This window comes from Ostrinia nubilalis, chromosome W (assembly GCF_963855985.1).
Source record: "Ostrinia nubilalis chromosome W, ilOstNubi1.1, whole genome shotgun sequence".
NCBI lineage: Eukaryota > Metazoa > Arthropoda > Insecta > Lepidoptera > Crambidae > Ostrinia > Ostrinia nubilalis.
The window spans coordinates 4,303,103-4,375,191 of record NC_087118.1 but is presented as its reverse complement, the minus strand read 5'-3'; the positions used below and the strand labels follow the sequence as shown (position 1 = coordinate 4,375,191).

General features: G+C 37.6%; 2 protein-coding genes across 4 annotated transcripts; one reads left to right on the top strand and one right to left on the bottom strand.

Annotated features, from left to right (window-relative positions):
* Positions 1–22,414: 22,414 nt before the first annotated feature.
* On the bottom strand, positions 22,415–39,757 carry LOC135086265 (uncharacterized). Of its 3 annotated transcripts, XM_063981069.1 has the most exons (3): positions 39,461–39,757; positions 24,960–25,127; positions 22,415–23,233 (listed from the first exon to the last, which is right to left on the bottom strand). In XM_063981069.1, the coding sequence occupies exons 1-3, from the start codon at positions 39,678–39,680 to the stop codon at positions 22,446–22,448; spliced, it is 1,176 nt and encodes a 391-aa protein (XP_063837139.1). In that variant the 5' UTR covers positions 39,681–39,757; the 3' UTR covers positions 22,415–22,445. The 3 variants fall into 3 exon arrangements, 2 of the variants coding, with proteins under 2 accessions (XP_063837139.1, XP_063837140.1); XM_063981070.1 differs by lacking the exon at positions 24,960–25,127; XR_010260354.1 differs by lacking the exons at positions 22,415–23,233; positions 39,461–39,757 and adding an exon at positions 25,839–25,926 and having other exon boundaries at positions 24,268–25,127.
* Positions 39,758–40,324: 567 nt separating this feature from the next.
* On the top strand, positions 40,325–50,367 carry LOC135086411 (uncharacterized). The gene is made up of 6 exons (XM_063981141.1): positions 40,325–40,349; positions 40,875–40,977; positions 41,217–41,297; positions 41,672–42,031; positions 47,768–48,005; positions 49,312–50,367. The coding sequence occupies exons 1-6, from the start codon at positions 40,325–40,327 to the stop codon at positions 50,125–50,127; spliced, it is 1,623 nt and encodes a 540-aa protein (XP_063837211.1). The 3' UTR covers positions 50,128–50,367.
* Positions 50,368–72,089: the final 21,722 nt, after the last annotated feature.

The following is a 72,089-nucleotide window of genomic DNA, read 5'->3' as shown; positions in this document are numbered from 1 at the left end:
AGAAAGTCTTAGTGGGCGATAACTTATCGTCTCACTTGTCTACAGAATTGATTGACCTGTGCAAGAGTCAAGATATACACTTCGTATTTTTGCCGGCCAATTCCACTCATTTGACGCAGCCTTTAGATGTTGCTTTTTTCAGGCCGATGAAAATAGCGTGGCGTCAGATTCTTCAAAAATGGAAAAAAACTGACGGCCGAGCACTTTCGACTGTACCAAAAGGTTGCTTCCCAAGGCTATTAAAGCTACTTATGGATGAAATAAATTCAGAAAATAATCTTCGGGCAGGTTTTCGCAAGGCTGGAATCAGTCCATTTAATCCAAATGAAGTCCTAGCAAGATTACCGCAAGAGACTGTTAATGGTGAAGAGGTAAAAGATGCCATTGATAAATCCGTTTTGAATTTATTAAAAGAAATGCGCTACGGAAGCATGAATATTATGGAACCGAAAAATAAAAGAAAAATCAATGTTATTGCGGGTCGAAGCGTGTCAAACGAAGAAATGGAAAGGTATGCTGAAACTGACCCTGAATCCGAAATAAAAAAGAAACGGATGAATACCGAAAAATCTAAAAAAGGAAGTTTAAAAGGCAAAGGTGTAGGTAAAAGAACACAAAAGAAAAGTGAAGAAAAAGAAAATAAATTGCTATTGCCAGGACCTAGCTCAGGAACACAGAAGCCCATACAGGAAACTTCAGAAATAATGAATGCAGAAGAATTTCAATACCAAGAACAAAAAGATGATTGGCGTGATATGGATGTAGAAAACATGCCTGTGATATTATCTGAAAATGTAGAGTTGTATGAAGAAATAGTAGAATCATGTGAAACATTTTTTTCAAACCAAAGTGATGTCACTAAAGAAACGAGTACTATTTCAGTTGAAAATGATCAAGCTAGTACTAGTTCTACTACAGCTAATATATACGACAATGCAGCAGAAGAGTCAAAAAATAAAAAAGACTCTACAAATGAGAAAACAAATAGATCTTTTATTATTGACAATAAAATAATTACTCAAACAGAATTAAAAAAACTTCTACCGAAAAATCAACGGAAACCAAATCTGATACCACTTACTAAAATAAATAATGATTTTATAATTAAGAAGACAGCAGTACGTGGTCCTAGAAACAATAATTTGTATAATAACAGTGACGAGATTCTAAGGATTCTAGAGAGTGACTGACTTTTCAGTTTTTACCAAAGTTAAGCAATTTTAAGAAATAAGGAGATTATTTAATTTTTTTATGTTGATTAAGAAGTACCTCACTGTTATTGTTTTATTAGAGTGCATAAGTTTAAATTATACGTAGGTACATAACATACGTATGTGTAAGGTACATGATACCTTAAATTTAATTTTCAATTTTTACCAAAGTTAAGCAATTTTAAGAAATAAGGAGATTTTTTTTCTTTTATGTTGATTAAGAAGTACCTCACTGTTATTGTTTTATTAGAGTGCATAAGTTTAAATTATACGTAGGTACATAACATACGTATGTGTAAGGTACATGATACCTTAAATTTAAATTTCAAGAGATTGAAGACTTCTTTACAATTTTTTAGATGTTTAAACAACTAAGTATTACACAAACAGTTTTGTGTGTCTTTGTTATGTTTTTTTCTATTGTATTTGTTATTATAAAAAGGGTAATTTATTTTTACGTTTATTTGATACCACTATTTTTAAAAGATTTTAGAAATGTCGCATAAAATTTAATACATCAATGTTGATTTCATGAGTAATCGTAGTTTTATTTTATTCTTTAATTTTATTATATATGTAATAATATTTGAGTAAACGAAACTAAAACTGTTTTTAAAATATAAATAATATATACTAACAATAAAATTTATTGTTAGTATCACTACATAGTATAAGACAAAGTCGTTTTTTCTGTCCCTATATCCCTATGTATGCTTAAATCTTTAAAACTACGCAACGGATTTTGATAGAGTACCTAATTGAAGAGGAAGGTTTATATCTAGGTATAATTCATGCACATTGCACCCGTGCAAAGCCGGGGCAGGTCACTAGTATTGTGTATATTTTTAAAAAAAGTTTAAGAATCTAGTTTGTGAACAAAGAAATGATTCAGTAAATAAATAAATAAAGTAGTAATAAAAAAACCTAAGCAGCATCAACCCTAACGAAAAACTCTATTGTCCCCATAAGTGACCCGATTCACCCTAAAGCTGAGGTGAATAGGGACAAGCTAGTTTTTTTAACTTTTTGTGGATATCTAAATATATAAAAGGAGAAACTGACTGACTGACTGACAGATCAACGCACAGCCTAAACGGCTAAACGTAGGCACTTGAAATATGGAAGGGACGTAGTTTAGGTACCGTAGAGGTGCACTAAGAAAGGAATTCCCGAAATTCCCACGGGAACGGGAATTAGCGGAAAAATCCTTTTGTATGAACAATCTAAACCGCTTAAGTTAGATGTTTGAAATTTGGTGTGCAGGTACCTTAGTAAATTTAAAGCTTAGGTACAACAGGATATCGTAAAATTCCCACGGGAACGGGAGTTAGCGGGAAAAAACATATGTATGAAAAAATCTAAACTGCGTAAGATAGACGCTTGAAATTTGGCATGCAGGTACCTTAGTAAACTTAAAGCTTAGTTACAACAGGATATTGCAAAATTCCTACGGGAACGGGAGTTAACCGCTGAAGATAGATGAAGGGGGAAAAACGGGATCCACGCGTACGAAGTCGCGGGCGGCCGCTAGCTATCATCTATCTATCTATACAGGGTGGAAACGATAAGTGATCTCACTCGATTATTTCTAAACTATGCAAGATATCGAAAAACTGGTTACTGATCCTGAAAGTGCTTAACGAGCTCTATCCAACGGTACCAATAATAGGTTACAAAATAAACGGGATCTATCTGAAAATTCAATGTTTCTAGCTTCCATACATTTAATAAAACCACATAATATTAAAAACTATACAAACTATCCAAAAACTGGTTACTGATCCTAAAAGTGCTTCATGAGCTCTATTCAACGGTACCAATAATAAGTTACAAAATAAACTGCATCTATCTGAAAATTCAATGTTTCCGACTTCCATACATTTAGTACTGCCACAGTCATGGCACTCATGTCTTGATAATATTATAGCAAGTAAAGCTTAGAACCAATGTTTTCCATGAATAATTTTAAATAAGAATGCAATTTACGAGTTCATGTTAAGTGTTTATTATTTAATAAAAAAAATCAATACTTTTAATATTGTGTGACTGGCATACATTTAGTGTGGAGGCTGAAAACATCGAATTTTCGAATAGATCCAGTTAATTCTGTAACCTATCTAAATATATAAAAGGAGAAACTGACTGACTGACTGACAGATCAACGCACAGCCTAAACGGCTAAACGTAGGCACTTGAAATTTGGAAGGGACGTAGTTTAGGTACCGTAGAGGTGCACTAAGAAAGGAATTCCCGAAATTCCCACGGGAACGGGAATTAGCGGAAAAATCCTTTTGTATGAACAATCTAAACCGCTTAAGTTAGATGCTTGAAATTTGGTGTGCAGGTACCTTAGTAAACTTAAAGCTTAGGTACAACAGGATATCGTAAAATTCCCACGGGAACGGGAGTTACCGGGAAAAAACATATGTATGAAAAAATCTAAACTGCGTAAGATAGACGCTTGAAATTTGGCATGCAGGTACCTTAGTAAATTTAAAGCTTAGGTACAACAGGATATCGTAAAATTCCCACGGGAACGGGAGTTAGCGGGAAAAAACATATGTATGAAAAAATCTAAACTGCGTAAGATAGACGCTTGAAATTTGGCATGCAGGTACCTTAGTAAACTTAAAGCTTAGTTACAACAGGATATTGCAAAATTCCTACGGGAAGGGGAGTTAACCGCTGAAGATAGATGAAGGGGGTAAAACGGGATCCACGCGTACGAAGTCGCGGGCGGCCGCTAGCTATCATCTATCTATCTATTTAAATAAAAATGAATTGATGTTCGTTAGTCTGATTATAACTCGAGAACGACTGGGCCGATTGAGCTGATTTTGGTTTTAAAATGTTTGTCGTAGTCCAGGTCTAAACGATGAGTAAATACGCGCGCGATATTGTTTTTCTGAGACAGACAAAATTCCACGCGGGCGAAGCCGCGGGCGGAAAGCTAGTCTAATCTAAATATATAAAAGGAGAAACTGACTGACTGACTGACAGATCAACGCACAGCCTAAACGGCTAAACGTAGGCACTTGAAATTTGGAAGGGACGTAGTTTAGGTACCGTAGAGGTGCACTAAGAAAGGAATTCCCGAAATTCCCACGGGAACGGGAATTAGCGGAAAAATCCTTTTGTATGAACAATCTAAACCGCTTAAGTTAGATGCTTGAAATTTGGTGTGCAGGTACCTTAGTAAACTTAAAGCTTAGGTACAACAGGATATCGTAAAATTCCCACGGGAACGGGAGTTACCGGGAAAAAACATATGTATGAAAAAATCTAAACTGCGTAAGATAGACGCTTGAAATTTGGCATGCAGGTACCTTAGTAAATTTAAAGCTTAGGTACAACAGGATATCGTAAAATTCCCACGGGAACGGGAGTTAGCGGGAAAAAACATATGTATGAAAAAATCTAAACTGCGTAAGATAGACGCTTGAAATTTGGCATGCAGGACCTTAGTAAACTTAAAGCTTAGTTACAACAGGATATTGCAAAATTCCTACGGGAAGGGGAGTTAACCGCTGAAGATAGATGAAGGGGGTAAAACGGGATCCACGCGTACGAAGTCGCGGGCGGCCGCTAGCTATCATCTATCTATCTATTTAAATAAAAATGAATTGATGTTCGTTAGTCTGATTATAACTCGAGAACGACTGGGCCGATTGAGCTGATTTTGGTTTTAAAATGTTTGTCGTAGTCCAGGTCTAAACGATGAGTAAATACGCGCGCGATATTGTTTTTCTGAGACAGACAAAATTCCACGCGGGCGAAGCCGCGGGCGGAAAGCTAGTTCTAAATAAAATATAAGTAGAATGTACAGGATATAAATATACAAACCGCCGGAATCATCTAAATATATAAAAGGAGAAACTGACTGACTGACTGACAGATCAACGCACAGCCTAAACGGCTAAACGTAGGCACTTGAAATATGGAAGGGACGTAGTTTAGGTACCGTAGAGGTGCACTAAGAAAGGAATTCCCGAAATTCCCACGGGAACGGGAATTAGCGGAAAAATCCTTTTGTATGAACAATCTAAACCGCTTAAGTTAGATGCTTGAAATTTGGTGTGCAGGTACCTTAGTAAATTTAAAGCTTAGGTACAACAGGATATCGTAAAATTCCCACGGGAACGGGAGTTAGCGGGAAAAAACATATGTATGAAAAAATCTAAACTGCGTAAGATAGACGCTTGAAATTTGGCATGCAGGTACCTTAGTAAACTTAAAGCTTAGTTACAACAGGATATTGCAAAATTCCTACGGGAACGGGAGTTAACCGCTGAAGATAGATGAAGGGGGTAAAACGGGATCCACGCGTACGAAGTCGCGGGCGGCCGCTAGCTATCATCTATCTATCTATACAGGGTGGAAACGATAAGTGATCTCACTCGATTATTTCTAAACTATGCAAGATATCGAAAAACTGGTTACTGATCCTGAAAGTGCTTAACGAGCTCTATCCAACGGTACCAATAATAGGTTACAAAATAAACGGGATCTATCTGAAAATTCAATGTTTCTAGCTTCCATACATTTAATAAAACCACATAATATTAAAAACTATACAAACTATCCAAAAACTGGTTACTGATCCTAAAAGTGCTTCATGAGCTCTATTCAACGGTACCAATAATAAGTTACAAAATAAACTGCATCTATCTGAAAATTCAATGTTTCCGACTTCCATACATTTAGTACTGCCACAGTCATGGCACTCATGTCTTGATAATATTATAGCAAGTAAAGCTTAGAACCAATGTTTTCCATGAATAATTTTAAATAAGAATGCAATTTACGAGTTCATGTTAAGTGTTTATTATTTAATAAAAAAAATCAATACTTTTAATATTGTGTGACTGGCATACATTTAGTGTGGAGGCTGAAAACATCGAATTTTCGAATAGATCCAGTTAATTCTGTAACCTATCTAATCTAAATATATAAAAGGAGAAACTGACTGACTGACTGACAGATCAACGCACAGCCTAAACGGCTAAACGTAGGCACTTGAAATTTGGAAGGGACGTAGTTTAGGTACCGTAGAGGTGCACTAAGAAAGGAATTCCCGAAATTCCCACGGGAACGGGAATTAGCGGAAAAATCCTTTTGTATGAACAATCTAAACCGCTTAAGTTAGATGCTTGAAATTTGGTGTGCAGGTACCTTAGTAAACTTAAAGCTTAGGTACAACAGGATATCGTAAAATTCCCACGGGAACGGGAGTTACCGGGAAAAAACATATGTATGAAAAAATCTAAACTGCGTAAGATAGACGCTTGAAATTTGGCATGCAGGTACCTTAGTAAATTTAAAGCTTAGGTACAACAGGATATCGTAAAATTCCCACGGGAACGGGAGTTAGCGGGAAAAAACATATGTATGAAAAAATCTAAACTGCGTAAGATAGACGCTTGAAATTTGGCATGCAGGTACCTTAGTAAACTTAAAGCTTAGTTACAACAGGATATTGCAAAATTCCTACGGGAAGGGGAGTTAACCGCTGAAGATAGATGAAGGGGGTAAAACGGGATCCACGCGTACGAAGTCGCGGGCGGCCGCTAGCTATCATCTATCTATCTATTTAAATAAAAATGAATTGATGTTCGTTAGTCTGATTATAACTCGAGAACGACTGGGCCGATTGAGCTGATTTTGGTTTTAAAATGTTTGTCGTAGTCCAGGTCTAAACGATGAGTAAATACGCGCGCGATATTGTTTTTCTGAGACAGACAAAATTCCACGCGGGCGAAGCCGCGGGCGGAAAGCTAGTTATAATCTACATTTTGTTGGTTAGATCAATGAAAAAAGCGATGAAAATAAATGTTGAAGGCAGAAAGTGACCCGATTCCCCCCAATTTACGGTAGGTGGTGTAGATGAGGCCCAACCGGGTCAGAATATTGAAAGTAACAACTCACGACAAATATGGAGAAGGATGGAGAGGATACTTCCGCAACAGCGCAATGCGACGAAGAAAGGTTGGCAATACGTGGGACACTATTTAAGTTGTGAGCCTAACTATGAAAACAAAGTAGTTAATTATTAAAATGGTATTGATTGCGTTTATTGGTATTGTCTTTCATGATTTATGTACTTTTTAATGTGTCCGAAACACTTTTCATAGCATTTTTTCCACTCAGCTTGAGGCACCTCCAAAACATGGTTTTGGACCGCACCGACAGTTGCTTCTGGCTACATTAATCGCTGTTCATGCATTTAATTTTAATACATGGGTACCAAAAGAAGTGTTTAGATTCCAAGCAAGAATTTTGTAGCGTTGGACCTGTTTATTTCATATTTTGAGTGTTCAAATAGTCAGTTGTTTGACGAGACGTGTAAAAACTCACATTTTCGTTACGAATGGCGATTCGACTATGCTGGTCAGTTTCCCTTATTAAACTGAAGACTTTTGGAAAAAAAGTGGCTGTTTACTGTTACGAATTAACCATTCTAAATTTCTTTAGTGACGTTTCTGTCATATAATCGGTTATTTCGGAAAAATAGGCGACCGTAAGTTTCAAAGTGTTCCGAGCGCATGGGACTTTTGTTGGAATTGGTTCATCTTAAACCACCTCCATAGTCGATAGCTGTTTATTTTCAGGATCATTATGCATAGATCCTTAATTCGTCAACTGTCACAATTTTAGAAACGGCTTTTAAACCTTTTTAAACGTATTTATCAAAGATTTCCAAGGACTAAACGACACAAGCGTCCTATTGAGCGTTTGAAAAATTTTGTGACATCCAGCGAGAAAAAAACGTATTAACCATAATATGGTCATACAATATTTTATTACTGCTAGTGGAATTAATGCCTAGGATTATCTCAATCCTACGATATATCACATGACGAGGTTTCTCTTCCATTTTTCTGACAACATCAATGTTTTCCGCCACTATTAGTCATTTTGGACGACTTTCGCAAAGTTCACTGGTGAGCCAATGACATACAATATTATATTTGTTAAACTAGCGTTTTACAATGGTAAAGGACAGATCTTTATCATCAAAAGTGAAATTTAGCTGACCGCTTCACTTTTGTATTGATTAACCACGTCGAAAGTCATAATAAATCTTCGCGCGAAAATTTCCGCAAGTCAATTCCATGTTTTTGTAGTCAAGATAATTTTCAATTCAATGTTAATAATACAAAACGTGCTCAAATGATAAAAAGTTTTGAACAAGATTGTAGTTAAAAATGTCAAACTTTTCATTAAAAGTATCAGATGTCGTCTAACAACACGTTATGTTGTAGAGGCTCACAACTTAAATAGTGCCCTAGTAGACGTTATTGTGAGTGTAGACGCGCGTGGCACATAGATACCGGCGCGTGCACTGTTATTAATTTGAATAGTTTTGCAGCGCACGCCGACACGCTGATATTGTTCTTGTACTAACACGAGATCTAAGTTGTATTCTACAATAAGTCTGTCCAACTCCAACGTAGCAATTTTATCGTTATGGAGGTTTAATTGGCCTATGGAGACTTTAGCCATAAACAGTATTTAATATTAGTTGTTCTAATTTTGCCTTATAACTCGGACAGTCGGGCGAACCGTTTAAATAGTCGTTTGGTTTTTTAAAACGTTTACATGCCGCGCAAACTGGCTTAAAGTCTTTGGCGGTATTTTTAATACAATCTTTCGTATCGTGGGCCTCGGCGCAATACCCACAACAGCTAGATTTTTCCGTGCAAAATTTCGCAACATGACCATATTGCTGACATTTCATGCAACGAACTATTTCTACGTCATCGTTAAAGCGACAGGTAGCCCAATCAATAAAATTTTTTTTCCTTTGTATTTATCAAATGTTTACAGATCTCGGGCTCGAGCTCTAAACCGATCCATTTTCTACCGTTGTTTAAACCACGACGACGAACTATTTTTGTTGACTTAATAAAATTGTCTTCAGAAATAGACATTTCATCCTTAATATTTTGCCTATACAAAGCTCACATAAATGCGGCGTCTTCTAATGTTGCGGGTACGTCTTTAAGAATTCTAGGTCGACGTCCTTTCGGTTTTTCTAAACGTAAGCCCGCGGATTTAATACCGGCGATGGATTGTAACTTTTTAATTTGGTTTTCGTTTGTTACGCGATTGCCGTTTTCTTTAAACCTACAATTTGAAACCCGTCGTCCGTAGGATTGATCGCTTTCATCAACGCTTGTTTTGTCGCCGATGATGAGCCGAACTCGGCCGAGCGCTCACTAGTGGGATACGCAACGACACAGGGAAGGGGCGTGCGTGTTTCCATTGCCGCAGCGGCCGGAGCGACTTTAGGCATTTTTAGCTTAAGGCTTCCTGCGTAGGTGGGCTTTGAGACATTGCCAATAACATTATTTTGACTACAATTTTTATTGATTTTGGCCTCTAATAAGTCACGTTGCGCGATGGCCAATTTTGTCTCGGTTGATGATGATTTTAATGCCAGTAAAGATACGATTGCCGTGACTCGCTGTGTCATATCCATAACTGTCGACCGATTTTTAACGTCAATTCGCGAACCGAGTGAATTAATGACGACATTTATTTTTGTAAGATACGACGCGGCTTCATTTACTAAGTCGTACTGTGTTTGATCCGGTGCCGTCGAATTATCGTCTAGACCGGGCGAATCCGATAGTTGTACGCGTTTACAAGACGATGGCGACACATTTGTTGGAGATAATGCTTCGCTACGTGTCCTTTTTCCTACGCTAGGCGGAGAACGTTGCGTTAAATTGCTACGGAGAAACACTTCGTTAGCGACGTCGACGGGTTGATCGTTGAACAGAGGCATGACGGACGAGTTTATAGTCGGGCGCAATGGAAACGCGCACCGCTAACGCAGCGCGCTTACGGTCGACCCGCCACCTCGGTTGGCGCGGGCCGATTTTATCAAACACCCGCAACGAGAGAAAATAAAAAAGATGTTTACTCACCGAATAATTTAACCAGAAAACACAAACGAGGCGATAAATAGACAGAATAACTTACAGTTTCCGTAGTTCGTGTCACATACAAACCGATTATTACACTCACAAACACTTATAAGCGATTTATCTATTTTTATAAGCAAAAACTCCCGAGAGCTCCGTACGCTAGCACTACACCGTGCGGGACGGGGGGGGGAAGTCGACCCCGTTTGGTATAGGGTGCCCTCTCAGACGCATAACATTTTTCATCATAATTTAGTTTGGCATAACAGTATTTGCATAAAGTTTTTTCGCATAAACTTTGATATGCATAGTTTTCTAAATGCATAATTGTTTCTTAGGCATAATAATAACTTTCAATACCATAATTTAAATAATCATAAATGTAAAGAACATAATTTTGATATTCCTAAAGTTTGTTTTTAATAAAATACGATAAGCATAATGTAATTATTTATAACATTTAAAGTCATAAATATTGTCTATAAGAGCAACCAACATTGAAGAGTAAATAACTATGTATTTGTGATGTTGCGAACGATCCTCCTTCCACCTTTATACTCTTTCGACCTATATATTTGTAAAAACTAAATTTTCTGTGTCATTGTCATTTTTGTTCTTAATTTTTGACCTGTCTCTTAGAAAACTTAAGCTCGTGAAAATACATTCTGTTTGATCTCGAATCCCTCTTATCTATCTGGAATTATGTAGATCCCGACTGGCCGTGGTCTCTTCCACGTGGTACTAGTCTGCCCTATACTAGAGTGTAATTTAAAAGCCGGAGGCGCGGTCCTCGCTCGCTGTAACATAGCTCGCTTGCTGGTCGCCTTCGGCGACCAGCAAGCCTCAGCCGCTCCAGCTCGCATGGCATGCCGGGTATGTGTTACACCAGAGCGGAAGGACCGCACTTCCCGCAGCGCCGGAGATAAGGCAATCCTAATGCTTGCTTGCATGCTTGTTTGCTTGCATCCTTGCTTGCATGCATGCTTCCTTGCTGCTTGCTTGCTTGCTGCTTGCTTTCTGCTTGCTTGCATGCTTGCGTGCTTGCTGCTTGATTGCATGCTTGCTGTTTGCTTGCATGCTTGCTTGCTGCTTGCTTGCAGGCTTGCTTGTTTGCATCCTTGCTTGCATATATGCTTTGCTTCCTTGCAGCTTGCTTGTATGCTTGCGTGCTTGCTATTTGATTGCATGCTTGCTGTTTGCTTGCATGCTTGTTTGCATGCTTGCTAACTTTTATTTTATATGTATAACATTTTTATATTTCATATTTGTTAACATTATGGTATTTTGTATATTATGAATGGTAATATTTATGGCTTTTCCAAGAAATTAATAAAATACGGTTTTGTTAATTACAGAATTTAAATAATCCTTTGTAGGTATTTTTTGTTGTCTTGTGATTTCCTATACCTAAGTGCGTTGTTTTATTATTATTACCTACTAATACATAAAAGAAAAAAATACCTATGTATATCTCGAAGTATATAAATAAATCTAGAATAAATAGATAATCAGACAAATAAATCTAGAAAAAATAGATAATCAGCATCTTGTATACCTATGTATTTAAATTATCTTCAACATTTTATAATGCCTATACATATTTAAAATGACGTAGTAAGTACTCAAATCACTTTCATTCAGCCGCCGAACTACTATGAGTACCGAGTGTACCATCTGCGCTATAAATTCTTTATAGAAAAACAAAGAAGCGGAGCGGGCCGAAATGCGACACAGCCTCCCCGAACGCTAGTGAAAGACTGAGCTCCCGCATTCGCGCGGCCCGCGTGTGGAAATTACAGGGTATTTTGAATGTATGACACGTAATACATTATTTTTGAAAAAAAAATGAACAACAATTTTTTAGATAATTGAATTTTCTATCATTTGGTGAAAGAATCATTAAAATCGCTTTAGCCGTTTAGGAGTATTAGGAAATTTCTTTGGTGAAATTAGAAGAAAGTTAAGAATTTTTCTGTCAAAACTAATAGTTGTATTAAAAAAACGAACAACAATTTTTTAGTTTAAGATATTATACATCTCACACATTTTTTTTTCTTGTTTGGATCATCCATTTAGGAGGAGTAGGGATTCAAAGAGAGGTCTATATTGCAGTTTTGCCTCACCTATCGCCTTAATCGAATAATTTTTCGGGCCAATAAGATCGATTTTTTAAATCGATATGTAGCACTGGATCGATTCAGTGAATCGATATTTAACCCAGGAAAATCGAAATGCTATTTTATATAGATAAAGAATGGATTTGTTAGAAAAAAATGCAATATTATTAAATTCTCTGAACTAAAAGAACCCTGATTACACTAATTAGTGATAGTTTATTCCATAATAAGTATTTTTCATAAAATTCATTTATAAATTATTCATTGGAAACGCAAACTTGAAAAAAAGAAAAAAAAACGATATTTTAGGAATCGATCTTTTAGACCTCGATATTTTGTGAATCGATACATCGGTTTCGATTCCAAACGATTTAAAAATCGATCTTTTTCGGAAAGAATCGCCATCCCTACAATGGGATACATTTGGAAATATGACATCACTTTTATTATAATACACATTTTGATGGAACATCTTTACAGACAAATAATATGATCGATAAAATAATAATAAACCTATTATATCTGATTCAACCACATTTTAGTTACCTAAAAACTAAACACATATTCAAACATCGCATTTGTTACATGTAAACCCACCTTTATCTCTATCGCAAGAAATTAATTTGAATCGGTATCAAATGACATCCTGCACATAGGTATTGTAACTGCGCAGCTTTGCGCGCAAGCACATGACACGTTCTCACACTATTTTGCTATGTCGGCGTTTCGGCTACCTACAATGTTATGAGAATATCAAGACTTATGTGTCCATCATAAGATGAACTCTTATTATTTGAGCTGTTGGCTTTGTACGGGTCAGCTTACATTGGAAATGTTCTTAGAGCTTGAATCTATGTATCATTCTGTGCAATGAATATCTTATAGGGTTAGTGGTTTAAGGGTATAGCGGATTCCCAGTCGGTAAAACTGGGATACTTTATTTTAATAACTCTGATTATGATGATACAACTAAAGCAAATGATTTTTATGTAGATTTACCTATAATATATTTATTTACGTGATCTGAAGAAATATCAACCTACATTTTAATGGTGTAGATGATTATCCTCAAGAATTAATCTTGCACACTTACTTACTTATTTTTTATACATATAATGTTATGAAATATCATGGTTAGGTAATTAGTTTATCTCCAACATACAATACGTGTATTTTTTAAATAATGTTGAATAGTGAAGCTACTTTGATACTGAGTTTAACTACCACTCCTAATGCGCTACTAGTTCAGTAAATGTGTTAGGGTTGTTCCGCTGGTGAAAGTGAAAGTATCGATATTTACAGATGTATGTGATAGTAATATTTGTATTTTCATTGAGATTTCAAAGTTAGTTCTGATATTACACCCAGGCTTTATTCGTTTTTGTAATTGTATGATTAGACTTAATATTTAGATGTTTAATGTCAATAACTGCACCACTCCATCGTAAATTAATTTAAAATATACATAATACAGCACATGCCTCTTTGCTCGTAATGGAATCTAAATCTTCTAAATATATAAAAGGAGAAACTGACTGACTGACTGACAGATCAACGCACAGCCTAAACGGCTAAACGTAGGCACTTGAAATTTGGAAGGGACGTAGTTTAGGTACCGTAGAGGTGCACTAAGAAAGGAATTCCCGAAATTCCCACGGGAACGGGAATTAGCGGGAAAATACTTTTGTATGAAAAATCTAAACCGCTTAAGTTAGACGCTTGAAATTTGGTATGCAGGTACCTTAGTAAACTTAAAGCTTAGGTACAACAGGATACCGCAAAATTCCCACGGGAACGGGAGTTAGCGGGAAAAAACATATGTATGAAAAAATCTAAACTGCGTAAGATAGACGCTTGAAATTTGGCATGCAGGTACCTTAGTAAACTTAAAGCTTAGTTACAACAGGATATTGCAAAAATCTTACGGGAACGGGAGTTAGCGGGAAAAAACATTTGTATGAAAAAAATCTAAACCGCTTAAGATAGATGAAGGGGGTAAAACGGGATCCACGCGTACGAAGTCGCGGGCGGCCGCTAGCTATCATCTATCTTCTAAATATATCTAAATATATAAAAGGAGAAACTGACTGACTGACTGACAGATCAACGCACAGCCTAAACGGTTAAACGTAGGCACTTGAAATTTGGAAGGGACGTAGTTTAGGTACCGTAGAGGTGCACTAAGAAAGGAATTCCCGAAATTCCCACGGGAATGGGAATTAGCCGGAAAATACTTTTGTATGAAAAATCTAAACCGCTTAAGTTAGACGCTTGAAATTTGGTATGCAGGTACCTTAGTAAACTTAAAGCTTAGGTACAACAGGATACCGCAAAATTCCCACGGGAACGGGAGTTAGCGGGAAAAAACATATGTATGAAAAAATCTAAACTGCGTAAGATAGACGCTTGAAATTTGGCATGCAGGTACCTTAGTAAACTTAAAGCTTAGTTACAACAGGATATTGCAAAAATCTTACGGGAACGGGAGTTAGCGGGAAAAAACATTTGTATGAAAAAAATCTAAACCGCTTAAAATAGATGAAGGGGGTAAAACGGGGTCCACGCGTACGAAGTCGCGGGCGGCCGCTAGCTATCATCTATCTTCTATCTAAATATATAAAAGGAGAAACTGACTGACTGACTGACAGATCAACGCACAGCCTAAACGGTTAAACGTAGGCACTTGAAATTTGGAAGGGACGTAGTTTAGGTACCGTAGAGGTGCACTAAGAAAGGAATTCCCGAAATTCCCACGGGAACGGGAATTAGCGGGAAAATACTTTTGTATGAAAAATCTAAACCGCTTAAGTTAGACGCTTGAAATTTGGTATGCAGGTACCTTAGTAAACTTAAAGCTTAGGTACAACAGGATACCGCAAAATTCCCACGGGAACGGGAGTTAGCGGGAAAAAACATATGTATGAAAAATCTAAACTGCGTAAGATAGACGCTTGAAATTTGGCATGCAGGTGCCTTAGTAAATTTAAAGCTTAGGTACAACAGGATATCGTAAAATTCCCACGGGAACGGGAGTTAGCGGGAAAAAACATATGTATGAAAAAATCTAAACTGCGTAAGATAGACGCTTGAAATTTGGCATGCAGGTACCTTAGTAAACTTAAAGCTTAGTTACAACAGGATATTGCAAAATTCCTACGGGAACGGGAGTTAACCGCTGAAGATAGATGAAGGGGGTAAAACGGGATCCACGCGTATAAAGTCGCGGGCGGCCGCTAGCTATCATCTATCTATCTATACAGGGTGGAAACGATAAGTGATCTCACTCGATTATTTCTAAACTATGCAAGATATCGAAAAACTGGTTACTGATCCTGAAAGTGCTTAACGAGCTCTATCCAACGGTACCAATAATAGGTTACAAAATAAACGGGATCTATCTGAAAATTCAATGTTTCCAGCTTCCATACATTTAATAAAACCACTTAATATTAAAAACTATACAAACTATCCAAAAACTGGTTACTGATCCTAAAAGTGCTTCATGAGCTCTATTTAACGGTACCAATAATAAGTTACAAAATAAACTGCATCTATCTGAAAATTCAATGTTTCCGACTTCCATACATTTAGTACTGCCACAGTCATGGCACTCATCTATACTAATATTATAAAGCTGAAGAGTTTGTTTGTTTGTTTGTTTGTTTGTTTGTTTGTTTGGTTGAACGCGCTAATCTCAGGAACTACTAGACCGATTTGAAAAATTCTTTTTGTGTTGGATAGCCCGTTAGTTCCTGAAGGCTTTAGGCTATATATCATCACGCTAAGACCAATAGGAGCGGAGCACCAATGAAGAATGTTTCAAATCAGTGATTTTTTTCCTTTTGAGAGCTGACGCTGCGTAAACGGTTAAAGTTTCGCAAAAATCATGTATGACAGAATTGTTCCCCTTTAAAAGTTCTAAAAAAAAATCCGCGATAGCATATGTCTATCTTTTAAGGTTGGCTCATAGTAACCCTTTTTATCCAAAAATAAATCTGTTTTAAATTAATTCATTATTTGCGGAGGTTTTTTCATAAACATGATATTAATCCTTATCCAAATAAATAAGTTATTGATCACAAGTATTTAATTTTAAACATACTTGGCCTTTACACCATTCGATTTCAATAAATATCTTAGAAGATATCGCAGTTTTAAAATATCATCGCAGCAAAATAATGATCAAGTACTGCGCGCGCCACTGATGGATCAATGCACAGCCTAAACCGCTGATCGTAGAGACCTGAAACTTGGACGGTGTGTTATTTGTATGACGCAAGCATCTGATAAGAAAGAATTTTCCAAAATTCTACCCCTAAGGAGGTAAAAAGGGGGGGCAAAGTTTGTATGGGATAACGAGATTCCTTCGTTCAATCTACTTCAAATTTCGCATAAGCATTCTATAACAGAATTAATGGAAGATGTGTTTCGTATTTTAGTGAAATGCACCCCCTAACTATGTTAAAAAGGGGTAGAAAGTTATTTTAGTGGTGATTTGCTTCAAAATTGATATTAATTACTCATTAGTGCATTTTTTTTTTTCAAACATGTCATGTTAAAGACTATCATAATCTAGGTGCCCGCTGCGTGCGCTCGCCTAACAATGCATAGTAATGCATGACGGTCATGCCGCGGGCACCTGCTTGCGCTGTATACATAAACTTATTTTCGCGCGAGAGTTTTGGCGGAGGCCCTTGAGGTAGTGGGAGTAGTCTTGAGGAAAAGCTCATTCTCCCACGGCCAGTGGCATGCTAAAAGCTTGGTGATTCTAGCACCCGTAGAAAAATAAAAAAAAGGTTTACCAATAATACTGCGGTAGGTGTAGTTTTCGATTTCGTTGTAAAAAGATAATACCACCGATCAAAGGCCGAGCTGCATATTCATAAAATATAAGAAAAAAATATTTTTATGTTTATTTAACCTTTAAGATTTTTATATTTTATAAGTATGGAAATCCTTGGGGGAGGCCTTTGTCCAGCAGTGGACATCTTTCGACTGAAACGAACGAAGTATTCAAACATTTAGATAATAACGGTAAAACATTTAAAAATCGTATGAGAACGTTTTCGACTTCTCCGCGGACGAAGTCGCGGGCAAAAGCTATTTGTAAAATAATTAGACTAAATTATTAAAAGTGCCTACCCAAAGTCATTATTCCACGCGGACGAAGTCGCGGGCACAGCTAGTAAAAGGAGAAACTGACTGACTGACTGACAGATCAACGCACAGCCTAAACGGCTAAACGTAGGCACTTAAAATTTGGAAGGGACGTAGTTTAGGTACTGTAGAGGTGCACTAAGAAAGGAATTCCCGAAATTCCCACGGGAACGGGAATTAGCGGAAAAATCCTTTTGTATGAAAAATCTAAACCGCTTAAGTTAGATGCTTGAAATTTGGTGTGCAGGTACCTTAGTAAACTTAAAGCTTAGGTACAACAGGATATCGTAAAATTCCCACGGGAACGGGAGTTAGCGGGAAAAAACATATGTATGAAAAAATCTAAACTGCGTAAGATAGACGCTTGAAATGTGGCATGCAGGTACCTTAGTAAACTTAAAGCTTAGTTACAACAGGATATTGCAAAATTCCTACGGGAAGGGGAGTTAACCGCTGAAGATAGATGAAGGGGGTAAAACGGGATCCACGCGTACGAAGTCGCGGGCGGCTGCTAGTCAACATAATATAAACACAATCTTGCAAAACATTATGGGATTATGGGTGACAGCCCTTGTTGCGGAGAAAAACTCTGGAGCCGGTTTGGTAAAGTTGTATTTGTACTACACGCAGTAGATGTTGCTTTTACATTGGTTCGAGAGAGAATGTTACAATGGTCGCACTCGTGCACAGCACGGACGGACGCGCGTAGCGCCATCTATGATTCCTTGTTTAAATCATTTCGTAAACTGTTAATTGTACTGTTAGTTCTTATAAAGCAAGATGAATTATAGATGGCGCTTTACAAACATTTGTTTTATAATAATATAGGTAGATGGCGCTAACATGGGTTCGGAACATGCTCCCCCCTTGAAATAGTTAAATAATTTAGTTTTAAGTATTTAAATTGTTGTATTTAAAGTGTATTAATTGAGTGTACCTACTAAGTTAAGTGTTTACATTATTAGGTTTAATGGCTACAATAAATTGAAATCTAAATTACTTGTGTATTATTAATTTGTTTGAAATAGGTTACCTACCTATCTATGTACCTACTCTGGTATTTCAATGAAACCCACAAAACTTAAGTATTTATTGAAGTTTCACAAATAAATATTGGCATTAATGATAATGTACTAACTAATGCAATACAGTTGAGTACTATCTAATAATATGAAATTACTAGCTTTCCGCCCGCGGCTTCGCCCGCGTGGAATTTTGTCAGTCACAGAAAAACAATATCGCGCGCGTATTTGCTCACCGTTTAGACCTACCCTGGACTACGACAAACATTTTAAAACCAAAATCAGCACAATCGGCCCAGCCGTTCTCGAGTTTTAATCAGACTAACGAATAGCAATTCATTTTTATTTATATAGAATATATAGATAGATAGATGATAGCTAGCGGCCGCCCGCGACTTCGTATGCGTGGATCCCGTTTTACCCCCTTCATCTATCTTAAGCGGTTTAGATTTTTTTCATACAAATGTTTTTTCCCGCTAACTCCCGTTTCCGTAAGATTTTTGCAATATCCTGTTGTAACTAAGCTTTAAGTTTACTAAGGTACCTGCATGCCAAATTTCAAGCGTCTATCTTACGCAGTTTAGATTTTTTCATACATATGTTTTTTCCCGCTAACTCCCGTTCCCGTGGGAATTTTGCGGTATCCTGTTGTACCTAAGCTTTAAGTTTACTAAGGCACCTGCATACCAAATTTCAAGCGTCTAACTTAAGCGGTTTAGATTTTTCATACAAAGGTATTTTCCCGCTAATTCCCGTTCCCGTGGGAATTTCGGGAATTCCTTTCTTAGTGCACCTCTACGGTACCTAAACTACGTCCCTTCCAAATTTCAAGTGCCTACGTTTAACCGTTTAGGCTGTGCGTTGATTTGTCAGTCAGTCAGTCAGTTTCTCCTTTTATATATTTAGAAGATAGATGATAGCTAGCGGCCGCCCGCGACTTCGTACGCGTGGATCCCGTTTTACCCCCTTCATCTATCTTCAGCGGTTAACTCCCGTTCCCGTAGGAATTTTGCAATATCCTGTTGTAACTAAGCTTTAAGTTTACTAAGGTACCTGCATGCCAAATTTCAAGCGTCTATCTTACGCAGTTTAGATTTTTTCATACATATGTTTTTTCCCGCTAACTCCCGTTCCCGTGGGAATTTTACGATATCCTGTTGTACCTAAGCTTTAAATTTACTAAGGTACCTGCACACCAAATTTCAAGCATCTAACTTAAGCGGTTTAGATTTTTCATACAAAAGGATTTTTCCGCTAATTCCCGTTCCCGTGGTAATTTCGGGAATTCCTTTCTTAGTGCACCTCTACAGTACCTAAACTACGTCCCTTCCAAATTTCAAGTGCCTACGTTTAGCTGTTTAGGCTGTGCGTTGATCTGTCAGTCAGTCAGTCAGTTTCTCCTTTTATATATTTAGACTAGCTTTCCGCCCGCGGCTTCGCCCGCGTGGAATTTTGTCTGTCACAGAAAAACAATATCGCGCGCGTATTTACTCATCGTTTAGACCTGGACTACGACAAACATTTTAAAACCAAAATCAGCTCAATCGGCCCAGTCGTTCTCGAGTTATAATCAGACTAACGAACATCAATTCATTTTTATTTATACAGTGTGAGTCACGTTAAAGTGTACATATGAAAATAGATGAAACTAGACCTATTTTTATCGACAAAAAAGAGGTCAAAAAATTTTTGAGATTTTTTTTTTATTTTTCATAGAATTTTTTTTCTTCCAATTACTTATTGTAAAGAAAACGTAATAACTTTTAAACTAAGCAGTATATCTTGATAAAATAAAAACAGTAATAATGCTAAATAACAGGCGATACTAAAAAAATACATAAAATACACAAAAAAGGCCCACAAATAATAAAAAAATATACTTTTTGAAAAAAATCTGCTTTTAAATTCGTGTTTTTTTTGGTTATTTGATAAATTTCTCCAAAAAATGCCCCTATAACAGGTGGTTTTTATTACTTTGTATTATTCTCTATCGTATTATCTTTGTAAAACTAGAAATCGCTTGTTTCTATCCCTATCACAACATTTGCTATGATCGTTTGAACAAAGGCCTGCCACAACATTATTCTCCGCTACAGGTAGAGACAATTTTAATTTTAACTAAAATGCTTATTTTACTTCGAAATCTTTTGTTTTTATTTGAAATCTAACTTGTCTTTATCAAAATTACAAATCTAGAGCCATTTTCAGTTTCGTTGTTAACGAAGTGTTGAATGGCGCGCCCGGAGAGGCTTAGTTCAAACGATCATTGCAAACGTTGTGATAGGGATAGAGACATGCGATTTTTGGTTTTACGAAGGTAATACGATAGAGAATAATACAAAGTAATAAAAACCACCGGTTATAAGGGCATTTTTTGGAAAAATTTATCAAATAACCAAAAAAAACACGAATTTAAAAGCAGATTTTTTTCAAAAAGTATTTTTTTTTATTATTTGTTGGCCTTTTTTGTGTATTTTATGTATTTTTTTAGTATCGCCTGTTATTAAGCATTATTACTGTTTTTATTTTATCAGGATATACCGCTTAGTTTAAAAGTTATTCCTTTTTCTTTACAATAGGTAATAGGAAGAAAAAAAATTCTTTAAAAAATTTAAAAAAAATCGCAAAAAATTTTTGACCTCTTTTTTGTCGATAAAAATACGTCTAGTTTCACCTATTTTCATATGTACACTTTAACGTGACTCACACTGTATAGATAGATAGATGATAGCTAGCGGCCGCCCGCGACTTCGTACGCGTGGATCCCGTTTTACCCCCTTCATCTATCTTAAGCGGTTTAGATTTTTTTCATACAAATGTTTTTTCCCGCTAACTCCCGTTCCCGTAAGATTTTTGCAATATCCTGTTGTAACTAAGCTTTAAGTTTACTAAGGTACCTGCATGCCAAATTTCAAGCGTCTATCTTACGCAATTTAGATTTTTTCATACATATGTTTTTTCCCGCTAACTCCCGTTCCCGTGGGAATTTTGCGGTATCCTGTTGTACCTAAGCTTTTAGTTTACTAAGGTACCTGCATACCAAATTTCAAGCGTCTAACTTAAGCGGTTTAGATTTTTCATACAAAAGTATTTTCCCGCTAATTCCCGTTCCCGTGGGAATTTCGGGAATTCCTTTCTTAGTGCACCTCTACGATACCTAAACTACGTCCCTTCCAAATTTCAAGTGCCTACGTTTAACCGTTTAGGCTGTGCGTTGATCTGTCAGTCAGTCAGTCAGTTTCTCCTTTTATATATTTAGAAGATAGATGATAGCTAGCGGCCGCCCGCGACTTCGTGCGCGTGGATCCCGTTTTACCCCCTTCATCTATCTTAAGCGGTTTAGATTTTTTTCATACAAATGTTTTTTCCCGCTAACTCCCGTTCCCGTAAGATTTTTGCAATATCCTGTTGTAACTAAGCTTTTAGTTTACTAAGGTACCTGCATGCCAAATTTCAAGCGTCTATCTTACGCAGTTTAGATTTTTCATACATATGTTTTTTCCCGCTAACTCCCGTTCCCGTGGGAATTTTGCGGTATCCTGTTGTACCTAAGCTTTAAGTTTACTAAGGTACCTGCCTACCAAATTTCAAGCGTCTAACTTAAGCGGTTTAGATTTTTCATACAAAAGTATTTTCCCGCTAATTCCCGTTCCCGTGGGAATTTCGGGAATTCCTTTCTTAGTGCACCTCTACGGTACCTAAACTACGTCCCTTCCAAATTTCAAGTGCCTACGTTTAACCGTTTAGGCTGTGCGTTGATCTGTCAGTCAGTCAGTCAGTTTCTCCTTTTATATATTTAGATAGATACTGAGTTTAAGATACATTTGCTTGAAACAAGTATTACACAATATGAAATATGAGTCTAAGTTAGATTTGGTTACAGGCAAAATGGTTATAATATAATAGTATGATACTCTAGATATTTTAAGTTATTATCAATGATAAATAAGATACATTACTCGGTTACAAGAAAGGTTAATACATAATGTACTAAGTTATTTAAGTAAGTTAATTATTATCTAATATTGGTAGAGGACAAATCTTCGGGAAGGACAGCTTGATGGTGGAGCCCTGGGATGTCTTCAGTGTGGCAACGCGAGTCACGCCGTCGCCCCCGGGGTGTGTCTCGATGATCCTTGCCAGTCTCCACTGGCATGGTGGAGTGTGCTTGTCCTTGATGAGAACTACGGAGCCCGCTGCCAGCGTGGGTCCCTTGGAGCTCTGCCACTTGCCTCGTTGTTGGAGTAGCCCCACGTAGTCTCTTGAGAAGCCCTTCCAGAAAGATTGGTAGATCTGTTGGAGTTGTTGAAAGTATTTAAGTCGGTTGGTTGGGACTTCGTCGTATTGGTAATCCGGCAGTGCCACTGGAGTTCTTCCTATTAGGAAGTGAGCTGGTGTAAGGACTTGGAATGTTTCGGAATCGGAAAAAGGAATGGGACATAAAGGTCTGCTGTTAAGGATGCCCTCTATCTGAATTAAAATTGTTGAGAAACCTTCATAGGTAAGTAGACTTTGTTTTAGGACACGCTTAAGATGATATTTGCAACTTTTGACAGCGCCCTCTGCCAAACCATTCATGTGAGGTGAGTAACTAGGTACAAACTTCCATTCGATACCTCGCTCGGTGCACGAAGTTGTCAATTCGTTAGAATTCGTGTTAAGAAAATCGTATAGCTCCCTTAACTCCCTGTCAGCACCCCGAAAGGTGGTGCCGTTGTCGCTCACCACCACTCGTGGCTTCCCGCGTCTGGCTATGAACCTTCTGAACGCTGACAGGAAGCTGTGAGTTTCTAGACCTGTAACAAGTTCAATATGTACGGCCCTCGTTGAAGAACATATAAAAATGGCAATATAGGACTTGTAAGTTTTGCAACCACGCCCCTGCCTGTCTTTGAGTAGAAATGGACCCGCATAGTCTAGTGCCACAGTGTAAAATGGCGGCGCTGGTTGCACTCTGTGACCTGGTAGGTCGCCCATAATAGGCGTCGGTGTATGTGGCTTGGCTCTGAAGCAAGGTACGCATTCTCTAAAAATGTTGTTGGCTAAAAGCTTACCCTTGATAGGCCAGTACTGCTCCTTCATGCTAGACAGCAGCAGCTGGGGTCCTGCATGCATGAGGCGGACGTGCTCGTTCCTCATAATTAGTTTGGTTAATGTGTGATTGCTGTGTAGTATGATGGGGTGTTTTTTGTCAAATTCGTAGTGTGATTGACTGAGACGTCCTCCCACCCTTATAAGATCATTATCCATAAATGGTTTAAGACTCAAAAGTTTTGAGGTTTTAGGTAATTGTGAGTTATTTTTAAGAAGTTTGTATTCGTTAGTAAATGATTCTATTTGTGTAAATATTATTAGTTTATTGGCAGCTTGCCTTTGCTCTTGGCATGAAATTGGCCCTGTAATTTTGTGGGTTTTATTTTTGCAGTTGTGTAAAAACCTTAGTACGAGTGCAAATATACGAAATAGTTTCGTGTCACTGGACCACCTTGAAATTAAATTGTTTATGAATGTGTTGTCGTTAGCCCTATTTTGTGTTGTGTTGCATAATGTTTTGTATGGGGAATGTTTTGCCTTTAGCTCAATTAATTCTTGGGTTTGCTGTTTATTTTGAGGCCACTCACCTTGTGGTTTACTCAAAAATGTTGGACCTTCAAACCAAAACTTAGAGGTAGTTGTGCAGTTAACTAATTTGTCAGGTAAAACCCCCCTTGAAAGCAAATCTGCTGGGTTTTCATTACTAGGAACCCAGCGCCATTTGGACTTGTCTGTTAGAGCTTGAATCTTGGTAACTCTGTTGGCTACAAATGTATTTAGCTTGTGAGGTTGTCTTTATCCACGCTAACGTGATAGTCGAGTCGGACCAGTATTGAATGTCGTTTATAGGGACTTTGAGTGATGACTGCAAATCCTTCATATTGACTGCCAACAATAACGCCGCACTTAATTCGAGGCGGGGTATAGTTTGAGTCTTTAGTGGTGCTACTCGTGTTTTTGAAAATAATAATCGAACTAGAGTTTGGCCTTGTGCATTGGTTGTAAGCACATAAATGGCCGCCCCGTAAGCTTGTGTGGAGCTGTCTGCAAACCCATGTAATTGGAAAGTTGTATAATTGCTTATTGTAACTACTCTGGGAATCTGTAATAATCTTAGGTATTGAAGTCCATTGTAAAATGTTAACCAATCTTTTAAAAGAGTTTGTGAAATAGGTTGGTCCCAATCCAACCCGTCCACCCATAGTCGTTGAATGAAGCATTTGGCAAGAATTAGGCATGGGCCTAATAGACCCAAAGGGTCGAAGATACTTGAAACTCGAGATAAAATAACTCGTTTTGTTACATTATTTGGTATAGGTTGCAAATTAATTGAATAATTCAAATTGTCGTTTTGGTTTGACCATTGAAGTCCTAATATTTTGTGCAAGCTATCCCCTGGTTGTCCGAGTTGGACGCTTTGTGATGTTGTACTTTCTGTTTGTGTAGGTAGTGCTTGTTGAATTTGTGATGAATTAGTTTTCCACTTACGTAGATGAAAGTTGGCTGTGCGCAGGACTCTGTCTACCTCCAGGGCGACCTGCGTGATTCTGTGCTCATCGTCACCTGAGAGAAGTAGGTCATCAGCGTAGAACTGCTCCTCGATCGCTGCGGCCGCTGCGGCTGCCACCGACAACTCGGCTGAAGACCGTGCTGCATCTGGAAGTTGTTGCAAAGCAGTGCGAGTTTCTTGTGCCAAATGCAGTAAGCAGCGTGTTGCAATGTGCGGCGCAGGTTTCAGCCCAAAGCTGAGTGTTGTTAATTTGAAAGTTTGAAGCTCATGGTGAGGCTCCTCCCTCCACAGAATGCATTGCAGAAGTTGTTGATCAGCATTTATGTGTATGCAACAAAACATTTTACGTATGTCGGCGTTAATTACATATTTGTGCAATCGAAAACGTAATAAAATGTGATTTAGTGTATCCTGTTTGATTGTGCCCTTGTGCAAAATATCATTCAGAGAATACCCGGACGAAGTTGGACAAGAAGCATCGAAAACTACTCTCAGGGGTGTGGTAGACTTCTCTAGGTTGACAACAGCATGATGTGGTAAGAAATTAAGCGGGACGTCAGAGGAAGTACATTTCTCCATGCGCCCTGTTTGTTCAAATTCTCTCATAAATTGAATATACATTTGCTTAAACTCATCGTTTTTTGAAAATTTTCGTTCTAATGAATGGAATCGTTGTTGGGCAATGTGCTTAGATTGACCCAAATTACTAATAGGAAATTTGAATGGTAATTGTATTACAAAGTTGCCCTCAGCAGTGCGAGTGTGTGTCATGAACACCTTCTCACATACTTTGTCATCATAGGACACTTGATCATTATGGGGAGTGAATGGATTTTTAATGATAAATTGCATCGTACCTGTATGGGACTTGCTAAAGACCCTGATACTATCCAGCCCAGCTTTGTCTTTTGTAATATAGGACAGCCCTCTCCCAGACTATGCCTTCCAAAGTCTAAAGACTATGCAGTCGTCGTTCGAACGCGATCGGGGGAATACGCGCTCGTTGTTCTATCGGTCATCCAGTGATACTCAACCGCGGGGCCGCACTACGTATATTATAATCCTTATAATATATTTTTTAGTGAAAATGTTCACATGTGCAAGGTGTGGAAGTAACGTGTCGGATGGTCCGGCGTGTAGTTCATGCAAACGCCAATTCGACTTTCCCTGTGCTGGCATCACGGAGACCAATTTTCGCAAACTCGGCGATAGGAAGGCCGCCTGGCGCTGTAACGATTGTAAGAATACCCAGTCTCCTGCAACTGCGTCAAAAATCAATCCTGATATTGCAGCGCAAATTGGCGAAATACGGATTGCTCTTGCGAACATCACGAAGCAACTCACCCCTTTAGCGGCACTTGTTGAAGATGTGAAGACCATAAAGTTGGAAATGTCAAACCTCAAGAGCTCAATTGAATTCGCTCGTGAAACGGCAGATCAGCTATCTGCGACAGCAAAATCGTTGGAGGGCAGAATTGTGCAAGTTGAGGAGCATACTAACTTGATTCATACTATGGCAGCGGACTTGAACAAATTCAAGGAAGACCTTCAGGACAAAGAGCAATGGGCACGGGCTAATAATGTTGAAATAAGAGGGGTTCCACTTAAAAAGACTGAGAACCTCTATGATATCGTGGGCCTAATCGGCAATATCATAAAATGCCCCGTACGTAAAGAGGACATCAATTACATTGCCCGGGTCCCGAGCCTCAAGTCGGACTCTGAGAAGTCCATTATTATGTCACTTCATAACCGGTACAGTAAGGAGGAGTTTATATCAGCGGCACGTCAACACAGGGAACTCCCTGCTTCTCAGCTGGGGTACAGCGGCGGTGGCAATGTTTACATTAACGACCATCTTACGTTATATAACAAAGGTCTCCTTAAGAAAGCAAAAAATCTTGCCAAAGAAAAAAACTACAAATACGTTTGGATAAAACATTGCAAGATTTTAGTCAGAAAATCCGATACATCGCCGACGTTCCGGATAAAATCAGAGAAGGACCTTTTAAAATTCACATAATAATAATTGATTGCTTGAAATTTCCCTCTCTGTATACCCTGGTTAAAATTAAATATTTCTTAAGATTATTTTTTAAGTGTGAATATTATAGTTGTTGCGCCCGCGGTGTGGGAGGCCCTGACTCTTTTGTATTGCTTATCGGAACTCGCTACCTGCTCACGGCGGTCGTTAGTGAATGCTCCTATGCTATTAATAACTGCCGTAACCGTATGTATTTAAAGTCTATGTTTCATTGTAACTCACACGAGATGGCACGAAATATTTTTCTCACAAGTAAAATGATGTACTATCACAGAATAAGTAATAGTACAGGTACAGAAGGATTACTCCGCAAGACGATTTAAATAAATGCGAGTCTTGCTACGACGCGATACAGTGGAATTCAGCTCGCACAGCACTACGTACCTACAATTTTATTCACCTACAAGTTTTGTCTCTTTCTATCGCGTGCCTCTGAACTCTTCTTACGGTGTTAGGGTTGCTGTCTAGTGAAAAAATAATTAATCTACTTATTTGTAATGAGGTACGTATGTAGGTAAGTATGCATTCATTATGGAAAACCTTGGGAGAGGCCTTTGTCCAGCAGTGGACGTCTTTTGGCTGAAACGAACGAACGCATTCTGAGCAGTAGTCATGGTAGGTTAGGTTCCTATACTATCCTAAGAATTATTGATTACCTACATGGCCAACATACCTTTCAGCATCTTTGGGAACCGAAAAAAAATAAAAATCCGGTAGATTTCTTTTCGAATTTGAACACCCGAACGCCGCACAATATTTCTTTCTCTTTATGTCCATTTTTAAATAATACTTCGATCATAGAATTATAATCATACTACAACGCACGCCAGCGTCCTGACGGGCGCGCGCGTGACACTCGACTGATATAATACCCGCCGGCGGGGCGCTTCGCTGTAGGTAATTATCGGATGTACCGCGCGGAGTGAGCCAGGCCTGGTACTATTTTGTTTATCTGCTGTTGATGCTCGCAATATATCGGTTATTTATTTTACCTCAGTTGATTTTAACCGTCATAATACCAACAGATTGGCTTGTATCTCACTTTAGAGAGACTTATCAGCCGCTTTCCATGTGTAAATATTGTACATTCCAGACCAAATACATAACCACCATTAAATCCAACGCAGTTATTGTTTATGATACATTTCGCTATTAATATTTTTTATCAGAATGCCCGGGGGCTGCGCACGAAGGTCAATTTGTTTAAAAGAAACGTGGCTTTGAATTGCTTTGACATAATATCAATAACGGAAACTTGGTTATTGGATGGCATCGCTGACAGTGAGCTTTTTGACGAGCGGTACTTAGTATGGCGCGACCGCGACTACCAGTCCACAGGGCAGCGGCTCGGCGGCGGCGTGCTCCTGGCCGTGCGCCGGGAGCTCGCCGCCGCCGGGCAGCCAGCCTGGCACTCCTCTGCAGAGGAAAATGAAAATGAAAATATATTTATTGCCAGAATCAAACAATACAATAACTAAAAGACAGACCTCCACACTAGGCATTGCCTGTCCTGTGGAGGAAAGAATAACGATTAACAGGTAGAATTAAGTACGGCTAAGCTGAAGCGTTATTTAAGGAACCAATAAATCGAAATATGAAAAGTACACAGAAGACGAAAAGGCATCAGGGATGGATGTAGGGTGTGTGCTGTTGTGTGTAAAAGTGTAGATGTGTTGTGTATTAGTGTGTGTGTGTGTGGGGGGGGGGGGGGGGGGTATTTTCTTCTTCAATTATTTATTCTAATAAATTCTTCAGACTCATCATATGTCCAGTTCATCAGGGTCCGTGAGACGAGAACCTTTGCTTCTCTGACCGTGCAGTATTTATAATCACACAACCTGACAAGTTTATTGTAGATGTGTGGGAAGAGGAAGTTACCAAAACGCCGAGCAAATGAAGTTTTTACAGCGGGACAGGGAACTCTAAAAACACGCTTTTCGAGCAATTCGCAGTAACAATCTGAGTTCAGAACAGATTTGTGCATGGACACAGCAACCCTTAAGTAAAAGAGTCTTCTGACGCTGAGAACCTCGGCATCCCTGTATAAGGCTACTGTCGAGTATCGGATAGGTTTCTTTAGCGCCACTTTTAAAACTGCTCTTTGGGCTCTTTCGAGAGATATAAGAGTAGTAGATGCCGCTCCACCCCAGGCTCGAATACAGTAACCCAGGACAGACTGACCCAAAGCCATGTATACAGATTTCAGGGTTGTACCATCAATTGAGTCCCCAAGATTTCTCATTACGTAGATTAGTTTCCTAACTCTCCTTGACATAGCACCGATGTGATCTCTGAACGTAAGTTTATCATCCAATATCACCCCCAGATACCTGATAGTCTCCGATTGTTCGATTTGTTCGCATTTGCAGGTGCCACTGTGAGAAAGAGATGGGCAGCAGATTGAGTGAAGTTTCAAAGATTGCCCTTCCAAGGGTGCCGATGCAGCAGTTTTGTGAAAGCGGAGAAACTTTGTTTTTTTTAGTATTGAGAGAAAGCAGATTAGAGTTAAGCCAGTCCGCCACCACCATCATACCATCCTCGGCTCTCATGTGGGCCTTTTGCCAAGACTTGTCATAAAAGATAAGTGCTGTGTCATCAGCGTAGCACAAGATGTCAGCATTTTTCAGTTGGAGAGAGGTAATATCATTCATATAAAGAAGAAAAAGGGTGGGGCCAAGAATGCTGCCTTGCGGAACACCAAAAGTTATCGCTTTCAACTCACTAGTATGTTCGCCAATCTTGATGCATTGCTGACGGTCCGTCAAGTAACTGGTGAACCATTTTAGAGCGTTACCACGAATTCCGTAAGACTCAAGTTTCTTAAGAAGGATGGGAATGGAAACCGAGTCAAAAGCTTTTGACAAATCGAGGAAGACACCGATGCAACTCTGCCCAGAATCAAGGTGAGAGGAAACAATATTTGTTAAGAGAGTAACAGCATCCTCTGTGGATTTACCCTGGCGAAAACCAAACTGCCGACTCGAGAGCATGCCATTAGTCTCAATGAAAGAAACAAGACGTTTATTTATTAATTTTTCGAGCAGCTTAGAGATACTTCCGAGCAGCGATATAGGACGGTAGTTACCAGGGCTATCTTTAGGTCCATCCTTGTATATAGGAACTACGGCTGCAATTTTCCAGACTTTCGGGAAAGTACCCTCTTCAATACTCCTGTTAAAAACAACAGCCAGTGGCTCAGCTATTACATGTGCAGTTGCTTTGATAATTTTGTGATTTATATTGTCGAGTCCCGGAGTACTATCTGGTTTAAGCATTTTTATGAGATCTAATATTTCTTGTGCATCTATGGGTGATATAAAAAAGGAGCTCAATGGTGAAGGTGGGTTATGTATATTTGCCTCTGCGGTTAGCGTTTCATGAGTTTTGTGAAGTCTCTGCAGGATGGAATTTGCAAGATCTTGGCCAACTGACGTGAAGTACATATTACACTCATTGAGAGAGTCTTTTACATTACTTTTTATTTTTAGGAGCTCCTGAGGGGAGTCACCTTTGTTTTTTAGAGATCTATGGGATATCCGATTTACACATTGCCAAAGTTTTTTGGGGATGTTCCTATTTTTGTTAAGTTCTGCGCTCTCATATTCCGCCTTCAATTTACGAAGCAGACCGATGTAAAAATTTCTATACCTCGAGTAGATAGTTTTTTTGATTTGGTCATTAGGGTATTTTCTTACTTCAGCATGTAGCCTGTCTTTATGAATGGAACACCGAATTAGACCCGGCGTCATCCATGGTTTGATGTTGAATTTACTATGGCTGATTTGGACCACACGGGAGTTACCGGATACTAAATCTGATAGTGTAGACGAGAACCTGGAAACCACGTCGTCAAGTGAGGAGCAATTAACTATAGCAGGCCAGTCGATTTGCTCTGCAGCTTGTGCAAGACCATCAAAATCAATTTTAAGCATTTTTCTTTTAAAGGGAGGCGGTCTGGGTAAGTCCGGTGAGATACCTGCCATGATCAGACTATGATCCGTAAGGTCTACGGGACAGACAACAGCTTCTGCTTTGGTTGTTGATGGGACAAAAAGGTGATCAATACAAGACTGACAGTGAGTAGGGGAGTTTATGCTTGATATCAGATTGTGCTCGGCCAGTGAATTTAGATAGGCTGATGAGTTGACATCGTCTGTTAAGATGTTTATGTTCGTGTCTCCGACGACTATTACACAAGGGTTGCGATTGATTGATGAGAGGGTCCTCCCCAAAGAATAGATGAAGCTATCTGGGTTCGTGAAAGAAGGTGATCTATATAGGGCAATAAGAGTAAAAGCATTCGGAATATCTAGCATGAGGCTGTTCGCGTCTTCAATTTCAGGTTCTGTAACATTACCAGACCATTTGTTATTTACATAGATGTCAGCATTTTTCAGTTGGAGAGAGGTAATATCATTCATATAAAGAAGAAAAAGGGTGGGGCCAAGAATGCTGCCTTGCGGAACACCAAAAGTTATCGCTTTCAACTCACTAGTATGTTCGCCAATCTTGATGCATTGCTGACGGTCCGTCAAGTAACTGGTGAACCATTTTAGAGCGTTACCACGAATTCCGTAAGACTCAAGTTTCTTAAGAAGGATGGGAATGGAAACCGAGTCAAAAGCTTTTGACAAATCGAGGAAGACACCGATGCAACTCTGCCCAGAATCAAGGTGAGAGGAAACAATATTTGTTAAGAGAGTAACAGCATCCTCTGTGGATTTACCCTGGCGAAAACCAAACTGCCGACTCGAGAGCATGCCATTAGTCTCAATGAAAGAAACAAGACGTTTATTTATTAATTTTTCGAGCAGCTTAGAGATACTTCCGAGCAGCGATATAGGACGGTAGTTACCAGGGCTATCTTTAGGTCCATCCTTGTATATAGGAACTACGGCTGCAATTTTCCAGACTTTCGGGAAAGTACCCTCTTCAATACTCCTGTTAAAAACAACAGCCAGTGGCTCAGCTATTACATGTGCAGTTGCTTTGATAATTTTGTGATTTATATTGTCGAGTCCCGGAGTACTATCTGGTTTAAGCATTTTTATGAGATCTAATATTTCTTGTGCATCTATGGGTGATATAAAAAAGGAGCTCAATGGTGAAGGTGGGTTATGTATATTTGCCTCTGCGGTTAGCGTTTCATGAGTTTTGTGAAGTCTCTGCAGGATGGAATTTGCAAGATCTTGGCCAACTGACGTGAAGTACATATTACACTCATTGAGAGAGTCTTTTACATTACTTTTTATTTTTAGGAGCTCCTGAGGGGAGTCACCTTTGTTTTTTAGAGATCTATGGGATATCCGATTTACACATTGCCAAAGTTTTTTGGGGATGTTCCTATTTTTGTTAAGTTCTGCGCTCTCATATTCCGCCTTCAATTTACGAAGCAGACCGATGTAAAAATTTCTATACCTCGAGTAGATAGTTTTTTTGATTTGGTCATTAGGGTATTTTCTTACTTCAGCATGTAGCCTGTCTTTATGAATGGAACACCGAATTAGACCCGGCGTCATCCATGGTTTGATGTTGAATTTACTATGGCTGATTTGGACCACACGGGAGTTACCGGATACTAAATCTGATAGTGTAGACGAGAACCTGGAAACCACGTCGTCAAGTGAGGAGCAATTAACTATAGCAGGCCAGTCGATTTGCTCTGCAGCTTGTGCAAGACCATCAAAATCAATTTTAAGCATTTTTCTTTTAAAGGGAGGCGGTCTGGGTAAGTCCGGTGAGATACCTGCCATGATCAGACTATGATCCGTAAGGTCTACGGGACAGACAACAGCTTCTGCTTTGGTTGTTGATGGGACAAAAAGGTGATCAATACAAGACTGACAGTGAGTAGGGGAGTTTATGCTTGATATCAGATTGTGCTCGGCCAGTGAATTTAGATAGGCTGATGAGTTGACATCGTCTGTTAAGATGTATATGTTCGTGTCTCCGACGACTATTACACAAGGGTTGCGATTGATTGATGAGAGGGTCCTCCCCAAAGAATAGATGAAGCTATCTGGGTTCGTGAAAGAAGGTGATCTATATAGGGCAATAAGAGTAAAAGCATTCGGAATATCTAGCATGAGGCTGTTCGCGTCTTCAATTTCAGGTTCTGTAACATTACCAGACCATTTGTTATTTACATAGATAATTACACCTCCCGATTTGTTGATAAACTTAGTGGAACTGTAGCACTTATACCCCTCAATCTGTTTTAATATGGACGAGTCATTCAACCAGCATTCACTGAAGACTATGACGTCAAATGGAGTGTTCAACCTCTGAAGAACAACTAAAAAACTCTCAAAATTACGTTGCATACTCCGTATGTTGGCGTGTAAAATTTTAACAGAATGTTTACTTAAAATTTTACCACAATTTTCAATAATAGGAATTAAGTGGCATTCAACATTTAGAGATTGATCAATTTCAGTCAAGAGCTCAAGGGTATCCATAGTAGTAAGTAAAATATATTAGAGTTATGTTTAAGATACGTGTTGAGTTGAACGCCATCAAAAACTGTGTGGTGCTGAGGAGTAGTGTGGTTATTGTGATTGTGTACTTCATAACTAAGTGAGTGAGTGTACGCGGAGTGTGTTTGTAGTGAGAGTAAATGGCAAAACTGTGAGACTGAATTTGAAAAGTGTGGTTGTATTTTAAAAACAGAGGTGTGTGTGTGTAATGAGTGTGTAGTCTGAGAAGATGCCCGTCTATAACAATGAAGAATAAATATAACAAAATACAACACATAGTCTCAGGAGAGACCGTTTGGGGCAAATTATGAAACCGTAAAATACATATTATTATAAAGCATTGCACAAAAAGGCCATACAGCCGAAGAAGGTAGTTATTTGCCTCTTGCAGCAGACATCCTTTCCAGGTCCTCAAAACTGCGTATGTGAATAGGTGGACTGCCCTCCTTGCCTTCTCCTCTCCTGATGTAGACGTTCCCGTGGCGGGTGCAGCAGTATTTGTAACCGTTGTCACGCACAAAGTTCCTGGCGCCACGAAAAAGACGTCGGCAGTCACTTGTAAGCCGCTCATTTACGTACACTCTTCTTTGCGGTCCGGACGCCACTATGTCCTTACTATCAAGCGAGCGGCGTGTTTTTGCTTGTTTAATAAAGTCCTCTCGCTTACTTCTTCTCGTGAACGAGACAACCAGAGGGCGCGGCAAACGGTTTGTGTCACCTGAATCCTCCTTAAGCCGAGGCCCAGTCCGTGACACATAATTAAGATCGCGCTCATCTAGGTCTAAGCCAATTTTGACGGCTGTTGTGAGAACGAGGTGGTAAGGGTTTTCATTTGGGGTTTCAGTAATACCCAAAATCTCTAATTCTGACTGGAGAGATATATGGGCTTGTCTATTTAGTTGATCTTGCAAATGCGCGACCTGTGTCTTGAGGAGCTCATTTTCTTTTTCTTTTACTTTTTCAGTCTCCTCCAAAGATTTAATACGCAGGTCGTAGTCCGCCAGTTTGGAGATTAACGCATCGAATCGTTCGGCAAAATCCGACTGCATCTTAATCATACCTTGATGTAAGAGACGAATTTCTGAGGCAATCGAGTCAAGGCTGGCCGGGGCCGAGCAAGGTGCATCATTTTTGAAACTTGGGATAGATTTACTTTTATCCCGGAAGGTAACATTCTGCCTAACGGGAGTGTCGGTGTTGTCACCGCCCCTCTTTGCCAACGCCCGACAGTCTGGGCACGTCCAGTCTTCCAGCTGTGAAGGGGTTAAGCGCAAAGCATTGGCGCATGATTTATGAAATACTTTCATACAGCTATCAGTTGTGCATACTATGCACTCCTCCTTTGATATGGGTTGCAGACAGCCCGAACACTTCATGTTGATTGTTGACAATAACAAGCAAAGAAGTGATATTGGTTCTAAAGTACGCACGGACCGACTCGTTCGACCGGCGCGAAGCGGGAGGTGTAGTGTAGATTGCGGTGACTCACCGTTCCGTAGCGCTTCGCCGTCTGTTGCCGTCCGCAGCCGCAGTGCGTAGGTATTTGAATTTTGCAACGGCAAGTTAGCTTCTCACTGTGATAACTCTTCAACCACGAAACACAGCCAAAAACAAATCGGATCAGCAGCTTCCGAGTGTGCACAGCTCCACGATAATACCAATCAATGCCAAAAAGTGTTAAATACTTTGCACTTTTCGATTCATTGAACGCGGACGAACGGAATTGAGGTGTTTACCGCTCGCCGTACGCGGCGTTATTCTTGTTGTATGGGTTACCGTCTCGTTCCGCACTGGAGGCGGTCTGTTGACATTGCATTTGTGTACAGTCTTCTTCTCTTCTTCTTTTCAGCCAAATGACGTCCACTGCTGGACAAAGGCCTCCCCCAAGGTTTTCCACAATGAACGGTCCTGCGCTGCCCGCATCCAGGCTCTTCCCGCGACCTTTACCAGATCGTCGGTCCACCTAGTAGGAGGCCTGCCCACGCTACGTCTTCCAGCCCGTGGTCGCCACTCGAGAACTTTCCTGCCCCAACGGCCATCGTCTCTACGAGCTATGTGCCCCGCCCACTGCCACTTGATTTTAGCAATTCTGCGAGCTATGTCGGTTACTTTGGTTCTCCTGCGGATCTCCTCATTTCTGATTCGATCACGCAGGGAAACTCCGAGCATAGCCCGCTCCATCGCCCTTTGGGTGACCTTGAGCCTTCTTATGAGGCCCATAGTAAGCGACCACGTCTCAGATCCGTATACCATCACTGGCAACACGCATTGGTCAAATACTTTCGACTTAAGACACTGCGGTATTTCGGACGTGAGTATATGGCGAAGCTTCCCGAACGCTGCCCATCCGAGTTGGATTCGACGATTGACCTCTTTCTCGAAGTTGGACCTACCTAACTGGACTGTTTGTCCCAGGTATACATAATCTTGTGTACAGTATATTTATGTAATCAGAAGGGTGGCAATTCAATGAATAATCAGCTCAATAATTTTACGAGTAAACTCGGGGACTGCTTTCTCTCCGCCCCGACCGATCTTTTTATGGTCCTAGGAGATTTTAATATGCCAAATATTACTTGGAATCCACAGGATAATGGACTGCTGGAGCCTCAAGGCACATTAAATGAATGTCAGGTTAGTTTTTTGGATACAATTGTTGAATGTAATCTTGACCAATACAATAATGTACTGAATATCCATGACAGGCTATTGGACCTTGTCTTCTGTAACAAACATGTAATAGTGCAGCCTAGTGATCATCCTCTTGTTCCAGAAGACTCCCATCACAGATCAATCTGCATAGAATTGACTCTTGACATACCTAGTTTTTTAACTGTAAACAAGCGTACTCTGTTTGACTATAAAAAGGGAAATTATGATGAAATTAACTCAAAACTGTCAAAAATAGACTGGAATGAAATTCTATTGAGTGGTTCTATAGATGACTGTGTTAGTAATTTTTATAGCATTCTAACTGATCTTCGTGACACATTTATACCCCATAAAATTGTTTCCAGCTGCACTTTCCCCGTTTGGTATGACTCCGCGCTTAAAAAGGTTCTCAAAGAGAAATTTAAATATTTTAAGAAATTTAAAAAATATGGGAATCTATATGATTATGAAACTTACGCATTTCTTAGAGATCGAGCAATAAAATTAGAAAGTCAATGTTATCAATCGTATTTGAGTAAAGTGGAAGAGTCTGTTGTAGATAACCCCCGTTTGTTCTGGTCTTACACTAAGTCGCTAAACCGACCCTCTCACGCGCTACCTTCAGTGATGAAATACGAGGATCGGACCGGAGATACGGGGGTGTCTGTATGCAACCTATTCGCTGAATATTTCCAATCGACTTTTCTTGCCCCTAATGCAGCCAACTGCTCTCCAAATCTCATTAATCAGTATAATGAGAATTCCCATTTAAGTGATATAATTATAAGTCCAAATGAGATCGAAATATTGTTGAAAACCATTAATCTGAATAAGGGTGCTGGACCCGACAGCATAACCCCCTCTTTTATTAGACAGTGTGCAAGTAATTTAGTTTCTCCGTTGTGTATTATTTTTAAACGATCCTTAAGTGAAGGCACAGTTCCAGTTTCCTGGAAGACTGCGTTTGTAACGCCTGTGCATAAAAGTGGTGACCGATCTAATATAAAAAATTATAGACCTATATCCAAACTGTGTATCTTTGCCAAAATATTTGAAAGAATTGTTTATCGTCAGGTCTATGCTGCTTTGAAGTCGTCTTTTTCTCCGGAACAACACGGATTTTTGTGTTGGCGATCCACGGTATCCAATCTTTTGGTATTTAACGATTATACCTCATCAACTATGGACTCAGGGTCTCAGGTAGACTGCATATTTACCGATTTTAGGAAAGCATTTGATCGGATAGACCACCTACTGCTCTTGGAGAAACTGTACAAAGCTGGTATTCACGGTAACTTATTCAGATGGTTCTCGTCGTATATTAGTAATAGATCCCAGGCAGTTGCAATAAATGGGTTCACGTCAGCTTGGATGTCAATACCCTCTGGAGTGCCACAAGGGTCTTTACTAGGACCCTTACTCTTTATCGTATTTATTAATGATATTGCCTCCTGTTTCCAGCATGCTAAGGTATTGTTGTATGCTGATGACACAAAAATATTTATGCCTGTTAAAAGCAATTCTGACTGTGACCGCTTGCAGTGCGACTTGACCCATTTCGTGGAATACTGTGCTCAGAACAAGCTTGATTTGAACGTCTCGAAGTGTTATGCAATGACTTTTTCGCGCAAACCTAACCCTATGAACTACCAATACACCATGCATAATAAATTGCTCACCAAAGTCACGTCTATGAAAGATCTTGGACTAATCCAGGACTCTAAGCTTATATTTGATAAACATATCGATCATGTGATTAAAAAAGCGTCAAGGTCTCTTGGGTTCGTTATTCGCTCTACAAATAAATTTAAATCCATCAAGCCAATAAAAGTTATTTATTGTGCCTTCGTGCGCAGCATCCTCGAATATGCCTCCGTGGTCTGGAGTCCGCAATACAATGTTTATATCTCCCGCATAGAATCCATACAAAAAAGATTTTTGCGGTATCTACAATTTAAGTGTAAAGTTATTGATCATGGCTATGAAACGAGATGTAGAAGATATCATTTCCTACCTTTAGAAAAAAGACGGCAAGTATCCGATATTTCTTATCTGTTGAAAATTGTTAGTGGCGATGTCGACTGTCCAGATCTATTACAAAAAATAGATATCTGGGTTCCAAGAAAACTACCAGTAAGACGTACTCAGCCGCTAGCAATTCCCAAAGTTAACACAAATTATCGCCTCAACTCTTTTTTTATTCGTGCGAGTAAATGTTTTAACGATATATCAAAAAATTATAGTGATCTAGAATTATTTCGAACCAAACCCACTACTATAAATAAATTATTCAATTCAAACTTTTTCGACTCCCACTCCAGCGGCGCTTAAAAAGTATTGTTGACTGTTAAGTTTTCACTTGTAAATTATTTAAATGTCTGCTATGGCATATGGTCTATTTGCATCTTGACTTCCATTTGCGATTACCTATAAATGGCTAAGCAGATACATAATTTAAGGTCCCATTATTTGTATTGTAATGCTGTTGGTTTTCCGAATAAAATAAAATAAATAAATAAATAAAGCACAATAAGTTGTAAAATAGCTCGGCGCCAATGAGTAGGTCAACCTCACCCGCTGAAGAGAAGTTCTCGTCTGCCAATTTGATGTGAGCTGGAATGTTCAAGAGTTCAGTTATTTTTGGTGAATTATAATTTGGTAGGTTACAAATTTGTGGCACAATTAAACAAGTCAGCTTTGTTTGAAATTGTCTATCATTTGACTCAATATTGAGGTTACAATATTATTTTATTTTGGTTGAAGTATCATTGAAACCTATCACTTCCATATTGACATTTCGTTTGGCTAGTTTCAACAATTGAAAGGCCTTTTCTGAAATAAAATTGGATTGTGAGCCACTATCTAGTACTCTCAAGTTGTGGGTTTGATGTCGCGAGTCGTATGCTCGGACCATTGCTGTAGACAAAAATACAATTTTTTGATTTTTGGTTGGTGCGGTGACCGCATTATTATGTGTATGAGTATTGATTGAACCTGCATTTGCTGCTGGCTGTACATGTTCCCTCACTGGCACTTGGTTATTTGATTTATTGGTTTGGTGAGAGTGCAGCGAGGTACCTACTTGAAATTGGTTGTGCAACATGCATTGTAGAAGGAGTCACACTGTCAATATGTAACAGTGTGTTGTGCTTACCTTTACAGTACTTGCAGTGCGAAGAGCGACAATTGCTCACATTGTGATTGTTGCCTAGGCAGTTTGTACACAAATGAAATGATTTTACAGCCCTATAGCGTTCCCTTGCATTCAGAGCCAAGAAATTGTTACATTGGTAAAGATAGTGCCTACCTTTACACTGCGGACACGAAGGATTTACAATTGGCTTTGAGGATGTGGTTACCAAACTTTTCCGTGCCTCCGGGCCCCCAGGTTTAGTGGCATTCAAGTTGTCGAGAATGTCAGCTCGCCTCCGTATAAAGTTTTTGAAGTCCTGCAACGAAGGTAGTACATTTGAGCTTTGGTTTTCCTCCCATGATCGTTGTAGCGAGGAAGGTAATTTGTTCGACATAAAATAAATGATAATTAAGTCCCAATCATCAATGGGAATGTTAAGTGTGTGAAGTGATCGCAGATGTTTGTTTATATTATCAACTAGCGGCCGCCCGCGACTTCGTACGCGTGGATCCCGTTTTACCCCCTTCATCTATCTTACGCGGTTTAGATTTTTTCATGCAAATGTTTTTTCCCGCTAACTCCCGTTCCCGTGGGAATTTTGCAATATCCTGTTGTAACTAAGCTTTACGTTCACTAAGGTACCTGCATGCCAAATTTCAAGCGTCTAACTTAAGCGGTTTAGATTTTTCATACAAAAGGATTTTCCCGCTAATTCCCGTTCCCGTGGGAATTCCTAAGTATACTATAACCTGCCCAGGAGTATGAAGAATAATTGTACCAAGTTTCGTTAAAATCCGGCAAGTAGTTTTTGTTTCTATAAGGAACATACAGACAGACAGACAGACAGACAGACGGACAGACAGACAGACAGACAGACAAAAATTTTACTGATTGCATTTTTGGCATCAGTATCGATCACTAATCACCCCCTGATAGTTATTTTGAAAATATATTTCATGTACAGAATTGACCTCTCTACAGATTTATTATAAGTATAGATTAATGCTCTAAGTGACTTGGCATTTTCAGATGAAATAGATGGTATTTCAAAGAGAGATCGAAGGTGATTTGAAACTAGTAAGCGAGGGTTGTTGTAGCGTTCACACAAGATCGATCCTCGATCCTCGAAGTCTACAGTAAAAATGAAATTTGATCATTATGTTATTTTCCCATGAACAGAAATGCAAGCAGTGCATTTACACACATTTCCAACATGTGTGTTTTACGTGCTTCTTTTGCTTGTGTGTCATCATGAAATTAAGTATAAATAAGTTTCATGAAGTCTTTCCATCAATCGAGTCTCCTCTGTTGACGAACACTCAAGTAGTGCCTAACTGCTCATCGTGCTCCTCGTGCTCATCGTGCTTCTCGTGCTCCTCGTGCTGCTTACTCACTTCGCAAAATGTTCGTAAGTTTCCTTTGTGATTATTAAGTGATTAGATAGTTATTTGTTGTATTGCACTAAGTTTTTTGTTATGTAGTTGACATGGATTTGAAATGGGTTCGATTCCCGCCGGCACAAAAACTCGATTCTAGTTCTGTCTTACTAAGAATTAGTGTTGTACTCAATAAAGATTAAAACCAAAAGGTAACAAAAAAAATGTTTTTAGGTCACAATCAGATAATAAACGGGTGGCATCCTGGGACTCTGAGTCTGAGCCCTCGGACTTCGAAGAACAGCCTCCAACACAGTAAGTAAATACCTATACTATCTTTATTACTACACAGTACATACTATAATTTCAAATGCTCAGGAAGTGGTTGTAGGAAAGTAACAGTTAGGATCTGAGATAATGATTACAAGTACCTAGTATGCCTTTCTATAAGTATAGTAATTTTTGTGGGTTGTGTATTTTTAATGTCACATCTAATTGTGATATAACATTGGAAATTACGATTGTTAATCATTTATTTTGTATTTAAATTGCAGACCCGCAAAGAAGGCAAAAAAATCAGCCAAGGCGGGAACACCTTCGGCCACCGCTAAATCAAAGAAAAAGACGTCCACAAGGTATGTATTAAAAAATTTTTAAACATTCATTTGTCGGCCGTTTGGTGTAGTGGTTCGGAACGGACTACTATTCCGGAGGTAGCGGGTTCGATTCCCGCACAGTACAAACATTTGTGTGCATGAACATATTTGTTTGTATTGGACTGGGTGTTTTCTATGTATAATAAGATAAGTATGTATTTACGAAAAAAGTATTTAAGTATGTTTATATCCGTTGTCTAGTACCCATAGTACAAGCTTTGCTTAGTTTGGGACTAGAAGCGCAGTGTAAAATGTCTAAGGATATTTATTATTATTATTTGACATACATTTCAAACTGTGGGTCCTATATTGTTTTCCTGAACTTATTATAATTTAAACTTTGATCATTTCAGTGGCACAACCAAGTCTGCGAAATCGCTTTCGAGCGAATTATTCGGCGACGACTCCGACGGACCGTGCCCCGAGCCAGTCCCGAAAGCGTCGCCGCTGTGGTCGTCCCTGGCCCGCAGAGTCGCTGACGGCGTGACGCGCCAGGTCGAGCTGGTCGAAGAGGGGGAGATCTTCTTCGATGTCAAGGTGTTTAACACCTGCGACATCATCGATCTGGATCCTCGTCAGCGGGCTGAAAAGTGGACTGCACAGTTGCGCTTGAGGGTGAAGCCCAACGATCCGCTCTGGGTGCAATTAAAAAAAATTGCAAGGGACGCAAAGCGGCGGTTCCACAAGGACCCAATATTTTATAAGAACAAATAGTGAGTTTAAGTGATTTTTTTAATTTCTTTAGAAGTAGGTGTCTATTTTAGTTTTAAGATAATTAATTTGTAAGTTTTTAATTATACTTTTATTCAACTTATAATATTTTTGTGTCTTAATTACTTGTCTTGATCCAATTTGTCACTCTTTCAACATGGGTAAAACTATTTACTGTTCAATTTGTGAAGAGTCTGTTAAAAGTAAAGCCTTCCCAGGTCACTTACGTAGCACTAAACATAAAAATAACTGTGCAGTACAGTTTGATACAGGCATTGAAAAAATCAGTTCAGCATTTCGGAACCGCATAGCTTCTTATCGTATACGCGCAGAGCGCGAGCGTCAAGCGGATGATGATAGCGCTGTAGCTGCTACTTGCCCAAGGCAGTTGTTGCTTAGCATTGCTTCAAAGTTGAAAAAAAAGACTTATTGACTCTGCGTTAGCTAATCATGTTAACGTGAAAATAAACTTTGAACTATTTGTTAAAGTAATTCTACCTAAAGATGATTCCATGGAAATAAAGTCATTTGCAACAGAAAATATTGCCATACATCAAAACTATATTTTTAATGATTTCTTGGAGATTGTTTCTGAAATTCTTTGTAAAAAGATAGATGAATTCCAGGAAAAGGGAAGTGGGTGGTCTCTTTTAGAAATTCAGTATCTTGAAACGAACATTAATAGGTATTCGCCTTTAAAAGGGTCATGCTATATTAAATTGCCAAAAACGATTAGTTCGAAACGGGCATGTGTAAACATCAAAATAATGATGAATATTGTTTCGCATGGACTGTAATGGCTGCGTTGTACCCAGCAAAAAAGAATGGTTTTCGAGTGTCTTCGTATCCTCACTTCAGTACTATATTAAATTTAAGTAATATGTCCTTCCCTGTTTCATTTAAAGACATAAAGATATTTGAAAAGAATAACGAAAATATCAGTGTTAATGTCTATGGCTTGGATAGTAAAAACAATATTACGGGCCCATTATACAAAACCAAACTAAGAAAAAAGTACCACGTTAACATGCTTTTGTTGCAAGATGGTTGTAAATCGCATTATTGTCACATAAAGGATCTTCCTAAATTGATAAGAAAGCAAGTTACTAAACATCATGGGAAGATTTACTTTTGCGATGATTGCTTGCTATTTTTAAATCAAATTTACAATATGAGAAGCATGAGTGTGGAGGGGTCACGACTGTTCTTCCAGATAAAGGGTCTGTAGTTCAGTTTAAAAATTTTCAATGTAAACAATTCATACCTTTTGTAATATACGCTGATTTCGAAACGTTGCTCCAACCATGCAACGAAACTCAAGGGCATCACACAACGAATACACGACATATTACGACATATTCCAGCTGCGTTTGCATATTACATTGTCTGTAATTATGATAGTAGCCTTAATCGTTTAGTAAGTTATCGTGGCCCTGATTGTGCATCAAAGTTTGTTGATTATTTACAGAGGGACATAAGAAAAGTTTTCAGCATCATTAAATCGGCTTCCGAGGATCCTGTGCCTATTATTTTTGACGGTGACGATTTATAGAAATTTGACAGCGCGGAGTATTGTTACTTATGTTCAAATTTGTTAATTGGTGATAAAGTGAGAGATCACTGTCACTTCACAGGTACCTATAGAGGCGCCGCTCACTCGTTTTGTAATCTTAAGTTTCAAATCCCAAAATTCGTTCCAATTTTTTTTCACAATTTGTCAGGCTATGACTGCCATTTGTTCATTCGGGAGCTAAGCCGTATTCCCGGGTCCATCAAAGTAATTCCAAAAAGTAAGGAAAATTACATCTCCTTTACTAAGTTTATTCCTCTTTCAGACGATACTTTTGTTGCAGCAAGATTTTTTGATACATTTAAATTTATGGGCACCAGTTTAGAACAGTTGGCTAATAATCTTAACCATGCTGACTTCACACATTTACATAAAATTTGTCTAAATGAACATCAATTTGCATTATTGCGTAGAAAAGGTATTTATCCTTATGAATATATGTCTAACTGGACTGTTTATGATGAAACGAGCTTGCCGTCAATAGACAATTTTTATAGCAGTCTTACGGGCGAATCCATAAGTACATCTGATTACGAACATGCCCTTAAAGTCTGGAAAGCGTTTAAAATTAAAAACTTAGGAATGTATACAGATTTATACGTGAAAAGTGATGTTTTATTACTAGCTGATATATTTGAAAAGTTTCGGCTTACTTGTAAAAGTAACTATGATTTAGATCCTGCTTTCTATGTTACTGCACCAAGTCTCAGCTTTGATGCTATGCTTTTGAAAACAAATGTCAAGTTAGAACTTCTATCTGACTTAGATATAATTCGTATGATACAAAGTGGTATTCGAGGGGGTATTTGTTTGTGTTCTCAAAGATACGCAAAATCGAATAACAAATATCAGTCTGATTTTGATTCAAGTCAACCTCAAAATTATTTGATGTATTTAGATTGCAATAACCTATATGGACATGCCACGTGTAGTTACTTGCCATACGCAGATTTTAAGTTTTTGAGTAAAGAAGAGTGTAATCAGCTTGACATAGTTAATGTTCCCGACAATAGCGATTACGGGTATATTTTGGAAGTAGATATCGATTATCCTGAAAGCTTGCATGACTTGCATAACAACCTTCCATTTTGTGCACAAAATTATGTTCCACTAGGCTCAAAGCATAAGAAACTTATACCTAACTTGTTCAATAAACATAATTATGTCATTCATTATGTTCATTTAAAAATATGCATCAAACACGGATTGGTACTTAAGAAAATTCATAAAGCTATAACATTCAAGCAGAGCCCGTATTTAAAAATACACATTGATTTAAATACGGAGCTTAGACAGAAATCAACATCTGCTTTTGAGCAAGATTTTTTTAAACTGTTAAATAACAGTATTTTTGGAAAGACATTAGAAGATACAGAACGCAGAGTTGATGTAAAGCTTGTCAGTACATGGCATGATGAGCGCAATGTAACTAACAAATGTCATTCCGCCGAACAATTGATTGCCCGTCCTAATTTTCATAGTGCAACAGTGTTTGATGAAAACTTAGTTGCGATACAATTACAACGTGAGAAGGTTATTTTAAATAAGCCCATTTACATAGGGTTTTCAGTGTTAGAGTTATCAAAAAGTCACATGTATGACTTTCATTATTCTGTAATGAAAAACTTTTACAAAGAAAAAATATCTTTGTGTTACACGGACACTGATAGTTTACTATATGATATACACACAGATGATTTTTATCGAGATTTGAAAGAAAATTTCGCGATCTATTTTGATACAAGCAATTATGTTGATAATAACTGTTACAATATCATCCCAAAGAACAAAAAGGTGCCTGGATTATTTAAAGATGAATTAGGTGGACAATTATTGTTAGAGTTTGTAGGGTTACGATCAAAATTGTACAGCATAAAAACTGACAATTATGAAATCAAAAAGGCAAAAGGGGTAAAAAAACCTGTGACCAAGAAATTAAACTTTTCAGATTATGTAAAAGTTCTTTCAACAGGAACAGACCTTAGAGGCAAAAATGTGCTTTTTAAAACAATCAAGCACTAAATTTATACAAGAGAACAAAATAAAATAGCACTTTCAAAGAAAGATGACAAACGCTTTATTATGGACTAGCGGCCGCCCGCGACTTCGTACGCGTGGATCCCGTTTTACCCCCTTCATCTATCTTACGCGGTTTAGATTTTTTCATACAAATGTTTTTTCCCGCTAACTCCCGTTTCCGTGGGAATTTTGCAATATCCTGTTGTAACTAAGCTTTAAGTTTACTAAGGTACCTGCACGCCAAATTTCAAGCGTCTAACTTAAGCGGTTTAGATTTTTCATACAAATGTTTTTTCCCGCTAACTCCCGTTCCCGTGGGAATTTTGTAATATCCTGTTGTAACTAAGCTTTAGGTTTACTAAGGTACCTGCATGCCAAATTTCAAGCGTCTAACTTAAGCGGTTTAGATTTTTCATACAAAAGGATTTTCCCGCTAATTCCCGTTCCCGTGGGAATTCCTAAGTATCCTATAACCTGCCCAGGAGTATGAAGAATAATTGTACCAAGTTTCGTTAAAATCCGTCGAGTAGTTTTTGTTTCTATAAGGAACATACAGACAGACAGACAGACAGACAGACAGACAGATAGACAGACAGACAGACAGACAAAAATTTTACTGATTGCATTTTTGGCATCAGTATCGATCACTAATCACCCCCTGATAGTTATTTTGAAAATATATTTCATGTACAGAATTGACCTCTCTACAGATTTATTATAAGTATAATAATATATAGAAGAAGATAATAATATCGCCACTAAGTCGTGGGGACATTATTCTAAAACTTTTTGATGCTGTATGCTTATTTATTAGTACCTACTTTCTTTGTTAGTTTTATCATAGTTATGGATAGATAAGGATTGTTAGATAAATATCGCGTTAGAATATTAGTATTATAAATAGAAGTAAGTTTTAGTTATGTATTGTAGATAAACATTTTTGTCCTATTTTGTAAATAATGTAATAGGTATATGGGTGACAATTATTAATAAATTACATTTCAGTATTCTCATGTTTCATTGTATAAAAAAAAAGTTAATTGTTGATCAATTACTTATTTATTCAGGATACTAATTTATACATTTCCAACATTATAACATCTTAAAGTTAGTACTTCTTGCTTTAAATGCTCCAATCGAACTGCCTGTCCGGCGGCATGCCCGCGATAAGGCAACTTCCCCTTCCATTCGTCAGAGTCAACCGGCTCGAAACGACTTATCGACAGCATGCCCCGGAAGTAGTCAAAATCAATACTTAAATAACAATTTATTTCTAAATTACTAAATTGTATACAATAAAAATTCTAAAATAATTTCATTAAATAATAAACATGAAATGTGTAATTGAATATAATACAGAATAAATTCTAAAACCATTCTAATATCTGCAACAATGTCCAGGAAGTAGTCAAGTAAAGTATTTAATTTTAATAATGGGTTTTTAAATTCTGCCAAAATTATTACAATAACTATTTATAAGCAACTAATAATCGTATAAAATACAATATTAATTCTAAAATCATTACATTCGGCCATCCGTCACCGTGATGCCTCCTGGCATTCACGTCTCATAAAGATATTAAAATCATTACATTCGGCCTGGTATTCCCGTCTTAATAAAGATATATTCTAAAATCATTACAATTGCATACCTTTTTCTTATTTAGTTTCTTGTTAAATGCAAGTTCTGACTTGTTTCAATTTGTTCTAAATAGATCACATTTTTTATCGTTTCTGAACATCGATCAGATTGCATACATGGAAACATGCACGCTTGCTTGATACAAGTTTCAACAGGTTTTTGTTCACACTAAAAGTATTCACAGACGATCGAACTTGGTTCGGAACGGACCACGAACCGTACGGTGCGGTCTACACAACAGACTAGCGCACCAGACTCCGAATCGTCCAGTCTTAATTGTGCTAGCATTGCGTGAACACGTCTCCTCGACATGCCGCCTATTCTATCAAAACAGGCCAAAATTGCATTAGTTGCGGCAACTATCGTTGCTACATCGCCATTACATAACCAACGAAAAAGAAGAAAAGAATGGGCAAAATTTTATCTCAGAAACAGACAACAGTACAGTCATATGAATCTCATTAAAGATCTCGATGATAAAGATTTTCGTATATATCTTCGAATGAGTTCCGAAGCATTTATTGAATTGTTGGATCTTGTGAAACCACATGTAACTAAATCCGATACAGTTATGCGACAAGCTGTGAGTGCTGAAGAGAGATTGGTGGCTACTTTAAAATTTCTAGCGTCTGGTATAGAATTCAGAGAACTTAAATTCAGCACTAGTATATCATCACAATTACTATCAGAGATAATACCAGAGACCTGTGAAGCAATCTATACAGTGCTCAAAAACTATGTGAAGGTATGTATAATTTATAGGTATCAAATAACACTAACATAATTTCAATCATATTTTTTTTATTTATTCGTTAATTATTGAATGTAACAGTGAAGCCGCAGTAAGTACAAATTCTATTTTTTAAATATCAAATATTCATGTATGTCAGTCCCTTTTCCTCTAAAAACGTTCTGCTGGCTTATCTCAGAAGGAATGTTATTTGAAGGTGGTTGTACAATGGAATGCTGTAGTAGTTCATCTATAAGTGTTTGGGGCAGAGGAGGACGTGTGTGAGCGGATGTGAGTGATGATTGGTATTGAGATGGATGTGAATGCTGTGGTGATGGCGATGGTGATGGTTGGTATTGAGATGGATGTGAATGCAGTGATGATGGCGATGGTGATGGTTGGTATTGAGATAGATGTGAATGCTGTGGTGATGGTTGGTATTGAGATGGATGTGAATGCTGTGGTGATGGCGATGGTGATGGATGGTATTGAGATGGATGTGAATGCAGTGATGATGGCGATGGTGATGGTTGGTATTGAGATAGATGTGAATGCTGTGGTGATGGTTGGTATTGAGATGGATGTGACTGCTGTGGTGATGGCGATGGTGATGGATGTGAATGCTGTGGTGATGGCGATGGTGATGGTTGGTATTCAGATAGATGTGAATTCTGTGGTGATGGTTGGTACTGAGATGGATGTGAATGCTGTGGTGATGGTTGGTATTGAGATGGATGTGACTGCTGTGGTGATGGCGATGGTGATGGATGTGAATGCTGTGGTGATGGCGATGGTGATGGTTGGTATTCAGATAGATGTGAATTCTGTGGTGATGGTTGGTACTGAGATGGATGTGAATGCTGTGGTGATGGTTGGTATTGAGATGAATGTGTCTGCTGTGGTGATGGCGATAGAGATGGATGTGAATGCTGTGGTGATGGCGATGGTGATTGTTGGTATAGCGACGGTTGCATTGATGATACAGACTGTTGTGGTGTGTGCAACTGATATTGTAGTACCGGCCTGTTATGTGTTTGGGTTAAGTAGTAACGTGAATTTATGGATATTGAAGTTTCTAAGCTAAGTTCTCCTAATTTTGCATAAAAAAACAGTTCTCCAATTAATTTCTCACAAATGAGTCTTTGCATTTTTGGTAGCTCCTTAAGCTGGGAGGCCACAGAGTGTCCAAAAGCATCTGCTGAGGTCAATTCCGATGAGCTATTGGCATTCACTAACTGTTTGGCAGACTCTAATAGCTCTTCTTGTTTCTTAAAGATAGCACTTTGTCGTTTAATTGAAGATTTTTCCTTTTTTGTTGCAGGTTCCTGAAACAGAAGATGCTTGGCTACAAATAGCAACAGATTTTGAAAGGAAGTGGCAGTTCAGTCATTGCTTGGGTGCCATTGATGGCAAGCACATCATCATCGAAAAGCCACCACAGTCTGGTTCATTATATTACAACTACAAAGGAACATTCAGTGTAGTTTTACTTGGTATCGTAAATGCCAATTACGAATTTATTTACGTGAATGCAGGCGCAAATGGCAGTGTTTCTGATGGCGGAGTATTTAAACATACAGTTTTTTATGAAAAATTAGTGAATAATCAATTACATTTACCAACACCTTCTGCCTTGCCTACATCGGATCTTATTGCGCCATATTGTTTTGTTGCAGATAACGCATTCGCTATTAATGAAAACCTTTTAAAACCCTACCCACAGAGAAATTTGACACATGACAAAAGAATTTATAACTATAGATTATGCAGGGCTAGAAGAATTGTCGAAAATGCATTCGGTATTTTAGCCGAACGTTTTAGAGTATTTAAAAAACCTATACAAATTAATGTCAAAAATGTACCAAAAGTGGTAATGGCTTCATGCGCATTACACAATTATTTGAGGAAAAAGTCTTGCAACTACATGACAAGGAACTGTGTCGATTTGGAGGACACTGAAAAATACACCTACCGGCCGGGAGATTGGCGACAAAATGACAACACTGTGAGTGTTAATAGAACAGAAAGGCAACGCACTGCAGATGGTAATTCTGTTAGGCAAATATTTACAGAATATTTTAACAATCAAGGGCGTGTTAATTTTCAAGATAGAATGATTAATGTTCTGAATATTTAATGCTTACCTCAATAGATTGATTCTTAGTATTTGTTTCAAAGTTGTCAACCATTTCGGCTGTCGGGTTTGACTTTTCGTGCAGAAAACCCAAATGTTGGTAATACCACAATGTCGGGACATGCAAGTCTTCCACTCCAGCGCCACTAGTTTTGCTAGATTCCACCTAAAAACAAATAACATGCCGAACAAATAATATCTACTTCGTTATAAGTACCTACACAATAAATAGTAAAAATGTCATCTGTTTTATTTTATTTCTTACCTTATTCCGTTCTCGTCTATAGGCAGCTCTGAGATGTTCTATTTTTTTCTTAATTGCGGTAATAGTCGCAAGGGGGTAATATGACTTCCATTTTTCTAAAAGTATTTGAAATGCTTGATTGCGTGCATCTTTATTACAATAAAGGCTATGTGCGGTATTCCACAAACATGGAAAGTCTTTATACAACTCCAACAGCTCTATAACAGCTTTTTTCTCGGTACTAACGATGTCTTCTTGGCGTCGTTCCGAATCCATGTCTGTGAACACGTTACGACGTGTTGCGCGTACGGAGGCTCAATTGCGACTAAACTGACATTTGGTTCGGTGCGCCGTCCACACGATCGAATCGGTTCGGAACGCACCGCGTACGATATGCATGCGCTCCGAACCAGCCGTACCGATATTAATAATAATAATGTCCGGCGGACCGTGCGCCACACGATCGAATTTGGTTCAGAGCGCACCATGTTCGTGGTCCGTTCCGAACCAAGTTCGATCGTCTGTGAGTACTTTAAGTCTCGCACCTGAGATATGTCAGATTGCAGTTGCATGTCAGCACAATGTTTACGCTATGTCCTATTAAATTGCTCAAAGTGAGAGTCATTACCACATCGATATTCACAGCGAGCAGTCATCTTAAGTTTTTGTTACAAATAATTCAAGATGTCGTCCACGTTAGTAAACGTTGGTAGTCCTGATTGGACTCCGATTTATTTTGCTGAAGATTGTCACCCGTTACCAAACTTGCCGGTACAAGAAAATATTAAGAAGAAAAGAGGAATTTCAAAATCCAGGAAGAGTGCACAGAATTTGGACAAGAAGTTGAAGATGGCGTCAACATCTTTCGTTAAAGTGAAGCATGAAAAAGAAGGACGACAGTTCATAAAAATAAAGATTTTTGACTTGACTACTTCTCCGGAAGCGATCGAGGATGATTCAAGAGACGGAGATGTAATCACTAGTGCTCAATACATTGTGACAAGTGTGGTGGACAATATCCTTCATGAAACGGAGAAACTTGTATCAAAAATATCTCGGAAACTTGGAGGAAGTGAATATTAGTTTTGTGATTTCTATTTTTGTTTTTTCTTATTATCTTAAAAGTAAAAATGTTAGTTTTAGATATGGGCTACTATGTAAATGATAATTATAATTATTGTGTAATATATTTGGGCATGTATTTAAATGATCTTTTTAAATTAGCAAAAACGGCAAATAAAAAAATCTAAATGGTCATCTAATTTAATGATTGATCCTCTTTCTTTGAGACATAAAATAAATAAAATCGATCGATATTTTAACCTCTTTTGAACTACGCAAAAAAAATTTGAGATGTAAAAATTATATCTGATTGTTACTTGTTGGTCCTCAAAAATAAAAGAAATGAGCACCAAATATTCAATATTGTGATACTTTTTTAAATAATTCGATTTGTATAAATTATTTTTTGTCTATATCAAATAATCTTCAAAATAATTATGTTATGGTACTTATTTTTATTAAGTTGTAGTCAAAGGATGGAAACTATTTAAAGGCACTTGATGTTGAAAGATTTTTTTTTATTAAAAAAGCATACTTAACACGTTCACACTGCGTTATCGGGTCGAATTGACCTTAGGTGCTGGATGCGTTGGTGCGGGATGGATATATTCGGTCTTTTCAGTAGTACGAAAGATAAATATTGTTTTGCAATTGTTTCGTCAAACACAGTAAATATTTGGAAAAAAAAACTTATCAGGTCCTTACGACCCGATGTCGCACTAAAAGTAAACAAATATCGTTTAGTCCTTTTATCGTGTCTAATCGACCCATTGACAGATGACTTTATGGTCACTGATCACGGTCGAGATCGGTATACTAAGAGAAAATCAACCTTGCGATTTGAAAAAAAAAATAAAGATGTAAAAATTATGATGTCGGGTTCAGGGATGTCAGAAGTAAGAAATTATTTTACATAGCGCCTCTAGTCCCAAACTAAGCAAAGCTTGTAATTTAAACAAACATGGCAATGTACTATTCTGCTTGCTTATTGGCCGCTAAGCCCTTGGCCAACTTAGTAACCAATGACGGACGATTGTCACTCAACCACAAAGTACCTACCGCGTAAATTAAAAGATATTTTTTAATTAAAAATATTAACCAATAATATTTTTTGTTAGATCAAATATATTTTAAAGTTAAGTTATACATAGATCGAAATGTATTTATTAGGTGATCAATATTAAAAGGCAAACTTGATATAAAATTCATCAAATTAACAAAATTAAAGATCAATAACTAAAAAAGAAGATCAAATATTATTTTTGTTTACCAAACATTAAAAGAGTAGGTTAAACATAAATATTATGTTACCTTTAATGAAGATCATTCATAATTTATCCGTAGATCAACTAATATAGACCCAATAATTAACATAAAGATAAAATATAATAAAAAACATCATTTATTTTTAAAAGTGCACATACAAAAAAGATCAATTAGTTTTTAGATGATTAAATAATATTGTCCCATATATTTGTAAGTAAATAAAAGTTTGTAACTAGGTAATTATTACAATAAAAATAAAACATAATTTACCTCAATCTTGGGTTTTCATTTTGCTGTGTAGATATTTTGCATTTTAAGTTATAAGGTTCTTGTTAATATTTTTAAGGGATGTGTATCTACAATTAATTGTAATAAACCTCAGATCCTTAAAATGCAACAATTTCTAAGACGTTAAAGAAATAAAAAAGTTATTTGAATCATTAATATTTATTAATTAGAAAATATTTATAATCACAATATTAAATTAACATAAAAACTATTATTAAACTACATACAATTTTAAATGTACATTAACAGTTTATTTAATTTTTCTTTTAAATTAATTCACAGTAATCTTTTTTCTGTACACACCATTTTCTTATACACACAACATTTTTTAAAGCACAATATTGTGAATTAGTATGAGTAAAACAGTTATAACACTTAAAATTCATACAGTACATTTCACTCAGGGTATTTAAATTAGGAATACCCTTATTGCTTATATCTGTAACATAATTATGGCCACACAATTCCTGCATCCATTTTACTTTTTCTTCACCCTTTACAATTATAATATAATCATATTATGATAGTCTTTTAAAAAATGTTTTACTATTCTTTTAAATTCTCTATAGTCTATAAGACCTTCCCGCCAAAGGAGGTGTCTGTGTTTTTCAAGCCAACAAACCATTTTCTTTTCTTTGTATGTTAAAGCAGAAAAGGGATACGGTGGTTTTACTAAAAAAACTTGGGTATTTTGTTCCGTAGCTGTAGCCAATTCTTTTACAATAAAATCATTATGCATATTTTTGAATCCTTGTAAATCCACATAAATAATTTCTCTGCTCATGATACCTTTTTTATAATATTACTTAGGGGTTTATACTCAAACTAGCTTTCCGCCCGCGATATCGAGTTCTCGAGTTATAATCAGACTAACGAACATCAATTCATTTTTATTTATATAGATAGATAGATGATAGCTAGCGGCCGCCCGCGACTTCGTACGCGTGGATCCCTTTTACCCTCTTCATCTATCTTCAGCGGTTAACTCCCGTTCCCGTAGGAATTTTGCAATATCCTTTTGTAACTAAGCTTTAAGTTTACTAAGGTACCTGCATGCCAAATTTCAAGCGTCTATCTTACGCAGTTTAGATTTTTTCATACATATGTTTTTTCCCGCTAACTCCCGTTCCCGTGGGAATTTTACAATATCCTGTTGTACCTAAGCTTTAAGTTTACTAAGGTACCTGCACACCAAATTTCAAGCATCTAACTTAAGCGGTTTAGATTTTTCATACAAAAGGATTTTTCCGCTAATTCCCGTTCCCGTGGTAATTTCGGGAATTCCTTTCTTAGTGCACCTCTACGGTACCTAAACTACGTCCCTTCCAAATTTCAAGTGCCTACGTTTAGCCGTTTAGGCTGTGCGTTGATCTGTCAGTCAGTCAGTCAGTTTCTCCTTTTATATATTTAAGAAGATATACAGTCATTTAATATCAAACAATAAGCCGCAGTCTGATCAGGTATTTCTTGATCGCTTTCTATTTCAACTCTCACATCTATGGAACCTTTTAACGTTTCGTGTTGTCGAGAACAGTCAATCACAAATAACGGAGCAATATCAGGCCTGGCTCACTCCGCGCGGTACATCCGATAATTACCTACAGCGAAGCGCCCCGGCGCGCCGGCGGGTATTATATCAGTCGAGTGTCACGCGCGCGCTCGTCAGGACGCTGGCGTGCGTTGTAGTATAATATATAATATATAATAATAATTCTATGATCGAAGTATTATTTAAAAATGGACATAAAGAGAAAGAAATATTGTGCGGCGTTCGGGTGTTTAAATTCGAAAAGTAATCTACCGGATTCATCTTTTTTTCGCTTCCCAAAGATGCTGAAATGTATGTTGGCCAAGTGGGTAATCAATAATTCCTAGAATAGTATAGGAACCTAACCTACTATGAATACTGCTCAGAATGCGTCACTGCTGGACAAAGGCCTCTCCCAAGGTTTTCCATAATGAATGCATACTTACCTACATACGTACCTCATTACAAATAAGTAGATTAATATTTTTTCACTAGACAGCAACCCTAACAGCGTAAGAAAAGTTCAGAGGCACGCGATAGAAAGAGACAAAACTTGTAGGTGAATAAAATTGTAGGTACGTAGTGCTGTGCGAGCTGAATTCCACTGTATCGCGTCGTAGCAAGACTCGCATTTATTTAAATCGTCTTGCGGAGTAATCCTTCTGTACCTGTACTATTACTTATTCTGTGGCAATAACTTTAAACTTTTTGAGAGACAACAAAGGCTCGGCACGACGTCCATAATATGACTGTTGAAACCTTGAATATTGCTCATATAATAAAGCATACCTATCGCTTGAAAAACTGACGTTTAAACTTTCGTAGGGATAATACAAAGAATTTAAATAAACTTTTACATCGCGTATATTACAATGGTCAAATTCTGACATGGACTTTTCTGGTTTATGCTTGCGGGCAGTTTGTAACGCAATAATAACAAATCGAGGCTTCTCGATTTGCGAAGATATTTTGATTGACCATGTGTGTTTACGTGTCTTAGGTAGCAGAGGATATTCATACAAATCCCAATTTCTAAATGCTAGCGTTATAGAACGATCTTTCTCTAAATGTTTCAATAAATTAATTCTTTCCCGATCAGAAACTTTGACGTGAGGGACTCTCCAAACAATTTTATCTATTAATATGTCATCTACAACTTCGTCATTCTTCAACTGTACAGCATTGAGATTCGTATTACTTCTTAGTAACACTAATTCATGTTTACAGTTTAAAATGATTTTTTCATAATCTTCAGCGAATCCTAAAATTTTATTCAAAGGTATAGAAACTGAAAACGCACCATCATGAACATCTATACCGGTATCTGACCCCAAACCCCAAACTCTTGCAGTTTGAGATTCATTTTCATTTAACGAAAGATACGATTTAATGGTCGTCGTAATACCAGCGTTTTTAATCTTATCGATTTCGATTCCATTCAATTCATAGCGAATGTCTTGAAATAGGAACAACACAGGATTGTTCACAAAATGTATGCTAGATACTTTTTCTTTAGTAGTTAATTTAACTACATTTGCTTTGCCTTCAATATACAAAGTGCTGAGTGCTGGCAATACATACAAGTCTTGCTGATTTATAGGTATACGTATTTCATCATTTTTGTTAAAACTTGTTACATATGGTTTATATGAATGATATTCAAAACTTTCGATACTGTTGTCGTATGACGTTTGTTGGGATACATTTAAAATGTTCATCGTAATAAGCCTATTAATTTGAGAAATTCCTTATTGTTCTTAGTAAGTTTCTTTTTCAGTTGAATCGGTGCTCCTTTATGAATGGTTCTTTTAGGAATGAGTTGAATACTTGAGGTAGAAGGGTTTTTATTGAAATTTAGCATTTTTTCTGAAGTGTAAATACAGCTGCACTTCTTCGCCGCGTAAATTAATTTGTTTATTTTTTGAATCTAGCAGTCTAATATTTATTTCACCTATTGAACTTTGATTGACTGGAAAATATATTAAATTTTTAGGTACTTCAATAATTCGATAGCCAGGTGGTACATTAGGAACAAATTCGTGAATTATATGACTAGCTGTTCCATTCACAAATGAACCGCTTACTACATCACATTCGATGCGCACGATGGTTGTAGGTAAAATGTTGACTGGATATTGCGATTCTGTACTTATAAATGGTTTTACTTTACTTTTACCAAATCCTAATATTCTACCAAGTGAATCATTTTTATCGAAATCTATTTCTTTAGAGCAGAAAATAGTAGTCTTCAATGTATTATTATTGCAATTCAATTGTAAAGCAGTGTTTTGGATGTTACTCCTTAAATAATCACAAATATCTTCAAGTTCATAGGAACCTTCAGGAATCGTTACAATTTTATCTTTGTCATAATAAAATTTATTGTTTCTTTCATCTACATTTGGTATAGAGTTGAATGTAGAGAAGTATAAAAGACCACACTCATAGTTTCCATTTAATGCTAATGTAGGTGAGTAGTTTGTTGTCAAAGACGCACCTCTCCCGGTGATAGACACAGTGAAAGACATTTTTGTAGTGACATATTTTGATCTACTTCATTATTATATAGGTATCTCTTTCCAATAGTCTCTTAAAAATTTTATACATAGACTAGCTTTCCGCCCGCGGCTTCGCCCGCGTGGAATTTTGTCTGTCACAGAAAAACAATATCGCGCGCGTATTTACTCACCGTTTAGACCTGGACTACGACAAACATTTTAAAACCAAAATCAGCTCAATCGGCCCAGTCGTTCTCGAGTTATAATCAGACTAACGAACATCAATTCATTTTTATTTATATAGATAGATAGATGATAGCTAGCGGCCGCCCGCGACTTCGTACGCGTGGATCCCGTTTTACCCCCTTCATCTATCTTCAGCGGTTAACTCCCCTTCCCGTAGGAATTTTGCAATATCCTATTGTAACTAAGCTTTAAGTTTACTAAGGTACCTGCATGCCACATTTCAAGCGTCTATCTTACGCAGTTTAGATTTTTTCATACATATGTTTTTTCCCGCTAACTCCCGTTCCCGTGGGAATTTTACGATATCCTGTTGTACCTAAGCTTTCAGTTTACTAAGGTACCTGCACACCAAATTTCAAGCATCTAACTTAAGCGGTTTAGATTTTTCATACAAAAGGATTTTTCCGCTAATTCCCGTTCCCGTGGGAATTTCGGGAATTCCTTTCTTAGTGCACCTCTACGGTAACTAAACTACGTCCCTTCCAAATTTCAAGTGCCTACGTTTAGCCGTTTAGGCTGTGCGTTGATCTGTCAGTCAGTCAGTCAGTTTCTCCTTTTATATATTTAGAAGATAGATGACCGCAGTTTACGGTGCCAAATTTTTGTTGTTGTATGTAATTATAGTTTATAGGTAAATGGTTTAAATATTTTATCAATTCTAATGGTGGTTTTAAATTGCCAAAACTATCAAAATATTCAACATATTTGTTTTGCTTAACATAGGTTATATACAGGGTGTCCCGTAATGTAACGTCAAGCCGGAACTGGGTGTTGAGGCAAGTTGTGCTGGTTATCAGAAAAATATAAAAAAAAATCTATGTGGCATATTTTAAAAATAATAGGCATTTAAAAAAAATCAAAAAATTCTACTCCAGGTGACGGTCCTTTTACTCGTGTTGCCACAAATCTTCACTTTTTCCAAATTTTTTTTTTGTTATGTAACCCTGAATAATGCTTCTCTAAATTGTTATCAAAATTACAAAACCAGCTGCTCCAACTTGGATGAAAAAAATACATTATTCCCAAAAAAAAATATCAAAATTAAAATTTTGCCTAGTTTAAACTGACTGTACTGAAAAAAAATTGTACTACGCGAGTGTGGCAAGTGACGTCATAATTTGGCGCATTTAGTAAGGATTCCAAAATGGTATAACACTTTGTAAAATCTTGGTGTAATTGTCGACAATTTTTGTTTATTGGAAATAATCCCGTTTTTAACTTTATCTACCTTGGTTAAAAATATTATTCTAATGTGCCCAAAATTTAAGTTTCTGGCTTAAGTGAGGTGGAGAAGCCATTTTAAAAGGTATGAGCGGGACGGAGAGGGCCATCTTACCAAGCAGGGATGTTATGGATATCCGTAACCGTAACCGAAACTATCGGATATCCGAAATAAAAAAATGTTCATAACCGTAACCGAAACTGATTCAAAAGTTACGGATAGTTTCGGATAAAGGCCAAACTGCAAAACTCTATGAAATTTGCAGTATACACGCCGCAGCTGCAATGCCGCGCTGCCGATTTCATAGTTTTGCAGTTTGCGGTTGCAGTTTGCGGTCTACGGCCCGTCTTGGAATTGTACCTTAAATCTTAATATTTGTTACCAACTTGTCTGGCATTCGCTGGCACCATCTAATATGCCAGCCTGTTTTACCTTTATCATACATAGGTGTCGTCTTAGTTGGTACATAAAGTAGCTATGTGGGTCACGCTTACGCAGCATCTTGCTATTTGTATTATACCTACATTTTTGAAATTCTAATAATTCCGTAACCAAAATTATCCGAGACTTTCGGATAATCTGAAATGATTTCATGTCCGTGACCGTAACCGAAACCGGTATAATATTATTCTAATATCCGTAACCGTATCCATAACCGAAACTTCATATCCTTATTATCCCTGTTACCAAGTACCTACAAGTGCAGGCAGAGGAGGTAGTAAAGGCGCGCGCGCACGGGTGACTTTTGTCACAGTATGTCAACTACTAATTACTGTCACGGTGACAAAAGTTTCTGTGACTTGAACTTGAATTTTGGGCACATTAGAATAATAATTTTTAACCAAGGTAAATAAAGTTAAAAACGGGACTATTTCCAAAAATACAAAAATTGTCGACAATTACAGCAAAAATTTACCGAGTGTTATACCATTTTGGAATCCTTACTAAATGCGCCAAATTATGACGTCACTTGCCACACTCGCGTAGTACAATTTTTTTTCAGTACAGTCAGTTTAAACTAGGCAAAATTTCTATTTTGAAATTTTTTTTGTGAATAATGTATTTTTTTCATCCAAGCTGGAGCAGCTGGTTTTGTAATTTTGATAACAATTTAGAGAAGCATTATTCAGGGTTACATAACAAAAAAAAAATTTGGAAAAAGTGAAGATTTGTGGCAACACGAGTAAAAAGACCGTCACCGGGAGTAGAATTTTTTGTTTTTTTTTTAAATGCCTATTATTTTGACAAAATGCCACATAGATTTTTTTTTATATTTTTCTGATAACCAGCATAACTTGCCTCAATACCCAGTTCCGGCTTGACGTTACATTACGGGACACCCTGTATATATACTCAATGTGTTCCTGGATTATCTGAGCTGTCTAAATTTAGTATTGCACATTCTATTTCTCTAGATTTTGAAGGTAATGTGTCTCGCATAAAGACCCCACGAAAATATGGTAGGTATGTCTTTAGTGTTGTCTAAAATATCCAAATAATTCAGCGCACGCCGGGTAGCCGCTTAATTAGTTTTTTGAAGGTTCTAAATATAAGCCTGCTCCTTTTTTATGAGGTTTTATATACAAGCCTTTCCCTACAGCCACTGTTTCTATCATCCTATTGTGTCGTTCTGCCTCTTGAAGACTTCTTTGAGCCGCTTTAGAATCATTAACTGCCTTTGCTATCCCCGCCGCGCCTCCAGCCAGTGATCCCAAAGCCGACAAACCCGCGAAAATGGGAATAAGAGGTAAAAATCCTCCATATTTTGGAATAGGAATAAAGCGTGGCAAACGAATTCCCTTTTTGTTTTTAAATAGCTTCTTTGCAGCTGCATATGCATGTTTGATAGCTGAACGATTGTCTTTAGATTTAAGTTTTTTTAATAGAGAATGTATCTTTTTTACGCCAGACATAAATGGTTTTACCCCAGCGCCTGCTTTGAGTTTTGTCTTCATGGTATTTTTTACTATCCATGATGCAATTTTTTCTCCTTTGCCAGCATCTTTAGATTTTAATCTTCTTTTAGCCATATTCAAAAGTTCTAAATCAGCCTTATGACGAACGTTCAAATCACTGTTGGTGTAAGCAATATCGTGATACATGCAAGCTTCATCCAATTTGTTAATACCTCGATTGCCCTTTAGTAATCGTTTCTGGAGTTGTGTGCCAGGTCCACAAAATTGATAGCCAGGTAAATGTAGCTCAAACGGTAAACGATCTATTAGGCTGTTAATAATACCACTGCCCTCCTTCATCGATAATCCACAAGTGACGCAAAGATACCATTATGTGTTATCTAAATATATAAAAGGAGAAACTGACTGACTGACTGACAGATCAACGCACAGCCTAAACGGCTAAACGTAGGCACTTGAAATTTGGAAGGGACGTAGTTTAGGTACCGTAGAGGTGCACTAAGAAAGGAATTCCCGAAATTATCACGGGAACGGGAATTAGCGGAAAAATCCTTTTGTATGAAAAATCTAAACCGCTTAAGTTAGATGCTTGAAATTTGGTGTGCAGGTACGTTAGTAAACTTTAAGCTTAGGTACAACAGAATATCGTAAAATTCCCACGGGAACGGGAGTTAGCGGGAAAAAACTTATGTATGAAAAAATCTAAACTGCGTAAGATAGACGCTTGAAATTTGGCATGCAGGTACCTTAGTAAACTTAAAGCTTAGTTACAACAGGATATTGCAAAATTCCTACGGGAACGGGAGTTAGCGGGAAAAAACATTTGTATGAAAAAAATCTAAACCGCTTAAGATAGATGAAGGGGGTAAAACGGGGTCCACGCGTACGAAGTCGCGGGCGGCCGCTAGCTATCATCTATCTTCTAAATATATAAAAGGAGAAACTGACTGACTGACTGACAGATCAACGCACAGCCTAAACGGCTAAACGTAGGCACTTGAAATTTGGAAGGGACGTAGTTTAGGTACCGTAGAGGTGCACTAAGAAAGGAATTCCCGAAATTACCACGGGAACGGGAATTAGCGGAAAAATCCTTTTGTATGAAAAATCTAAACCGCTTAAGTTAGATGCTTGAAATTTGGTGTGCAGGTACGTTAGTAAACTTAAAGTTAAGGTACAACAGAATATCGTAAAATTCCCACGGGAACGGGAGTTAGTGGGAAAAAACATATGTATGAAAAAATCTAAACTGCGTAAGATAGACGCTTGAAATTTGGCATGCAGGTACCTTAGTAAACTTAAAGCTTAGTTACAACAGGATATTGCAAAATTCCTACGCGAACGGGAGTTAGCGGGAAAAACAATTGTATGAAAAAAATCTAAACCGCTTAAGATAGATGAAGGGGGTAAAACGGGGTCCACGCGTACGAAGTCGCGGGCGGCCGCTAGCTATCATCTTATCTATCTTCTAAATATATAAAAGGAGAAACTGACTGACTGACTGACAGATCAACGCACAGCCTAAACGGCTAAACGTAGGCACTTGAAATTTGGAAGGGACGTAGTTTAGGTACCGTAGAGGTGCACTAAGAAAGGAATTCCCGAAATTCCCACGGGAACGGGAATTAGCGGAAAAATCCTTTTGTATGAACAATCTAAACCGCTTAAGTTAGATGCTTGAAATTTGGTGTGCAGGTACCTTAGTAAACTTAAAGCTTAGGTACAACAGGATATCGTAAAATTCCCACGGGAACGGGAGTTACCGGGAAAAAACATATGTATGAAAAAATCTAAACTGCGTAAGATAGACGCTTGAAATTTGGCATGCAGGTACCTTATTAAATTTAAAACTTAGGTACAACAGGATATCGTAAAATTCCCACGGGAACGGGAGTTAGCGGGAAAAAACATATGTATGAAAAAATCTAAACTGCGTAAGATAGACGCTTGAAATTTGGCATGCAGGTACCTTAGTAAACTTAAAGCTTAGTTACAACAGGATATTGCAAAATTCCTACGGGAAGGGGAGTTAACCGCTGAAGATAGATGAAGGGGGTAAAACGGGATCCACGCGTACGAAGTCGCGGGCGGCCGCTAGCTATCATCTATCTATCTATTTAAATAAAAATGAATTGATGTTCGTTAGTCTGATTATAACTCGAGAACGACTGGGCCGATTGAGCTGATTTTGGTTTTAAAATGTTTGTCGTAGTCCAGGTCTAAACGATGAGTAAATACGCGCGCGATATTGTTTTTCTGAGACAGACAAAATTCCACGCGGGCGAAGCCGCGGGCGGAAAGCTAGTTCTAAATAAAATATAAGTAGAATGTACAGGATATAAATATACAAACCGCCGGAATCATCTAAATATATAAAAGGAGAAACTGACTGACTGACTGACAGATCAACGCACAGCCTAAACGGCTAAACGTAGGCACTTGAAATATGGAAGGGACGTAGTTTAGGTACCGTAGAGGTGCACTAAGAAAGGAATTCCCGAAATTCCCACGGGAACGGGAATTAGCGGAAAAATCCTTTTGTATGAACAATCTAAACCGCTTAAGTTAGATGCTTGAAATTTGGTGTGCAGGTACCTTAGTAAATTTAAAGCTTAGGTACAACAGGATATCGTAAAATTCCCACGGGAACGGGAGTTAGCGGGAAAAAACATATGTATGAAAAAATCTAAACTGCGTAAGATAGACGCTTGAAATTTGGCATGCAGGTACCTTAGTAAACTTAAAGCTTAGTTACAACAGGATATTGCAAAATTCCTACGGGAACGGGAGTTAGCGGGAAAAAACATATGTATGAAAAAATCTAAACTGCGTAAGATAGACGCTTGAAATTTGGCATGCAGGTACCTTAGTAAACTTAAAGCTTAGTTACAACAGGATATTGCAAAATTCCTACGCGAACGGGAGTTAGCGGGAAAAACAATTGTATGAAAAAAATCTAAACCGCTTAAGATAGATGAAGGGGGTAAAACGGGGTTCACGCGTACGAAGTCGCGGGCGGCCGCTAGCTATCATCTTATCTATCTTCTAAATATATAAAAAGAGAAACTGACTGACTGACTGACAGATCAACGCACAGCCTAAACGGCTAAACGTAGGCACTTGAAATTTGGAAGGGACGTAGTTTAGGTACCGTAGAGGTGCACTAAGAAAGGAATTCCCGAAATTACCACGGGAACGGGAATTAGCGGAAAAATCCTTTTGTATGAAAAATCTAAACCGCTTAAGTTAGATGCTTGAAATTTGGTGTGCAGGTACGTTAGTAAACTTAAAGCTTAGGTACAACAGGATATCGTAAAATTCCCACGGGAACGGGAGTTAGCGGGAAAAAACATATGTATGAAAAAATCTAAACTGCGTAAGATAGACGCTTGAAATTTGGCATGCAGGTACCTTAGTAAACTTAAAGCTTAGTTTCAACAGGTTATTGCAAAATTCCTACGCGAACGGGAGTTAGCGGAAAAAAACATTTGTATGAAAAAAATCTAAACCGCTTAAGACAGATAAAGGGGGTAAAACGGGATCCACGCGTACGAAGTCGCGGGCGGCCGCTAGCTATCATCTATCTTCTAAATATATAAAAAGAGAAACTGACTGACTGACTGACAGATCAACGCACAGCCTAAACGGCTAAACGTAGGCACTTGAAATTTGGAAGGGACGTAGTTTAGGTACCGTAGAGGTGCACTAAGAAAGGAATTCCCGAAATTACCACGGGAACGGGAATTAGCGGAAAAATCCTTTTGTATGAAAAATCTAAACCGCTTAAGTTAGATGCTTGAAATTTGGTGTGCAGGTACGTTAGTAAACTTAAAGTTAAGGTACAACAGAATATCGTAAAATTCCCACGGGAACGGGAGTTAGTGGGAAAAAACATATGTATGAAAAAATCTAAACTGCGTAAGATAGACGCTTGAAATTTGGCATGCAGGTACCTTAGTAAACTTAAAGCTTAGTTACAACAGGATATTGCAAAATTCCTACGCGAACGGGAGTTAGCGGGAAAAACAATTGTATGAAAAAAATCTAAACCGCTTAAGATAGATGAAGGGGGTAAAACGGGGTCCACGCGTACGAAGTCGCGGGCGGCCGCTAGCTATCATCTTATCTATCTTCTAAATATATAAAAAGAGAAACTGACTGACTGACTGACAGATCAACGCACAGCCTAAACGGCTAAACGTAGGCACTTGAAATTTGGAAGGGACGTAGTTTAGGTACCGTAGAGGTGCACTAAGAAAGGAATTCCCGAAATTACCACGGGAACGGGAATTAGCGGAAAAATCCTTTTGTATGAAAAATCTAAACCGCTTAAGTTAGATGCTTGAAATTTGGTGTGCAGGTACGTTAGTAAACTTAAAGCTTAGGTACAACAGGATATCGTAAAATTCCCACGGGAACGGGAGTTAGCGGGAAAAAACATATGTATGAAAAAATCTAAACTGCGTAAGATAGACGCTTGAAATTTGGCATGCAGGTACCTTAGTAAACTTAAAGCTTAGTTTCAACAGGTTATTGCAAAATTCCTACGCGAACGGGAGTTAGCGGAAAAAAACATTTGTATGAAAAAAATCTAAACCGCTTAAGATAGATAAAGGGGGTAAAACGGGATCCACGCGTACGAAGTCGCGGGCGGCCGCTAGCTATCATCTATCTTCTAAATATATAAAAAGAGAAACTGACTGACTGACTGACAGATCAACGCACAGCCTAAACGGCTAAACGTAGGCACTTGAAATTTGGAAGGGACGTAGTTTAGGTACCGTAGAGGTGCACTAAGAAAGGAATTCCCGAAATTACCACGGGAACGGGAATTAGCGGAAAAATCCTTTTGTATGAAAAATCTAAACCGCTTAAGTTAGATGCTTGAAATTTGGTGTGCAGGTACGTTAGTAAACTTAAAGCTTAGGTACAACAGGATATCGTAAAATTCCCACGGGAACGGGAGTTAGCGGGAAAAAACATTTGTATGAAAAAAATCTAAACCGCTTAAGATAGATAAAGGGGGTAAAACGGGATCCACGCGTACGAAGTCGCGGGCGGCCGCTAGCTATCATCTAATCTATCTTCTAAATATATAAAAGGAGAAACTGACTGACTGACTGACAGATCAACGCACAGCCTAAACGGCTAAACGTAGGCACTTGAAATTTGGAAGGGACGTAGTTTAGGTACCGTAGAGGTGCACTAAGAAAGGAATACCCGAAATTACCACGGGAACGGGAATTAGCGGAAAAATCCTTTTGTATGAAAAATCTAAACCGCTTAAGTTAGATGCTTGAAATTTGGTGTGCAGGTACCTTAGTAAACTTAAAGCTTAGGTACAACAGGATATCGTAAAATTCCCACGGGAACGGGAGTTAGCGGGAAAAAACTTATGTATGAAAAAATCTAAACTGCGTAAGATAGACGCTTGAAATGTGGCATGCAGGTACCTTAGTAAACTTAAAGCTTAGTTACAACAGGATATTGCAAAATTCCTACGGGAAGGGGAGTTAACCGCTGAAGATAGATGAAGGGGGTAAAACGGGATCCACGCGTACGAAGTCGCGGGCGGCCGCTAGCTATCATCTATCTATCTATATAAATGAATTGATGTTCGTTAGTCTGATTATAACTCGAGAACGACTGGGCCGATTGAGCTGATTTTGGTTTTAAAATGTTTGTCGTAGTCCAGGTCTAAACGATGAGTAAATACGCGCGCGATATTGTTTTTCTGTGACAGACAAAATTCCACGCGGGCGAAGCCGCGGGCGGAAAGCTAGTAATAATATAAAGTTAATAAAATTTTATAAAAAAATGGTACCAAAATTTAAATTCGATTGTTTTCTGTACTTATTATTTAAAACTTTTCATACTTACCATAATTTCCGTACCGCGCGGGAATAACTTGACATGTCATTTTTGCGTACTTTTCAGGGGAGCGACTTTAAAGTTTAGAGTTCTCTGGTAAATCGGAATTAATGATAATTGATATTTTTATGATTGAAATAAGCTAATTTGATGCATATCTTTCGATTGGTGTAAGAATTTGATTAAATTATCTTCTTAATCTATTAAAAAAAAGACTTGTCAAGTTGTGTACCGACGACTTGTCAAGTTATTCACCAAAGAAAAACAAATATTAATTAAGGTGTAAAAATTGGATTTAAGTTAATTATTTTGAATGAAGTTTAAGTAAAAAAACAAAACATAAAAATAGAACATATTTTTATCACTTTTGCAATGAAATAGTAACAAATTTATTAGAAAAATCAAATATAATCGCTGATTATGATCGCTTTTGATCAGATAGTTGTACGTTTACTTAAAATTAAAAAAAATGAAATAAAATAACAAAAGCCATGCTTCATAACAAGAACAATTAATTTTAATTATTTTAAGCTCACCATTAAGCTTAAAATAATTAAAATTAACTGGATATACAGGGCGTCCCGTAATGTAACGTCAAGCCGGAACTGGGTGTTGAGGCAAGTTGTGCTGGTTATCAGAAAAATATAAAAAAATATATATGTGGCATATTTTCAAAATAATAGAAATTTTAAAAAAATCTAAAAATTCTTTTCCAGGTGACGGTCCTTTTACTCGTGTTGCCACAAATCTTCACTTTTCCAAATTTTTTTTTTTGTTATGTAACCCTGAATAATGCTTCTCTAAATTGTTATCAAAATTACAAAACCAGCTGCTCCAGCTTGGATGAAAAAAATACATTATTCCAAAAAAAATTTTCAAAATAAAAATTTGATCTAGTTTAAACTGACTGTACTGAAAAAAAAATGTACTACGCGAGTGTGGCAAGTGACTTCATAATTTGGCGCATTTAGTAAGAATTCCAAAATGGTATAACACTTGGTATACTTGGTATTGTACCAGATATGTACCATCCTAGACTGCATCCCACTTAACATCAGGTGCGATTGTGGTCAAATACCTGCCTTGTTATGCATAAAAAAAAAACTTGGTAAATTTTTGCTGTAATTGTCGACAATTTTTGGTTTTTTGGAAATAGTCCCGTTTTTAACTTTATCTACCTTGGTTAAAAATTATTATTCTAATGTGCCCAAAATTCAAGTTTCTGTGACTGACTACCGTACAGTCAGTCACAGAAACTTTTGTCACCATGAGAGTAATTAGAAGTTGACATACTGTGACAAAAGTCACCCGTGCGCGCGCGCCATTACTAACTGCTCTGCCTGCACTTGTACTTGGTAACAGGGATAATAAGGATATGAAGTTTCTGTTATGGATACGGTTACGGATATTAGTATAATATTATACCGGTTTCGGTTACGGTCACGGATATGAAATCATTTCAGATTATCCGAAAGTTTCGGATAATTACGGTTACGGAATTATTAGAATTTCAAAAATGTAAGTAATACAAATAGCAAGATGCTGCGTGAGCGTGACCCACATAGCTACTTTATGTACCAACTAAGACGACACCTATGTATGATAAAGGTAAAACAGGCTGGCATATTAGATGGTGCCAGCGAATGCCAGACAAGTTGGTAACAAATATTAAGATTTAAGGTACAATTCCAAGACGGGTCGCAGACCGCAAACTGCAAAACTATGAAATCGGCAGCGCGGCATTGCAGCTGCGGCGTGTATACTGCAGATTTCATAGAGTTTTGCAGTTTGGAATTGTACCCTTAGACTCCGCCTTTATCCGAAACTAACCGTAACTTTTGAATCAGTTTCGGTTACGGTTATGGATATTTTTTTATTTCGGATATCCGATAGGTTCGGTTACGGTTACGGATATCCATAACATCCCTGCTTGGCAAGATGACCCTCTCCGTCCCGCTCATACCTTTTAAAATGGCTTCTCCACCTCACTTAAGCCAGAAACTTGAATTTTGGGCACATTAGAATAATATTTTTAACCAAGGTAGATAAAGTTAAAAACGGGATTATATCCAATAAACAAAAATTGTCGACAATTACAGCAAGATTTTACAAAGTGTTATACCATTTTGGAATCCTTACTAAATGCGCCAAATTATGACGTCACTTGCCACACTCGCGTAGTACAATTTTTTTTCAGTACAGTCAGTTTAAACTAGGCAAAATTTTTATTTTGATATTTTTTTTGGGAATAATGTATTTTTTTCATCCAAGCTGGAGCAGCTGGTTTTGTAATTTTGATAACAATTTAGAGAAGCATTATTCAGGGTTACATAACAAAAAAAAAATTTGGAAAAAGTGAAGATTTGTGGCAACACGAGTAAAAGGACCGTCACCTGGAGTAGAATTTTATATTTTTTTTAAATGTCTATTATTTTGAAAATATGCCACATAAGATTTTTTTTTTATTTTTTTCTGATAACCAGCACAACTTGCCTCAACACCCAGTTCCGGCTTGACGTTACATTACGGGACACCCTGTATTTTTGCGTAAGGTCGACACGCCCTTTCGCGTCCACCGTCCAGTTCATGTCCAAATGACGGATCACTCTAGAACGAAAGCTATTGCTATGATTACCTGAATATACAGGGTGGAAACGATAAGTGATCTCACTCGATTATTTCTAAACTATACAAGATATCCAAAATTTGGTTACTGATCCTGAAAGTGCTTCACGAGCTCTATCCAACGGTATCAATAATAAGTGACAAAATAAACTGGATCTATCCGAAATTTCAATGTTTCCTGCTTCCATACATTTAGTAAAACCACATAATATTAAAAACTATACAAGATATCTCAAAACTGGTTACTGATCCTGAAAGTGCTTCACGAGCTCTATCCAACGGTACCAATAATAAGTTACAAAATAAACTGGATCTATCCGAAGATTCCATGTTTCCAGCTTCCATACATTTAGTACTGCCACAGTCATGGCACTCATGTCTTGATAATATTATAGCAAGTAAAGCCTAAAACCAATATTTTCCATGATTAATTTTAAATTAGAATGCATGTTACGAGTTAAATTTAAGTGTTTATTATTTAATTTAAAAAAATAACACTTCTAATATTGTGTGGCTGGCATACATTTAGTATGGAGGCTGAAAACATTGAATTTTCGGATAGATCCAGTAAATTCTGTAACCTATTACTTATACCATTGGAAAGAGCTCGTGAAGCACTTTCAGGATCAGTAACCAGTTTTTCGATATCTTGTATAGTTTAGAAATAATCGCGTGAGATCACTTATCGTTTCCACCCTGTATGTCAGGTAAACCCACATTAAAAAAATCTTATAGCATGCTACCGTTTTTGCCAAAAATAAATCCCACGTGAGCAGGTGCGCGTTTCAGGGTCAGTTTTTAATATATTTAGGTCTAGTTTGGGATTTACCGCAGTCTCTAAGCCTTAACCATGAACCATACAATACGGATATTGATATCGGTGATTGTACTTTATTAAATGACACTTAAAATAAGGTGGATGCGAATTTACTACAATGCAATTTCCAATTTGCGTCAGAAGTGATCGCGGTCTGGTCTAACTGGGTCTAAAATATTAAAATATACAAAACAATGCATGTTTTATATCATTTAAAACGTTATTTATATGACGTATCGAACACAAAGATTTTTTTCAGTACTTAGGCCTTTTCCTGGACGCTAATACACGCTCCAAATGTAGCTTACCCTTTGTGATAGCCAATTTGCGTCCACATTATCACGACTATTTTCTAAATACAGACGTTGTAAATAATATTAAAAAGCAAACTGTGCCTAGAGAGGAGACCATATTGAAAATTGAGCCATACTATTAAAATTTCAAAAAAATAAAATAAACTAAAATATATGTATGTTTATAATTATTAAGTGTGATACCTAAATATTTTGAATACCAATTAGTAAGATTTTATTTATATTTTTTTATTTCCATGCTGTTATTAATTATTAGTGATTTTGAATGCATTTTTTCTATATTTTATTAATATTACAAAGATAATATTAAAACTTCTAATGGTTTAGAGCAAGTTTAATACTATACTTATAAAGACTAAAGGGAGCATAATGACAACAATTTTTCGTTCAAAATGATTACGAAAAGTTGTATATTCTTTTTATTTTTACCAATGGTCCGTGACCCTTACTCGGCATGGGGCACACTGAAAACCAGCGCCGTGGCCTTCGTCACCGTGGGCCACGGCATATGCTGAGTGGGGTCCCGTTGCAGTGGGCATCTTGTTGGTGGCACTGCTCAGTTTACTCTTGTTTTTATTTTTTCTTCTTCCATTATTATGTGCCACTGTCCATTATAATTAATGTATCTTTCTTTCTTTCTTTCTATTCCTCAAATCTACCAACTCACTAAATGGACGAGATCTGGCGTATCGACCTTACTTACTTTTACCTCATCATTATTCCTAAATAATGCCATTGAAGTCAAATAGACTATAAAAATTATCCGGAACTTAAAATTGACCTAAAAGTTTATTATTAGATTTTTTACTTAAATTCTGTTGCAAACGAAATATTAGTCTGTTATGAAAAAACATTAGTAGATAGTACCTACCTATTGACTAAACTTATCCTTCTACTTTCAACTTGCTATTTAAACGTTAATTTAGTTTTAAACTATTGAAAACAGTAATGATTAACGCTTAAATATATTTAAAAAAATATTTTCCGGGGTTGGTAAGTAAAAAATATTTAAAGACGCTCGAAACCCTGACAATGTTATATTTTAACAACTGCTAATGACACATAAAAATATGATTATACGAAGGTAATAGCTGGATAACTCCAAATATCCAAACTCTTGACAGCGTGCATAACTAGACAACTGCACATATCATGGATGTGTTTAGTACTCAGAGGGGATCATAGCTTGATAACTGTTTTTTGTCAAATTAAAAACGAAAATCCATAAATGTATAAGTCGAGATATTAATAAATACATGTTCTGACATACATTGATAAATCGAAATATAAATGTTTGTACGAATAATATTAATTGGATATATCGTTATGTCAAATATTTATTGCCTAAATTGGAGATATTTACTTATGAACAAGAGCTGTATTTCATTTCAAGTATTTTTGGGTATTTCGAGTTGAGTTTTTTTATACCAGTAGGGTATAAGATAGAGGAAGCGTTTAAGCTAATAAAAAAAAAAGTGCAGGTCGAGATGTCAAGTTATTCCCGCGCGGTACGGATTTAACCAACTGTTGTCTCATACATTAATTAAACTTTTGAACTAACAATAATAATCGCTTTTTAGATCTGCTGAAAACCAAATAAATACTTCAGTGATTATTATAAGTTATAATGATACAGAAGCGGACATTGATAGATCCAACATTATTGTCTATGATAGTAACGAAACTATATGTACTATTGAAGATAATATGGACATCTTAAACACATCTGCTTTGTCCTTGTCTGGAAATAATGAGTTGCTGAACATGGAAAGAAATAATATTGCAGAGGGTGATAATGATGTCAATGAAAGTAATTTTTCGTACACCTCTCAAGCGACATGCGGCGGGAGCAGACGCACATCACTAAGCTCTAAAGTGCTATGCGGCGGGAGCAGACGCAAATCACTTGTCCAAGTTCGGGACCTTGTCATTTAAAAAATATAGTTATGTTTCTTTCGCTCGAAAGTAATAATGCTTAAGTATGAATGTGATAGCTATATTTTCTAGGCACTATGGTTGCTTTTCAACCAAATTTTTCTCAGTCTGTGTTTGAAGATGACGCGATCCG

Bases quoted from the DNA above. Each gene is read 5' to 3' on its own strand.
- LOC135086265 (XM_063981069.1), bottom strand. From the start codon at position 39,680: ATGTCGAACAAATTACCTTCCTCGCTACAACGATCATGGGAGGAAAAC. The intron at 25,128-39,460 runs GTAGGCACTATC...AACAACTTCCAG, and splicing joins TTCGTGTCCGCAGTGTAAAG to ATGCAGCACGGTCTTCAGCC. The intron at 23,234-24,959 runs GTAAGTGGAAAA...AACTTGTTACAG, and splicing joins CACAGCCAACTTTCATCTAC to GTCTAGAAACTCACAGCTTC.
- LOC135086411 (XM_063981141.1), top strand. From the start codon at position 40,325: ATGGTATTTCAAAGAGAGATCGAAG. The intron at 41,298-41,671 runs GTATGTATTAAA...TGATCATTTCAG, and splicing joins AAGAAAAAGACGTCCACAAG to TGGCACAACCAAGTCTGCGA. The intron at 48,006-49,311 runs GTATGTATAATT...TTTTTGTTGCAG, and splicing joins TGCTCAAAAACTATGTGAAG to GTTCCTGAAACAGAAGATGC.